Source organism: Oncorhynchus clarkii, unplaced genomic scaffold, assembly GCF_045791955.1.
Source record: "Oncorhynchus clarkii lewisi isolate Uvic-CL-2024 unplaced genomic scaffold, UVic_Ocla_1.0 unplaced_contig_8524_pilon_pilon, whole genome shotgun sequence".
Taxonomy (NCBI): Eukaryota; Metazoa; Chordata; class Actinopteri; order Salmoniformes; family Salmonidae; genus Oncorhynchus; species Oncorhynchus clarkii.
In genome coordinates, this window is record NW_027257969.1 from 176295 (window position 1) to 248383 (window position 72089).

Here is a 72089-nt window from a genome sequence, read left to right on the forward strand (position 1 = left end):
ATGAGGTTGGACAGAGGAACTCTGCCTCGGCCAGCATCCCGGAGTCACCTCTTCACTGTTGACGATGAGACTGGACAGAGGAACTCTGCCTAGAAGGCCAGCATCCCGGAGTCACCTCTTCACTGTTGACTAGTGAGACTGGTGTTTTCTTTGCAACTCTGCCTAGAAGGCCAGCATCCCGGAGTCGCCTCTTCACTGTTGACGATGAGACTGGACAGAGGAACTCTGCCTAGAAGGCCAGCATCCCAGAGTCGCCTCTTCACTGTTGACGATGAGACTGGACAGAGGAACTCTGCCTCGAAGGCCAGCATCCCGGAGTCGCCTCTTCACTGTTGACGATGAGACTGGACAGAGGAACTCTGCCTCGAAGGCCAGCATCCCGGAGTCACCTCTTCACTGTTGACGATGAGGTTGGACAGAGGAACTCTGCCTAGAAGGCCAGCATCCCAGAGTCGCCTCTTCACTGTTGACGTTGAGACTGGACAGAGGAACTCTGCCTAGAAGGCCAGCATCCCAGAGTCGCCTCTTCACTGTTGACGTTGAGACTGGACAGAGGAACTGTGCCTGGAAGGGCAGTGTTACGTTCCCCAGTTTATGTGTTGTAGTTTGTGTATTTGCATGTGTTTATTTCAGGAAATGGCTTCCTGAAATCCCTCAAGCAGCTGATTGGTCGACTCCAGGGCTAATTGGAGAGCTGACCCCGCCCCCTCGTCAAGACACAGCTGTCTCCAATTACCCATTCCTTCAGAAGCTATATAAAAGCCAGTTCTGTTCAGGAGAGAGATTTTAGAGGTAGAGATTTTTGGAGGTAGGGATTGCAAAGAGAGATTTGGAGGTAGGGATTGCAAAGAGAGATTTGGAGGTAGGGATTGCAAAGAGAGATTTTTGGAGGTAGGGATTGCAAAGAGAGATTTGGAGGTAGGGATTGCAAAGAGAGATTTTTGGAGGTAGGGATTGCAAAGAGAGATTTGGAGGTAGGGATTGCTGAGAGAGATTTTGCTGAGGTCATTGCAGAGCGATTGTTTGTGATAGAGAGTTTTTGCTAGAGGTTGATTTTGCTGGGAGTTCATTGCTGAGAGTGGGTATGTTCTGTGAGTTTGTTGCTCAGAGCTCACAGCTCATGATGAGGGGCGAACTTCATCAACATTAGATATGATGGTTATTTGATGTCCTCTGTTTCTTAGTTTGTTTGTAAAATGGTTTAACATTCTGTTTCATTTGTTCCCAGGGGGAAAGGGGAAGGCACCTTGGGAGTGCTTAGGCAAGAGGCCCGCGGGCATACATATACCCGTAGTATATTCATTGTCTAGGTACACTAGGTAAGACCTGGGCGGACCACCCCCTGTATTTTGGTTAGGGCACCAGGTGGTGCTAAATTAGGTAAGTAGTGGGTAGGCAGGTAAGATAGGAGAGGGGGGGGGCTTTGAGATTTACTTTCTTTGCTTTGGTTCCGTCCAGCCCCTTTTCCCCATATTACCGTGTAAAGGAATAAAGTCCTTGTAAACGGTACCACATTCTGTCTGTGTCATCCTTACTCGCACCTACAGTCCATACCTTTTTTACTTCACAGAGAGTTTAGTTGTAGCAGGGTGTTGCGTTCCCTCTTCATAGAGGCGTGCGTAACAGGCAGCCATCCCGGAGTCGCCTCTTCACTGTTGACTAGTGAGACTGGTGTTTTCTTTGCAACTCTGCCTAGAAGGGCAGCCGCCCCGGAGTCGCCTCTTCACTGTTGACTAGTGAGACTGGTGTTTTCTTTGCAACTCTGCCTAGAAGGCCAGCATCCCCGGAGTCGCCTCTTCACTGCTGACTAGTGAGACGGGTGTTTTGAAGGGTACTATTTAATGAAGCTGCCAGTTGAGGACTTGTGAGGCGTCTGCTTCTCAAACTACACACTCTAATGTACTTGTCCTCTTGTTCAGTTGTGCACCGGGGCCTCCCACTCCTCTTTCTATTCTGGTTAGAGCCAGTTTGCGCTGTTCTGTGAAGGGAGTAGTACACAGCGTTGTACGAGATCTTCAGCTTCTTGGCAATTTCTCGCATGGAATAGCCTTCATTTCTTATAACAAGAATAGACTGACGAGTTTCAGAAGAAAGGTCTTTGTTTCTGGACATTTTGAGTCTGTAATCGAATCCACAAATGCTGATGCTCCAGATACTCAACTAGTCTAAAGAAGGACGGTTTTATTGCTTTTTTAATCAGAACAACAGTTTTCAGTTGTGCTAACATAATTGCAAAAGGGTTTTCTAATGATCAATTAGCCTTTTGAAATGATAAACTTGGATTATCTAACAGAACGTGCCATTGGAACATGGTTGCTGATAATAGGCCTCTGTACGCCTATGTAGATATTCCGTTTCCAGCTACAATAGTCATTTACAACATTAACAATGTCTACACTGTATTTCTGATCAATTTGATGTTATTTCAAAAACAAGGACTTTTCTGAGTGACCCCAAACGTTTTGAACGGTAGTGTGTGTGTATATATATAGACTGACCTGAATGCTTCTAGAGTGTGTGTGTGTATATAGACTGACCTGAATGCTTCTAGAGTGTGTATATATAGACTGACCTGAATGCTTCTAGAGTGTGTGTGTATATATAGACTGACCTGAATGCTTCTAGAGTGTGTGTGTATATATATAGACTGACCTGAATGCTTCTAGAGTGTGTGTGTGTATATATAGACTGACCTGAATGCTTCTAGAGTGTGTGTGTATATATATATAGACTGACCTGAATGCTTCTAGAGTGTGTGTGTATATATATATAGACTGACCTGAATGCTTCTAGAGTGTGTGTGTATATATATATAGACTGACCTGAATGCTTCTAGAGTGTGTGTGTATATATAGACTGACCTGAATGCTTCTAGAGTGTGTGTGTGTGTGTATATATAGACTGACCTGAATGCCTCTAGTGTGTATATATATAGACTGACCTGAATGCTTCTAGAGTGTGTGTGTGTATATAGACTGACCTGAATGCTTCTAGAGTGTGTGTGTATATATAGACTGACCTGAATGCTTCTAGAGTGTGTGTGTGTATATAGACTGACCTGAATGCTTCTAGAGTGTGTGTGTATATATAGACTGACCTGAATGCTTCTAGAGTGTGTGTGTATATATAGACTGACCTGAATGCTTCTAGAGTGTGTGTGTATATATAGACTGACCTGAATGCTTCTAGAGTGTGTGTGTATATATAGACTGACCTGAATGCTTCTAGAGTGTGTGTGTATATATAGACTGACCTGAATGCTTCTAGAGTGTGTATATATAGACTGACCTGAATGCTTCTAGAGTGTGTGTGTATATATAGACTGACCTGAATGCTTCTAGAGTGTGTGTGTATATATAGACTGACCTGAATGCTTCTCTTGTAGATCTTGGGGACCGGTCATACCCAGACGTACGTCAAGGAGCACTCCATCGTGGATCCCGAGGAGAAAAAGATGGAGCTTTATTCAACTAATGTGAGTGGAAAGCTGTCCCCTTCTCTTGTATAATCAGGTTTCTGTTGTTGTTGGTATCTTCATGAACGTTTCATACAAATGATTGTCTTCTTCGTCCCGCAGATAACTCTAACCAATCTGGTGTCAGTGGATGAAAGACTGGTTTACAGACCTCATCCAGACAACCCAGAGGTGTAAGTAGAAAGAAAGCCCCAACCTAGCATGATAACAAATTACAACCTAGCATGATAACACATTACAACCTAGCATGATAACACATTACAACCTAGCATGATAACAAATTACAACCTAGCAGGATAACACATTACAACCTAGCATGATAACACATTACAACCTAGCAGGATAACACATTACAACCTAGCATGATAACACATTACAACCTAGCAGGATAACACATTACAACCTAGCAGGATAACACATTACAACCTAGCAGGATAACACATTACAACCTAGCAGGATAACACATTACAACCTAGCAGGATAACACATTACAACCTAGCAGGGTAACACATTACAACCTAGCAGGGTAACACATTACAACCTAGCAGGATAACACATTACAACCTAGCATGATAACACATTACAACCTAGCATGATAACACATTACAACCTAGCAGGGTAACACATTACAACCTAGCAGGATAACACATTACAACCTAGCATGATAACACATTACAACCTAGCAGGGTAACACATTACAACCTAGCAGGATAACACATTACAACCTAGCATGATAACACATTACAACCTAGCATGATAACACATTACAACCTAGCAGGATAACACATTACAACCTAGCATGATAACACATTACAACCTAGCAGGGTAACACATTACAACCTAGCAGGGTAACACATTACAACCTAGCAGGGTAACACATTACAACCTAGCAGGGTAACACATTACAACCTAGCAGGGTAACACATTACAACCTAGCAGGATAACACATTACAACCTAGCAGGATAACACATTACAACCTAGCATGATAACACATTACAACCTAGCATGATAACACATTACAACCTAGCAGGGTAACACATTACAACCTAGCAGGATAACACATTACAACCTAGCATGATAACACATTACAACCTAGCAGGGTAACACATTACAACCTAGCAGGATAACACATTACAACCTAGCAGGATAACACATTACAACCTAGCATGATAACACATTACAACCTAGCAGGGTAACACATTACAACCTAGCAGGATAACACATTACAACCTAGCAGGGTAACACATTACAACCTAGCAGGGTAACACATTACAACCTAGCAGGATAACACATTACAACCTAGCAGGGTAACACATTACAACCTAGCATGATAACACATTACAACCTAGCATGATAACACATTACAACCTAGCATGATAACACATTACAACCTAGCAGGATAACACATTACAACCTAGCAGGATAACACATTACAACCTAGCAGGATAACACATTACAACCTAGCATGATAACACATTACAACCTAGCATGATAACACATTACAACCTAGCAGGATAACACATTACAACCTAGCATGATAACACATTACAACCTAGCATGATAACACATTACAACCTAGCAGGATAACACATTACAAGCTAGCATGATAACACATTTATTATTTAACAACCTGGTATGTGTCGTTTCCACTTACCTCATTTACAAATGAATATTAACTTGTACTGCAACTATCTTGTTCCCCCCTCCACCCCTCCTCTGTCTTCTCAGTGCTGTTCTAACTATCTTGTTCCCCCCTCCACCCCTCCTCTGTCCCTCTCAGTGCTGTTCTAACTATCTTGTTCCACCCCTCCTCTGTCCCTCTCAGTGCTGTTCTAACTATCTTGTTCCCCCCTCCACCCCTCTGTCCCTCTAAGTACTGTTCTGACCCAGGAGGCCATCATCACAGTAAAAGGAGTCAGTTTGAGCAGTTACCTGGAAGGAATGATGGCCCTCAGAATGTCAGCTAATGCCAGAAAGGTGCTGTTGTAACCCTAACCCCATACAGTATAACCATACCTCAGAATGTCAGCTTATGCCAGAAAGGTGCTGTTGTAACCCTAACCCCATACAGTATAACCATACCTCAGAATGTAAGCTAACTCCAGAAAGGTGCTTTTGTAACCCTAACCCCATACAGTATAACCATACCTCAGAATGTCAGCTAATGCCAGAAAGGTGCTGTTGTAACCCTAACCCCATACAGTATAACCATACCTCAGAATGTAAGCTAACTCCAGAAAGGTGCTGTTGTAACCCTAACCCCATACAGTATAACCATACCTCAGAATGTCAGCTAACTCCAGAAAGGTGCTGTTGTAACCCTAACCCCATACAGTATAACCATACCTCAGAATGTCAGCTAACTCCAGAAAGGTGCTGTTGTAACCCTAACCCCATACAGTATAACCATACCTCAGAATGTCAGCTAATGCCAGAAAGGTGCTGTTGTAACCCTAACCCCATACAGTATAACCATACCTCAGAATGTAAGCTAACTCCAGAAAGGTGCTTTTGTAACCCTAACCCCATACAGTATAACCATACCTCAGAATGTCAGCTAATGCCAGAAAGGTGCTGTTGTAACCCTAACCCCATACAGTATAACCATACCTCAGAATGTCAGCTAACTCCAGAAAGGTGCTGTTGTAACCCTAACCCCATACAGTATAACCATACCTCAGAATGTCAGCTAACTCCAGACAGGTGCTGTTGTAACCCTAACCCCATACAGTATAACCATACCTCAGAATGTCAGCTAACTCCAGAAAGGTGCTGTTGTAACCCTAACCCCATACAGTATAACCATACCTCAGAATGTCAGCTAATGCCAGAAAGGTGCTGTTGTAACCCTAACCCCATACAGTATAACCATACCTCAGAATGTCAGCTAACTCCAGACAGGTGCTGTTGTAACCCTAACCCCATACAGTATAACCACACCTCAGAATGTCAGCTAACTCCAGAAAGGTGCTGTTGTAACCCTAACCCCATACAGTATAACCATACCTCAGAATGTCAGCTAACTCCAGAAAGGTGCTGTTGTAACCCTAACCCCATACAGTATAACCATACCTCAGAATGTAAGCTAACTCCAGAAAGGTGCTGTTGTAACCCTAACCCCATACAGTATAACCATACCTCAGAATGTCAGCTAACTCCAGAAAGGTGCTGTTGTAACCCTAACCCCATACAGTATAACCATACCTCAGAATGTCAGCTAATGCCAGAAAGGTGCTGTTGTAACCCTAACCCCATACAGTATAACCATACCTCAGAATGTCAGCTAACTCCAGAAAGGTGCTGTTGTAACCCTAACCCCATACAGTATAACCACACCTCAGAATGTCAGCTAACTCCAGAAAGGTGCTGTTGTAATAAGTTACTCTACAGAATCTCCTTAAGCGCTACTGATGTAACAATCCCTGAGCGTGTTCTGCATGCAGCATTTAGCCTTTAATGCTTCCCTGACTGTGAAGAGAGACGGTCCACGGACCAAACTATCATTAGACGTCTCTGTGTGGCTGACCTCGACCATGTTTTCTCTGAAATGAGTTGGGATGCTCTACCTAAGATCTTCTCTGTGTGTTACTCTCTCTATAGGGTTGGGATGCTCTGCCTAAGATCTTCTCTGTGTGTTACTGTCTCTATAGGGTTGGGATGCTCTGCCTAAGATCTTCTCTGTGTGTTACTGTCTCTATAGGATTGGGATGCTCTATCTAAGATCTTCTCTGTGTGTTACTCTCTCTATAGGGTTGGGATGCTCTAGCTAAGATCTTCTCTGTGTGTTACTGTCTCTATAGGGTTGGGATGCTCTATCTAAGATCTTCTCTGTGTGTTACTGTCTCTATAGGGTTGGGATGCTCTACCTAAGATCTTCTCTGTGTGTTACACTGTCTATAGGGTTGGGATGCTCTACCTAAGATCTTCTCTGTGTGTTACTGTCTCTATAGGGTTGGGATGCTATTGAGTGGATCATTCAGAACTCTGAAAGGGAGAACGTTCCTCTGTGTGAGCTGTACTGACTCTGGTAACTACTCTTCCCTGGCTGAGTTTAGCAGCACCTGACTGGTAACTACTCTTCCCTGGTCTAGCTTAGCAGCACCTGACTGGTAACTACTCTTCCCTGGTCTAGCTTAGCAGCACCTGACTGGTAACTACTCTTCCCTGGCTGAGCTTAGCAGCACCTGATTGGTAACTACTCTTCCCTGGCCGAGCTTAGCAGCACCTGACTGGTAACTACTCTTCCCTGGCTGAGCTTAGCAGCACCTGATTGGTAACTACTCTTCCCTGGCCGAGCTTAGCAGCACCTGACTGGTAACTACTCTTCCCTGGCCGAGCTTAGCAGCACCTGACTGGTAACTACTCTTCCCTGGCCTAGCTTAGCAGCACTTGACTGGTAACTACTCTTCCCTGGCCGAGCTTAGCAGCACCTGACTGGTAACTACTCTTCCCTGGCCGAGCTTAGCAGCACCTGATTGGTAACTACTCTTCCCTGGCCGAGCTTAGCAGCACTTGACTGGTAACTACTCTTCCCTGGCCTAGCTTAGCAGCACCTTACTGGTAACTACTCTTCCCTGGCCTAGCTTAGCAGCACCTGACTGGTAACTACTCTTCTCTGGCTGAGCTTAGCAGCACCTGACTGGTAACTACTCTTCCCTGGCCTAGCTTAGCAGCACCTGACTGGTAACTACTCTTCCCTGGCCTAGCTTAGCAGCACCTGACTGGTAACTACTCTTCCCTGGCCTAGCTTAGCAGCACCTGACTGGTAACTACTCTTCCCTGGCCTAGCTTAGCAGCACCTGACTGGTAACTACTCTTCCCTGGCCTAGCTTAGCAGCACCTGACTGGTAACTACTCTTCTCTGGCTGAGCTTAACAGCACCTGCCTGCATGCTGCTGTAATGGTTCATTTAGACAATGGCCATTATCCTGCTACTTTCCCTTTTTCCATTCATGTTCTTCTATCTTGATAATTAGAACCAGACAAGATCCAATACTTTGAGCAATGAAATGGGGAAAAACTTGAAAGCGCCTGTCAACTTTCTGTCTGTTTGATAATAATAGTTCTGCTATTGTTGCCTGCAGGAAGGGCCAATCAGAGGACTGTGTCGACTACATGATCAGGGACTATATCATCCTACACCAACCAGCCCAGACAAACCTCCCACATGGCAACCAGCCCAGACGAACCTCCCACATGGCAACCAGCCCAGACAAACCTCCCACATGGCAGCCAGCCCAGACAAACCTCCCACATGGCAACCGGCCCAGACAAACCTCCCACATGGCAACCAGCCCAGACGAACCTCCCACATGGCAACCGGCCCAGACAAACCTCCCACATGGCAGCCAGCCCAGACAAACCTCCCACATGGCAACCAGCCCAGACAAACCTCCCACATGGCAGCCAGCCCAGACAAACCTCCCACATGGCAGCCAGCCCAGACAAACCTCCCACATGGCAACCAGCCCAGACAAACCTCCCACATGGCAGCCAGCCCAGACAAACCTCCCACATGGCAGCCAGCCCAGACAAACCTCCCACATGGCAACCAGCCCAGACAAACCTCCCACATGGCAACCAGCCCAGACAAACCTCCCACATGGCAACCAGCCCAGACAAACCTCCCACATGGCAACCGGCCCAGACAAACCTCCCACATGGCAGCCAGCCCAGACAAACCTCCCACATGGCAACCGGCCCAGACAAACCTCCCACATGGCAACCGGCCCAGACAAACCTCCCACATGGCAACCGGCCCAGACAAACCTCCCACATGGCAGCCAGCCCAGCCAAACCTCCCACATGGCAACCAGCCCAGCCAAACCTCCCACATGGCAACCAGCCCAGCCAAACCTCCCACATGGCAACCAGCCCAGCCAAACCTCCCACATGGCAACCAGCCCAGCCAAACCTCCCACATGGCAGCCAGCCCTGCCTCCCACATGGCAGCTGGGAATCACAACCCTCCCTGGTGACCAGGCTTTATAGAGGGCATCACAACCCTCCTTGGTGACCAGGCTCCATAGAGGGCATCACAACCCTCCCTGGTGACCAGGCTTCATAGAGGGCATCACAACCCTCATCACAACCCTCCCTGGTGACCAGGCTTCATAGAGGGCATCACAACCCTCCCTGGGGAACAGACTCCATAGAGGGCATCACAACCCTCATCACAACCCTCCCTGGTGACCAGACTTCATAGAGGGCATCACAACCCTCCCTGGTGACCAGGCTTCATAGAGGGCATCACAACCCTCCCTGGGGAACAGACTCCATAGAGGGCATCACAACCCTCATCACAACCCTCCCTGGTGACCAGGCTTCATAGAGGGCATCACAACCCTCATCACAACCCTCCCTGGTGACCAGACTTCATAGAGTGCATCACAACCCTCCCTGGTGACCAGGCTTCATAGAGGGCATCACAACCCTCCCTGGTGACCAGGCTTCATAGAGGGCATCACAACCCTCATCACAACCCTCCCTGATGACCAGGCTCCATAGAGGGCATCACAACCCTCCTCCCAACCCTCCCTGGTGACCAGGCTCCATAGAGGGCATCGCAACCCTCCTCCCAACCCTCCCTGGTGACCAGGCTCCATAGAGGGCATCACAACCCTCCTCCATGCCCATAAAGAATGTTGCTGCTGTCAAGTCGACGATCAATAGAAACACGAGGGTTATTAATATATCATCAGAAAGACTACGATCATTGATCCTTCCACAGAAAGGTTTCCCTACTGAGGGATTGAGGCCAACGTTAATGTCCAGGAGGATATTGATTGGATACAAAGGTCTATGATAGATGTAGGTTGCGTGCCATTTAGAATGCTATTCAGGATGACATTTAGAATGCTATTCAGGATGACATTTAGAATGCTATTTAGGATGACATTCAGGATGCCATTTAGAATGCCATTTAGGATGACATTTAGGATGACATTTAGGATGCTATATAGGATGCTATATAGGATGCCATTTAGGATGACATTTAGGATGACATTTAGGATGACATTTAGGATGCCATTTAGGATGCCATTTAGGATGCCATATAGGATGCCATATAGGATGACATTTAGGATGCCATATAGGATGCCATATAGGATGCCATATAGGATGCCATATAGGATGCCATATAGGATGCCATTTAGGATGCCATTTAGGATGCCATTTAGGATGCCATTTAGGATGCCATTTAGGATGCCATTTAGGATGCCATTTAGGATGCCATTTAGGATGCCATTTAGGATGCCATTTAGGATGCCATTTAGGATGCCATTTAGGATGCCATTCAGGATGCCATTTAGGATGACATTTAGAATGCCATTCAGGATGACATTCAGGATGACATTTAGGATGCCATTTAGGATGACATTTAGGATGCCATTCAGGATGCCATTCAGGATGACATTTAGAATGCCATTCAGGATGACATTTAGGATGACATTTAGGATGCCATTCAGGATGACATTTAGGATGCCATTTAGGATGACATTTAGGATGCCATTTAGGATGACATTTAGGATGCCATTTAGGATGACATTTAGGATGCCATTCAGGATGACATTTAGAATGATATTCAGGATGACATTTAGGATGCCATTCAGGATGACATTTAGGATGACATTTAGGATGACATTTAGGATGCCATTTAGGATGACATTTAGGATGCTATTTAGGATGCTATTTAGGATGCTATTTAGGGTACATATGTAGTGTGAATTACATATAAAAGCTACAAAATGTCGTTCTCCATATGAAATGCGGATGGTATTTGCTATGGAAATGATCTGCTGCTAAACACTGTATGTAGTATGCATTCAGCATTCTCTAATGGAAGGTTCTCCAGGAATCTGTCAGAGCATTCTCTTATGGGAGGTTCTCCAGGAATCTATCACAACATTCTCTAATGGAAGGTTCTCCAGGAATCTATCAGAACATTCTCTTACAGAAGGTTCTTCCAGGGAATCTATCACAGCATTCTCTTACAGAAGGTTCTTCCAGGGAATCTATCACAGCATTCTCATATGGGAGGTTCATCCAGGAATCTGTCACAGCATTCTCATATGGGAGGTTCATCCAGGAATCTGTCACAGCATTCTCATATGGGAGGTTCTCCAGGAATCTGTCAGAGCATTCTCATATGGGAGGTTCTCCAGGGAATCTATCACAGCATTCTCATATGGGAGGTTCATCCAGGAATCTGTCACAGCATTCTCATATGGGAGGTTCATCCAGGAATCTATCAGAACATTCTCTTACGGAAGGTTCTCCAGGAATCTGTCACAGCATTCTCATATGAGACGTTCTCCAGGAATCTGTCACAGCATTCTCTTATGGAAGGTTCTTCCAGGGAATCTGTCACAGCATTCTCTTATGGAAGGTTCTTCCAGGGAATCTGTCACAGCATTCTCTTATGGAAGGTTCTCCAGGAATCTGTCACAGCATTCTCTAATGGAAGGTTCTCCAGGGAATCTGTCACAGCATTCTCTTATGGAAGGTTCTTCCAGGGAATCTGTCACAGCATTCTCTTATGGAAGGTTCTTCCAGGAATCTGTCACAACATTCTCTTATGGAAGGTTCTTCCAGGGAATCTGTCACAACATTCTCTTATGGAAGGTTCTCCAGGGAATCTGTCACAGCATTCTCTTATGGAAGGTTATTCCAGGGAATCTGTCACAGCATTCTCTTATGGAAGGTTATTCCAGGGAATCTGTCACAGCATTCTCTTATGGAAGGTTCAATGGTTTTTCATATTTAAACGAGAGTTTCTTTGACGTTTTAAACACAATGGATATTTATTTGCACGTAGATAGTCTAGGATTATGAACGTATATACATTAAATGAATGTACAGTGACCTCACATAGATAGGAAAACTACAGTAGAGCTAACAATGCAGTAAAAATATATCTAAATGTTCAGACAAAGTTCCACGGTTAGAGAGAACAACCTCACTCTCCAGACCAGGGTGATATGTTACACACCGCTGTGAACAGAACCTCGTTGGGTTGGCAAATGGACTTCATGACAAATGGGTATTTTAACGGGCTAACAAGTATTGGTAGCCGCTGCTGTCATTAACAACACTGGACCTATGTTTAAACTAATGTCTAAAATGGCATCCTATTCCCTACATAGTGCACTACTTTAGACCAGAGCCCTATTCCCTACATAGAGCACTACTTTAGACCAGAGCCCTATTCCCTACGTAGTGCACTACTTTAGACCAGAGCCCTATTCCCTATATAGTGCACTACTTTAGACCAGAGCCCTATTCCCTATGTAGTGCACTACTTTAGACCAGGGCCCTATTCCCTATGTAGTGCACTACTTTAGACCAGAGCCCTATTCCCTGTATAGTGCACTACTTTAGACCAGAGCCCTATTCCCTGTATAGTGCACTACTTTAGACCAGAGCCCTATTCCCTACGTAGTGCACTACTTTAGACCAGAGTCCAATGGCCAACTAAGACACTTTACTGACTGGTGTTTATTTATAGTATTTTCATATACTTGAATTATCACAGTTGATTTAATTGAATGTTAGAAATATATGTATTTTTGTTATAACATTGTGAAAATGTATTTTCTTATTTATTTAGTTTTTACTTCAGTTCATTTTAGTAAATACTTTCGTAACACTTATTTTTCTTTAAATTGCATTGTTGGTTAATGGCTTGTAAAGTAAACATTTCACATGTTGTGTTCGGCGCATGTGACAAATAAAATTAGATTTTGATTTGAAACCTGCTATGGACTAGTTACTCTCTCTTTACATACATGCAAATTACTTGGAAATATGCAAATATGGCCTATTTAGTCAACAGTCACTGGCCAATGAATAGAGGACTAGTCTGCAGCACCATCACTGACCAGCCAATAGGACAGAAGATCACGCTGCAGTAAAACCAAGTGGTCAGTTGATGGCGTAATTGAGCCATGGCTGACAGAATGCTGGACAACAAACAACATGTTGAAATGTTTTGGATCATAATTCTCTGTGTGAAGCCAGTATATGTGTATATATATATATATATATATAGGGATTAATTCTCTGTGTGAACCCAGTATATATAAAAAAGAGATGATAGATTCTGGATGATAAATACCAGTACTGTATGACACTGGTTGCAACTGGAGATCATCGTCTAGTTAAATAAAACATAAGTAAACCTCGGGAGGATCACAGCTAGAACAGAAGAACCTATTCATTAGTACATTTAATTCATATTCCAATAACGTAGGACAAAGGACTGAATATTCATGGAGAGACAGCTAAAACAAACCAAAAAAAATCAGAAGTATTTTCAGTTTATTTATTGAACAGAAACATGGACATAAACACTGCATGTATTGGACATTACTCTACTGCCTAGGCAGTGTGAATAGGGGTCTGAGACTACATCCCAAATGGAATACTAGTACTTTTGATCAGGGCTCATATAGTGCACTATATAGGGAGGGGGTAGGGTCTCATTTGGGACGCAATCGGAGTCAAGATTGCACCACTCGACAGGCTGTTCCATCATGCTTCCTCTACCCATCAACACAGGCTGTTCCATCATGCTTCCTATACCCACCAACATAGGCTGTTCCATCATGCTTCCTCTACCCATCAACACAGGCTGTTCCATCATACTTCCTCTACCCATCAACACAGGTTATTCAATATGTCAGACACACAAATCATTTAGAAAAACATCTGGGTATTTAAAAAAAAGCAGCATCATGCAGGAAGCCATAAATAAACAAGTTATGAATTATTAAATAAAAAGAAGTCCTTCAAGCTTTTAAAATATTGGTTTTCAAAGCTGCTCCTTCAGTACCATGTCAAGTTCTTCTTGTAAATAAATGTCTCCTAGATTAAAAAGTTAAAAAACACAAGAATCTGAAAACATCCCACTTTTGTTCTTAACCAGCTGCTCTTGGGCACACCACCATAGCTATTATTATTATTATTCAGTGTGTTTGTAATATGGTCGGTAAAGCATTGGCAGCTAGTGACGACACACAAGCAAAATACAAAAACCTTTGTAAATATCAAATATATAAAAGTGAAAAAAAAGGGGATGGGGTTGTGTTTAGAAAATATATGCAGTCAACATATCAAAGAATATCATACCAGTCAACTTTGGTGAAAAACACCTTAGTAAAAAAAATGTACATTCTCCCAAAATGTCCCCCCCCCCCCTCCCATGCCAAATCTAAAGCCAGATTCTCTCACCTTTTCCCAGATTACCAAAAAAGTCAAATACATAAAAACATTGAAAATGTTTTTGTCCTTGAAATTGAACCAAACTACTTACAAACTTCAAATCAGTTAATATATTTTCCTTTTAGAAAATGAAAGCCATTATGTTTTAAAACTAGGGCTGTCAAAGTTAACTCGTTAAATAACGCGTGACATTTGTAATTCCGTAAAAACAAAATTGGACACCGTTAGTCTCCTTCCTTCATCACACGGAACCTTCTGAGCGCTCGTTTCCGCACGGACCGTTTTAAGCGCAACACACAACACGCTCTGTGCCTGGTCACCTCAGTCAGTGTGACCTCGGTCTCAGTAGCGCTGTCGGGCTCTTGTGGTGCACGACGCGCATAGCTTTGAACAACAGTTAAAAGGAAAACTGACATGAAGTTCAACCATAAACACATTCCCAGGCGTTTCTTTAGATAACAGCAAAAACATAATTTGTACAAAAGCGGTTAGCTTAGTTATGCTAACCCTAGCTAGCTAACCAAACTAAAATGTTTACAATGCCATGCCCTGACTGCATCTTGAATCAACTAGTTAGCTAACTTCTCACAAAAACATTAAATCCATCCCATTTACCTAACGTTACTGTTTTAGTTTTCAGGTTAAGTTCAGAAAAGTATCCCAATTCTAGTAGCAGCTTGTGACTAGTTGGTGTTGAAGAACATAGATCAGTATCCTAAGCTAGATCTAATAGTTGTATTATATTTGACATGACCTCAGACTTGTCTGATCGGTTGTTAATTGGACAGGTTTAAAATCTCTTTGTCTCCATGGATACAGTTCTAGTTTCCTTATAGTCAACACTCCAATCAGAAATTGGGAGAACACTCATTTAGAATGCCTGAAGCTTTCAGGGCGTGAGTGTGTGTGTGGCAAATGAGGAAGTGTTAAACTTCAAGAACATTGATAAGAGGGAGTAGAGGCCTACTGAAACATTGGGAGCGTTAACATCTATGTTCGCCGTTTATAGTTTAAAATGCCATTAAAAACATTCATACAGGTGATTTTGTCTCTTTCCCTTACAATTCAAAACATAGTATGCCTATAACTCAATGCACTGCTTTTTAAAATGATTTTTTTAGGGCCAAATTTAATCAAATAAAAAAAATACTACTAATGCTATTAACTCTATTAATTATTTGAATCGTTTGACAGCCCTATTTAAAACTAAACAAACTCACTTTTGCAAATTATTTCCTTTCTGGAAAATGTTTCAACTTAGTATGCTGTTATGGTAGCCATGCAATAACTGCACTCAGGAAGAGAAGTGCACTTAATTTGAATTAAAATTTAAAAAAAGGACCAAACTTATTTAATACACTTCAGAGTACTCTGTTCCACCTCATCCCCCTCTTCTTGTTCCATCTCTTTGATCAGTTTGTCAAGTTCACTTGTTCTCAGCTGTAGAACTCCAGCTCCCAGAATCCTCAGCTCTCCAGAAACCAAGAATTCGATTGCATCATTTCCCCACTGCTTCCTCTCCCCCAGTGTCACGGTGACCAGGAATCAAATGCACCATCACCACTATACACATACTAAGGTCCTGTTTGAATCCATTTGATCGCACTATAAAACAGTTCTGTACCGTATGTACAAAAGTCACTCGGGCTCCGTGTGGCTCTCAGAACTTGAAGAGGTTGATAAAGCCCTGTGGAGAAACAGGCTTGCAGCAGCTCTCTGTGTTGTTGGCTGTGCAAGGGTGGTTTGTATCCTGAAACCACACAGAGAGAGAGAGAATTTAGTATAGTAAATTAATTCTAAAGAACCAGAAATAACTGTCTAATTACTATGTAATAAGTGTTAATTGTATTTGAATAGAGAAAGAGAGAGAGAGAGAGCAAGAGAGAGTGATGATGGAATGAGAGATGTTGAAGTGTTGCCAACGCTACCTTCCAGAAGAGGGTGTGACAGTGTGACCCAGAGAGAGACAGAGAGAGACAGAGAGAGACAGAGATGATGGAATGAGAGATGTTGAAGTGTTCCCAACACTACCTTCCAGAAGAGGATGTGGCAGTGTGTGACCCAGAGAGAGACACAGAGAGAGACAGAGAGAGTGATGTTGGAATGAGAGATATTGAAGTGTTCCCAACGCTACCTTCCAGAAGAGGATGTGGCAGTGTGTGACCCAGAGAGAGACAGAGAGCGACAGAGATGATGGAATGAGAGATGTTGAAGTGTTCCCAACACTACCTTCCAGAAGAAGATGTGGCAGTGTGTGACCCAGAGAGAGACACAGAGAGAAACAGAGAGAGTGATGATGGAATGAGAGATGTTGAAGTGTTCCCAACACTACCTTCCAGAAGAGGATGTGGCAGTGTGTGACCCAGAGAGACAGAGAGAGACAGAGAGAGTGATGTTGGAATGAGAGATATTGAAGTGTTCCCAACACTACCTTCCAGAAGAGGATGTGGCAGTGTGTGCAGAACTGCAGGGTTTCACTGTATTGCTCTCTGACAGGGTAGCAGCGACACAGCTTAAAGTACATCTTCTTCCACTCTAACTGGCCCTTGTCTGACACCATCAGACGCTTACGGATCTGCACAGAGAACACACACACACACAACCTTTAGTCATGTTTAACTCCAAATGCTTGCAGCTTTTGATATCTGCACTGCAACAAAATAAAAACACACACACACAAAAAGAGATACATTCAGTTTTAGGGTTAATTAGGTTAAGGGTTAGGAGCTAGGGTTAGCGTTTTAGGGTTAAGGTTAGAATTAGGTTAAGGGTTAGGAGCTAGGGTTAGAGTTTTAGGGTTAAGGTTAGAATTAGGTTAAGGGTTAGGAGCTAGGGTTAGAGTTTTAGGGTTAAGGTTAGAATTAGGTTAAGGGTTAGGGTTAGAGTTTTAGGGTTAAGGTTAGAATTAGGTTAAGGGTTAGGAGCTAGGGTTAAGGTTAGAATTAGGTTAAGGGTTAGGAGCTAGGGTTAGAGTTTTAGGGTTAAGGTTAGAATTAGGTTATGGGTTATGAGCTAGGGTTAGAGTTTTAGGGTTAAGGTTAGAATTAGGTTAAGGGTTAGGAGCTAGGGTTAGAGTTTTAGGGTTAAGGTTAGAATTAGGTTAAGGGTTAGGAGCTAGGGTTAGAGTTTTAGGGTTAAGGTTAGAATTAGGTTAAGGGTTAGGAGCTAGGGTTAGAGTTTTAGGGTTAAGGTTAGAATTAGGTTAAGGGTTAGGAGCTAGGGTTAGAGTTTTAGGGTTAAGGTTAGAATTAGGTTAAGAGTTAGGAGCTAGGGTTAGAGTTTTAGGTTAACGAAAATAAGATTTGAAATGGGACTGAATTGTGTGTCCCCACAAAGTTAGTCATACAAGATATGTGTGTGTATATATAAATAAATACAAGTCTGTACCTGTCTGTCAGTGAAGTGGTACTGGCAGAGCCTCTTCCACAGCAGCCTGTCCTCAGTGAGTTGTCCCAGGTCTGGAGTCACCTGTCCCAAACTGACCAGGTCCCTGCCATCTGACAGACGCTCCATGATGTTCAGCTGCAGGCTGGCAGGCAGGTCTGTCAGGGTCATACCCTTAGACACAGGCTGGAGGGGGGGTGGGGGGGGGGAAACAGTGGGTTAACTGCCTGTTCAGGGGCAGAACGACAGATTTGTACCTTGTCAGCTCGGGGGTTTGAACTTGCAACCTTCCGGTTACTAGTCCAACGCTCTAACCACTAGGCTACCCTGACACCCCTTCCACATAAGGTGGAAGCTTCTGGTTCGGCTTCCTTTCTACCTTCAGCAACAATATATTCCTTATATCCATTCTTATTAAAGCATCTCTAGTCCTGGGGGTATCAGTGATTGGCTGAATTAGTCCTGGGGGTATCAGTGATTGGCTGAATTCCAACTAGCTGGTCTCACAGGTCTAAAACAACGAAGGTAAATCCAGAAACGTAGAGATGCCTGCAGGATCCCAGGACCAGAGTGGCTCCATTCTATTATAGTCTTTCATTTCCTTGACAGATTCTTTATGATCCTGTAAAAGTTTGGGGGCTCAACCCTGTTGATCTGAATGTTGTCCAGCTGTTGTTGCCACTTCAGGATGTTCTTCATGCTAACTAGCTAACTAACTAGCTGTGCCTGTCCTACTCATCCTGTTGATCTGAATGTTGTCTAGCTGTTATTGCCACTGTAGAATGTTCTCCATGCTAACTAGCTAACTAACTAGCTAACTAGCTGTGCCTGTCCTACTCACCCTGTTGATCTGAATGTTGTCTAGCTGTTATTGCCACTGTAGAATGTTCTCCATGCTAACTAGCTAACTAACTAGCTAACTAGCTGTGCCTGTCCTACTCACCCTGTTGATCTGAATGTTGTCTAGCTGTTATTGCCACTGTAGAATGTTCTCCATGCTAACTAGCTAACTAACTAGCTAGCTAACTAGCTGTGCCTGTCCTACTCACCCTGTTGATCTGAATGTTGTCCAGCTGTTGTTGCCACTGTAGAATGTTCTCCATGCGATGGACCCAACAGTTGATGTTCCCCACCAGAACAGACTTCCCCATATCCTGCACCAGACCACACAGAGACACGTACAGGGTCTGAAGGAGCTCCTTGATGGGCCGAACATTCTGCTGGTCATCGAGGACTGTGGAGGGAGAGGACAAGAGAAAACATTTTCAGCAACTCTCAGGAAGACAAATGGAAGTAGATTTCATTAGTACTTCTAAACATTGTATTATGAATGTGTTATTTCATTATTTTTTTAAAGGATACATCATGTCAGTGCAGTTAACACACGGTGTTCCCTTGGTAGTGCTATTTACACCACCCTGAGCAGTTAACACACATGGTGTTCCCTTGGTAGTGCTATTTACACCACCCTGAGCAGTTAATACACATGGTGTTCCCTTGGTAGTGCTATTTACACCACCCTGAGCAGTTAATACACATGGTGTTCCCTTGGCAGTGCTATTTACACCACCCTGAGCAGTTAATACACATGGTGTTCCCTTGGCAGTGCTATTTACACCACCCTGAGCATTTAATACACATGGTGTTCCCTTGGCAGTGCTATTTACACCACCCTGAGCAGTTAATACACATGGTGTTCCCTTGGCAGTGCTATTTACACCACCCTGAGCAGTTAATACACATGGTGTTCCCTTGGTAGTGCTATTTACACCACCCTGAGCAGTTAACACACATGGTGTTCCCTTGGTAGTGCTATTTACACCACCCTGAGCAGTTAACACACATGGTGTTCCCTTGGTAGTGCTATTTACACCACCCTGAGCAGTTAACACACATGGTGTTCCCTTGGTAGTGCTATTTACACCACCCTGAGCAGTTAACACACATGGTGTTCCCTTGGTAGTGCTATTTACACCACCCTGAGCAGTTAACACACATGGTGTTCCCTTGGCAGTGCTATTTACACCACCCATTCTAGATCTACCAATGGGTTCATAACATTTCCTAAACAACATGAACCTTTGTTTAGCCTGAAGGAACATTTAGTCTGCAAAAATCAGACCACAGAGAGGACTGTGTGTTGACTGTTATCATTTCCACTGAGAACCATGATGTAGTGGCCATGATTCATGACACCTTCTAGTGGCCATGATTCATGACACCTTCTAGTGGCCATGATTCATGACACCTTCTAGTGGCCATGATTCATGACACCTTCTAGTGGCCATGATTCATGACACCTTCTAGTGGCCATGATTCATGACACCTTCTAGTGGCCATGATTCATGACACCTTCTAGTGGCCATGATTCATTACACCTTCTATCATTAAAACACGCCGGTCAGCGAGCTGATGGTTCAATGGGTTTTGATGACATTTACATGACCTGGTCTCTTGAGCATGATTAGAGGAAGTATGGAGGTCGTAATGCTCTCCAGACCTGGTTGTTGAGGTTGTTGACATGATTAGATGAAATATGGAGGTCGTAGTGCTCCCCAGACCTGGTTATTGACATGATTAGATGAAGTATGGAGGTCGTAATGCTCACCAGACCTGGTTGTTGACATGATTAGATGAAGTATGGAGGTCGTAATGCTCCCCAGACCTGGTTGTTGACATGATTAGAGGAAGTATGGAGGTCGTAATGCTCCCCAGACCTGGTTGTTGACATGATTAGAGGAAGTATGGAGGTCGTAATGCTCCCCAGACCTGGTTGTTGACATGATTAGAGGAAGTATGGAGGTCGTAATGCTCCCCAGACCTGGTTGTTGACATGATTAGAGGAAGTATGGAGGTCGTAATGCTCCCCAGACCTGGTTGTTGACATGATTAGAGGAAGTATGGAGGTCGTAATGCTCCCCAGACCTGGTTGTTGACATGATTAGAGGAAGTATGGAGGTCGTAATGCTCCCCAGACCTGGTTGTTGACATGATTAGAGGAAGTATGGAGGTCGTAATGCTCCCCAGACCTGGTTGTTGACATGATTAGAGGAAGTATGGAGGTCGTAATGCTCCCCAGACCTGGTTGTTGACATGATTAGAGGAAGTATGGAGGTCGTAATGCTCCCCAGACCTGGTTGATGACATGATTAGAGGAAGTATGGAGGTCGTAGTGCTCCCCAGACCTGGTTGTTGACATGATTAGAGGAAGTATGGAGGTCGTAGTGTTCCCCAGACCTGGTTGTTGACATGATTAGATGAAGTATGGAGGTCGTAATGCTCCCCAGACCTGGTTGATGACATGATTAGAGGAAGTATGGAGGTCGTAGTGCTCCCCAGACCTGGTTGTTGACATGATTAGATGAAGTATGGAGGTCGTAGTGCTCCCCAGACCTGGTTGTTGACATGATTAGAGGAAGTATGGAGGTACACAATAATAAACTAGGAAGCCATGAAGAAATGAAGAGCGGGGGGAGAAAGACCGGATTTGAGATTCAAACAGAAAGAGAGCTCACCTTTCTGCACCACTCTCTCCAGGATGTTCATGTAATTTTTCTGAGCCACTCCGCTGAGCGAGGGGAGCTGGGACTTGGCAATGAGCTCCAGCAGCTAGAGAGAGAGACAGAGAGAGAGAGAGACAGAGAGAGCCAGAGAGAGAGAGAGACAGAGAGAGAGAGACAGAAAACAGACATAAATATCAGCAGGCCTACTGTCAGACTCAGACTCTCTGTGTTCCTCCATTACTTACTGTTTGCTATGCTCCTCTGTCTCTGCGTCACAAATAGCAAGGGCCTGGTCAAAAGCAGTGCACTATGGGCCCTGGTCAAAAGCAGTGCGCTACAAAGGAAATAGAGTGCCATTTGGGACTCAAGCTGTTCTTCCATGACTGACTGCTTATTATGGTTTTTCTCTCTGTGTAGAAAGACAGACGGAGCTCATTTCAAAACAACAATCTCCAGGTCTCTAACTATCATCAGACTGTTGGAACGGAGGAGGTGTCTCCACGTCTCTAACTATCATCAGACTGTTGGAACAGAGGAGGTGTCTCCTGGTCTCTATCATCAGACTGTTGGAACGGAGGAGGTGTCTCCACGTCTCTAACTATCATCAGACTGTTGGAACGGAGGAGGTGTCTCCACGTCTCTATCATCAGACTGTTGGAACGGAGGAGGTGTCTCCACGTCTCTATCATCAGACTGTTGGAACGGAGGAGGTGTCTCCACGTCTCTAACTATCATCAGACTGTTGGAACGGAGGAGGTGTCTCCAGGTCTCTATCATCAGACTGTTGGAACGGAGGAGGTGTCTCCACGTCTCTATCATCAGACTGTTGGAACGGAGGAGGTGTCTCCACGTCTCTATCATCAGACTGTTGGAACGGAGGAGGTGTCTCCACGTCTCTAACTATCATCAGACTGTTGGAACGGAGGAGGTGTCTCCAGGTCTCTATCATCAGACTGTTGGAACGGAGGAGGTGTCTCCACGTCTCTAACTATCATCAGACTGTTGGAACGGAGGAGGTGTCTCCAGGTCTCTAACTATCATCAGACTGTTGGAACGGAGGAGGTGTCTCCTGGTCTCTATCATCAGACTGTTGGAACGGAGGAGGTGTCTCCAAGTCTCTATCATCAGACTGTTGGAACAGAGGAGGTGTCTCCTGGTCTCTAACTATCATCAGACTGTTGGAACGGAGGAGGTGTCTCCTGGTCTCTATCATCAGACTGTTGGAACGGAGGAGGTGTCTCCACGTCGCTAACTATCATCAGACTGTTGGAACGGAGGAGGTGTCTCCAGGTCTCTAACTATCATCAGACTGTTGGAACGGAGGAGGTGTCTCCTGGTCTCTATCATCAGACTGTTGGAACGGAGGAGGTGTCTCCTGGTCTCTAACTATCAGACTGTTGGAACGGAGGAGGTGTTTGGAAACTCTGCACCTGGCTAGAACTCTCTAGCCCCATCATGACTCAGTGGATACACAGACACATTCTTGAAAGGGAACATCTATGCATGAATCCTATAGGGGCTTGAGAGCGTGCTCGTGTGTGTGTGTGTGTGTGTGTGTCTCCCCCTGTGTGTTTACATGCCTACAGTATCCCTGTCACTTTAAAGAAGCCACTAGAACACTGTTCCCACTGGCTGTGGCAGTTTGTCTTGCCCAAGCCCTGGCTGGGACAGGGTGTCTCTAGTCCAACACAGTGTACACCACAGCATCTAGTCCAACACAGTGTACACCACAGCATCTAGTCCAACACAGTGTACACCACAGCATCTAGTCCAACACAGTGTACACCACAGCATCTAGTCCAACACAGTGTACACCACGGCATCTAGTCCAACACAGTGTACACCACAGCATCTAGTCCAACACAGTGTACACCACAGCATCTAGTCCAACACAGTGTACACCACAGCATCTAGTCCAACACAGTGTACACCACGGCATCTAGTCCAACACAGTGTACACCACAGCATCTAGTCCAACACAGTGTACACCACAGCATCTAGTCCAACACAGTGTACACCACAGCATCTAGTCCAACACAGTGTACACCACAGCATCTAGTCCAACACAGTGTACACCACGGCATCTAGTCCAACACAGTGTACACCACAGCATCTAGTCCAACACAGTGTACACCACAGCATCTAGTCCAACACAGTGTACACCACAGCATCTAGTCCAACACAGTGTACACCACAGCATCTAGTCCAACACAGTGTACACCACGGCCAGGACAGGGGTGGCATGTGTGGCATGCAACAACAGACACAGCTACTGACACCATGGAGAAACTGGTCCTTACACAACTCTGGACAGGACATGTGACCATTGGGGGGGGGGGGGGGGGGGGGGGGTGACAAACAAAACAAAAGAGCCCCTTAAGGCGTCCACATGCTTCCCATCCCAAACAGTTTACGCATATCAATAAAGAATATACTGTATATAATGACCACATTCAGTGGCGTTTCTGTTCTTTTGTCTCAAGGCAAGCCTCAGTCGGGGGCCTCAGGTCGGGGGCCTCAGGTCGGGGGTCGGGGGCCTCAGGTCGGGGGCCTCAGGACGGGGGCCTCAGGACGGGGGCCTCAGGTCGGGGGCCTCAGGTCGGGGGCCTCAGGTCGGGGGCCTCAGGTCGGGGGCCTCAGGTCGGGGGCCTCAGGTCGGGGGCCTCAGGTCGGGGGCCTCAGGTCGGGGGCCTCAGGTCGGGGGCCTCAGGTCGGGGGCCTCAGGTCGGGGGCCTCAGGTCTCAGGACGGGGGCCTCAGGTCGGGGGCCTCAGGTCGGGGGCCTCAGTCGACGCCCCTTCGCCAGTGATTGGTCAACAGTAGGAGTTCTTCAGTTGAAGGGTTTGTTTTCATTCGTCGAATATCAAAATCGTTTTCATGCAACAAAAAAATCCACTTGAAAAATATTAAAACAAACATCTTTGTTAGATTGTAAAATTGTACAACTAAGATCTCCTCTGTAAAAATGAATGACAGATTGGGGGCGGATCCCGAGTGGCGCAGTGGTTTAAGGCGTCACTACAGACCCGGGTTCGTTCCCAGGCGGTGTCACAACCGGTCGTGATCGGGAGTACCATTGGGCGACGCACAATTGGAACAGCGTCGTGCGGGTTAGGGGAGGTGCTTTACTTGGCTCATCGCGCTCTAGCGTCTCCTTGTGGCGGGCCGGGCGCCTGCAGGCTGACTCGGACGGCAGTCGAACAGCGTTTCCTCCAACACATTGGTGCGGCTGGCTTCCGGGTTAAGCGGGCGGGGTGTTGTGAAGTGCAGTTTTGGCGGGTCATGTTTCAGAGGACGCATGACTCGACCTTCGCCTCCCGAGCACGTAGGGGAGTTGCAGCGATGAGACAAGATCATAATTGAGAAAAAAGGAGGTCAAATAAAACAATCATAATAATTAATTACAGATTTATTGAGTTATCTGCGATTAATTCTGACTATTTTTAGGAAGTGTATCATGGCTACAGCATCTCAAAATGGACGCATTTTTCTCATTTTATTGAGTTCGGCTAGTTGCCAGCCAAACTGAAGCATGTGGAAGGCTTTACCCTCCCCTCAACCTCCCTCAAGTGTCTGAGTGTGCCTCTCCTCTCCCTCCACCCCCCCTACCTCTTCACAGCCCCAACAAGTGTCTGTGCGTGGAGGAATGGCAGCAGTAGGTCAGGACATTGTGTATATGTGTGTGTACTTATAGCCTCCACTCTACACTAACTAACCGTCAACGTAGGTTTTGTGGGTCTCCATTTCCACTAACCCAGAGAGTATTGCAGGTTTTGTGGGTCTCCATTTCCACTAACCCAGAGAGTATTGCAGGTTGTGGGTCTCCATTTCCACTAACCCAGAGAGTATTGCAGGTTTTGTGGGTCTCCATTTCCACTAACCCAGAGAGTATTGTAGGTTTTGTCGGTCTCCATTTCCACTAACCCAGAGAGTATTGTAGGTTGTCGGTCTCCATTTCCACTAACCCAGAGAGTATTGCAGGTTTTGTGGGTCTCCATTTCCACTAACCCAGAGAGTATTGTAAGTTTTGTGGGTCTCCATTTCCAGTAACCCAGAGAGTATTGTAGGTTTTGTGGGTCTCCATTTCCACTAACCCAGAGAGTATTGCAGGTTTTGTCGGTCTCCATTTCCACTAACCCAGAGAGTATTTCAGGTTTTGTGGGTCTCCATTTCCACTAACCCAGAGAGTATTGTAGGTTTTGTGGGTCTCCATTTCCACTAACCCAGAGAGTATTGTAGGTTTTGTGGGTCTCCATTTCCACTAACCCAGAGAGTATTGCAGGTTTTGTTGGTCTCCATTTCCACTAACCCAGAGAGTATTGCAGGTTTTGTGGGTCTCCATTTCCACTAACCCAGAGAGTATTGTAGGTTTTGTCGGTCTCCATTTCCACTAACCCAGAGAGTATTGCCTAATAGATCAACAACGTAGCTGTGTTTCCATGATCGTTGTTGTGTCACCCTATGGGCCCTGCTTAAAAAGTAGTGCACTACATTATATAGGGAATACGGTGGCATTTGGGGTCCCGGACAAAGTAGTGCACTACATTATATAGGGAATACAGTGGCATTTGGGGTCCCGGACAAAGTAGTGCACTACATTATATAGGGAATACGGTGGCATTTGGGGTCCCGGACAAAGTAGTGCACTACATTATATAGGGAATACGGTGGCATTTGGGGTCCCGGACAAAGTAGTGCACTACATTATATAAACCTGATCTGTGGTAAACCTGATCGGTGTGGTAAACCTGATCGGTGTGGTAAACCTGATCTGTGTGGTGTAAACCTGATCTGTGTGGTGTAAACCTGATCTGTGTGGTGTAAACCTGATCTGTGTGGTGTAAACCTGATCTGTGTGGTGTAAACCTGATCTGTGTGGTGTAAACCTGATCTGTGTGGTGTAAACCTGATCTGTGTGGGGTAAACCTGATCTGTGTGGTAAACCTGATCTGTGTGGTAAACCTGATCTGTGTGGTGTAAACCTGATCTGTGTGGTGTAAACCTGATCTGTGTGGTGTAAACCTGATCTGTGTGGTGTAAACCTGATCTGTGTGGTGTAAACCTGATCGGTGTGGTGTAAACCTGATCGGTGTGGTGTAAACCTGATCTGTGTGGTGTAAACCTGATCGGTGTGGTGTAAACCTGATCGGTGTGGTAAACCTGATCGGTGTGGTAAACCTGATCGGTGTGGTGTAAACCTGATCTGTGTGGTGTAAACCTGATCTGTGGTAAACCTGATCTGTGTGGTAAACCTGATCTGTGTGGTGTAAACCTGATCTGTGTGGTGTAAACCTGATCTGTGGTAAACCTGATCTGTGTGGTGTAAACCTGATCTGTGGTAAACGAGAACCTCACTAATACCATGCAGCAGCAGTAGATATATAGGCCCCTACTACCGTTACCTAAGATATTATTCTGATGATCGTCTGTACTTACTGTTCAGAATAATCTAGCTCTCTTTTAAAATCAACAGAGAGAGAGAGATGTGTTCAAAGCAGACCACAAAACACACACCGTATCGCTCTCTCCCTCACAGGCCGCTGTGAGTTGAGAATATCTCCAAAGAGCCTCTTGTCTGGAGAGAAGTGATAAGGCCCAGAGAGAGAGAGAGACAGCAGTGAGAGAGAGAGAGCAGAGAGAAGATAGAGACAGCAGAGAGAAAGAAGAGAGAGACAGCAGAGAGAAAGAAGAGAGAGACAGCAGAGAGAAAGAAGAGAGAGACAGCAGAGAGAAAGAAGAGAGAGACAGCAGAGAGAAAGAGAGAGACAGCAGAGAGAAAGAGAGAGACAGCAGAGAGAAAGAGAGAGACAGCAGAGAGAAAGAGAGAGACAGCAGAGAGAAAGAGAGAGACAGCAGAGAGAAAGAGAGAGACAGCAGAGAGAAAGAGAGAGACAGCAGAGAGAGACAGCAGAGAGAGAAGAGAGAGACAGCAGAGAGAGAAGAGAGAGACAGCAGAGAGAAAGAGAGAGACAGCAGAGAGAAAGAGAGAGACAGCAGAGAGAAAGAGAGAGACAGCAGAGAGAAAGAGAGAGACAGCAGAGAGAAAGAGAGAGACAGCAGAGAGAAAGAGAGAGACAGCAGAGAGAAAGAGAGAGACAGCAGAGAGAAAGAGAGAGACAGCAGAGAGAAAGAGAGACAGCAGAGAGAAAGAGAGACAGCAGAGAGACAGCAGAGAGAGAGAAGAGAGCGAGCAAGAGACCTACACGCCCAGGACATAACACAGCCCTTTAAACACCCCTCAGTACTGTGTCTGAGGTTAACCCTTTAAAAAGGTTAAAACCCCTACTCTCTGTGGTAACACCCTTTAATGTTCAACATTACATTAGTATGAATGCACAATGTGATATTTGTCATTTTCCTAAGGTGACGCCGAAGGACAATTCACATCCTCAGATGGACAATAAAGTTATATTCCCATCTCATAGGAATCCTCAGATGGACAATAAAGTTATATTCCAATCTCATGGGAATCCTCAGATGGACAATAAAGTTATATTCCAATCTCATGGGAATCCCCCGATGGGAACATAACTTTATTGTCCATCTCATAGGAATCCATTCATGATGATTTAACACAGGAGTAGAAGGGAGAAGTCAACCCACCCGTACGACATAGTTGAACCTCCGGTTGTCCTTGATGGCACTGCAGAAGTCCAGCCGGTTGAACGCTTCTCCCAGAGTGCAGTAACCATGACGCTGGGATAATTAGGAACGATCGGGTATTAGTGTCTGGTTCACGGGCAACAGGGTATACAGTAACTGTTTATGTTTAGAATGACCATGTTAATAAAAAGTCCTTCCTTTCCTTCATTCCTTCCTTCCTTCCTTCCTTACCTCTTTAGTGCTTCCTTTGTGAACGTAAATCCATTTCTCTTTGTGGAAATCTGTAGGAAAAAGGAGAGTGTGTTATTGAGGACATTCATTTAAAAAAAAAAGACTGAGCATCACCGTGGAGACGACCATTTCCTGTGTAAAATGTCTTTATAATGTCATTGGCCGGTACTGTCATACTGTAGGTTAAACTTACAGGGAATCTTTGCGTTGTTGTTCATGAAGTCTTTCCTTCTCTTCTTGGCTGCCATGTCGTATGTAACAGACAGCCGCAGATTCTCCTGGAAGCATTCGTCCTCTGTTTTGCAACAGCTGGAAGACAGACCATACATCCTGTTAGCAACAGCTGGAAGACAGACCATACATCCTGTTAGCCATAGCTGGAAGACAGACCATACATCCAGTTACCCATAGCTGGAAGACATACCATACATCCTGCTAGCCATAGCTGGAAGACAGACCATACATCCTGTTAGCAATAGCTGGAAGACAGACCATACATCCTGCTAGCAATAGCTGGAAGACTGACCATACATCCTGTTAGCAACAGCTGGAAGACAGACCATACATCCTGTTAGCAATAGCTGGAAGACAGACCATACATCCTGTTAGCAATAGCTGGAAGACAGACCATACATCCTGTTAGCAACAGCTGGAAGACAGACCATACATCCTGTTAGCCATAGCTGGAAGACAGACCATACATCCTGTTAGCCATAGCTGGAAGACAGACCATACATCCAGTTACCCATAGCTGGAAGACATACCATACATCCTGTTAGCAATAGCTGGAAGACTGACCATACATCCTGTTAACAATAGCTGGAAGACTGACCATACATCCTGTTAGCAATAGCTGGAAGACAGACCATACATCCTGTTAGCAATAGCTGGAAGACAGACCATACATCCTGTTAGCAATAGCTGGAAGACAGACCATACATTCTGTTAGCAATAGCTGGAAGACAGACCATACATCCTGTTAGCAATAGCTGGAAGACAGACCATACATCCTGTTAGCAATAGCTGGAAGACAGACCATACATTCTGTTAGCAATAGCTGGAAGACAGACCATACATTCTCAAATCAAATCAAATTTTATTTGTCACATACACATGGTTAGCAGATGTTAATGCGAGTGTAGCGAAATGCTTGTGCTTCTAGTTCCGACAATGCAGTAATAACCAACAAGTAATCTAACTAACAATTCCAAAACTACTGTCTTGTACACAGTGTAAGGGGATAAAGAATATGTACATAAGGATATATGAATGAGTGATGGTACAGAGCAGCATAGGCAAGATACAGTAGATGGTATCGGGTACAGTATGTACAAATGAGATGAGTATGTAAACAAAGTGGCATAGTATAGTATAAAGTGGCTAGTGATACATGTATTACATAAGGATACCGTCGATGATATAGAGTACAGTATATACGTATGCGTATGAGATGAATAATGTAGGGTAAGTAACATTTATATAAGGTAGCATTAGCTGGAAGACTGACCATACATCCTGTTAGCAATAGCTGGAAGACTGACCATACATTCTGTTAGCAATAGCTGGAAGACTGACCATACATTCTGTTAGCAATAGCTGGAAGACTGACCATACATTCTGTTAGCAATAGCTGGAAGACTGACCATACATTCTGTTAGCAATAGCTGGAAGACTGACCATACATTCTGTTAGCAATAGCTGGAAGACAGACCATACATCCTGTTAGCAATAGCTGGAAGACTGACCATACACCCTGTTAGCAATAGCTGGAAGACAGACCATACATCCTGTTAGCAATAGCTGGAAGACAGACCATACATTCTGTTAGCAATAGCTGGAAGACAGACCATACATCCTGTTAGCAATAGCTGGAAGACAGACCATACATCCTGTTAGCAATAGCTGGAAGACAGACCATACATTCTGTTAGCAATAGCTGGAAGACAGACCATACATTCTCAAATCAAATCAAATCAAATTTTATTTGTCACATACACATGGTTAGCAGATGTTAATGCGAGTGTAGCGAAATGCTTGTGCTTCTAGTTCCGACAATGCAGTAATAACCAACAAGTAATCTAACTAACAATTCCAAAACTACTGTCTTGTACACAGTGTAAGGGGATAAAGAATATGTACATAAGGATATATGAATGAGTGATGGTACAGAGCAGCATAGGCAAGATACAGTAGATGGTATCGGGTACAGTATGTACAAATGAGATGAGTATGTAAACAAAGTGGCATAGTATAGTATAAAGTGGCTAGTGATACATGTATTACATAAGGATACCGTCGATGATATAGAGTACAGTATATACGTATGCGTATGAGATGAATAATGTAGGGTAAGTAACATTTATATAAGGTAGCATTAGCTGGAAGACTGACCATACATCCTGTTAGCAATAGCTGGAAGACTGACCATACATTCTGTTAGCAATAGCTGGAAGACAGACCATACATTCTGTTAGCAATAGCTGGAAGACTGACCATACATTCTGTTAGCAATAGCTGGAAGACTGACCATACATTCTGTTAGCAATAGCTGGAAGACTGACCATACATTCTGTTAGCAATAGCTGGAAGACTGACCATACATTCTGTTAGCCATAGCTGGAAGACAGACCATACATCCTGTTAGCAATAGCTGGAAGACAGACCATACATCCTGTTAGCAATAGCTGGAAGACAGACCATACATCCTGTTAGCAATAGCTGGAAGACAGACCATACATCCTGTTAGCAATAGCTGGAAGACAGACCATACATTCTGTTAGCAATAGCTGGAAGACAGACCATACATTCTGTTAGCAATAGCTGGAAGACAGACCATACATTCTGTTAGCAATAGCTGGAAGACAGACCATACATCCTGTTAGCAATAGCTGGAAGACAGACCATACATCCTGTTAGCAATAGCTGGAAGACAGACCATACATTATGTTAGCAATAGCTGGAAGACAGACCATACATTCTGTTAGCAATAGCTGGAAGACTGACCATACATCCTGTTAGCAATAGCTGGAAGACAGACCATACATCCTGTTAGCAATAGCTGGAAGACTGACCATACATTCTGTTAGCAATAGCTGGAAGACAGACCATACATTCTGTTAGCAATAGCTGGAAGACAGACCATACATTCTGTTAGCAATAGCTGGAAGACAGACCATACATTCTGTTAGCAATAGCTGGAAGACAGACCATACATTCTGTTAGCAATAGCTGGAAGACTGACCATACATTCTGTTAGCAATAGCTGGAAGACTGACCATACATTCTGTTAGCAATAGCTGGAAGACTGACCATACATTCTGTTAGCAATAGCTGGAAGACTGACCATACATTCTGTTAGCCATAGCTGGAAGACTGACCATACATCCTGTTAGCCATAGCTGGAAGACTGACCATACATTCTGTTAGCAATAGCTGGAAGACTGACCATACATTCTGTTAGCAATAGCTGGAAGACTGACCATACATTCTGTTAGCCATAGCTGGAAGACTGACCATACATCCTGTTAGCCATAGCTGGAAGACTGACCATACATCCTGTTAGCCATAGCTGGAAGACTGACCATACATCCTGTTAGCCATAGCTGGAAGACTGACCATACATCCTGTTAGCCATAGCTGGAAGACTGACCATACATCCTGTTAGCCATAGCTGGAAGACAGACCATACATCCTGTTAGCCATAGCTGGAAGACAGACCATACATCCTGTTAGCCATAGCTGGAAGACTGACCATACATCCTGTTAGCCATAGCTGGAAGACTGACCATACATCCTGTTAGCAATAGCTGGAAGACTGACCATACATCCTGTTAGCAATAGCTGGAAGACAGACCATACATCCTGTTAGCAATAGCTGGAAGACTGACCATACATCCTGTTAGCAATAGCTGGAAGACTGACCATACATTCTGTTAGCAATAGCTGGAAGACAGACCATACATCCTGTTAGCAATAGCTGGAAGACAGACCATACATTCTGTTAGCAATAGCTGGAAGACTGACCATACATTCTGTTAGCAATAGCTGGAAGACTGACCATACATTCTGTTAGCAATAGCTGGAAGACTGACCATACATTCTGTTAGCAATAGCTGGAAGACTGACCATACATTCTGTTAGCAATAGCTGGAAGACTGACCATACATTCTGTTAGCAATAGCTGGAAGACTGACCATACATTCTGTTAGCAATAGCTGGAAGACTGACCATACATCCTGTTAGCAATAGCTGGAAGACTGACCATACATCCTGTTAGCAATAGCTGGAAGACTGACCATACATCCTGTTAGCCATAGCTGGAAGACTGACCATACATCCTGTTAGCCATAGCTGGAAGACTGACCATACATCCTGTTAGCCATAGCTGGAAGACTGACCATACACCCAGTTACACATCTGGTGTACAAAAAGCTACATTTATTCACTTTAAACAAACACAAAATGGTTGAGTTTTATCATTGTATGAAATGTTTTTAAAAATGGCTCATTTGAGATGATTGTTTTCCAAACAGGTGGGCATATAGTTGGCTTCAAACTGCCTGGAGTCAGGTTCCACTGTAATTCCAACAGACGTCGTCTAATCCCATCACTTGTACAGTAGTTATTTATAGCACAATGATTAACGAGTAGGAACACAGGCTCAAAACACACAATAACAACAACAATAGCCGTCTCCTGCTTAGCCGTAGTTTAACAGCAAGAGCGAATACCGTATTGTGATTAAACGTCACAATAAGTTTCTATCACTTATCTATTTATCGCTTATTTTAGAGGTAGACTGGATGTCAAATTGTCAAGATGTATATATTTTTTTCTCCTTCTCTGTCCCCCTGCCGCAATCTCTCAATTCGAGGGGATTTATTGGTATGGGAAACATGTGTTAACATGGCCAACGCAAGTGAACTAGATAATAGACAAAAGTGTCTCTCTCTCTATCGCTCTCTGAGAGCATTTCATGGGAAAACTCCTTGGATAACTTGATGGCGCACTTCAGTTGTTCTCGATGTCACTAGCTGGTGTCGATGCTGCTCAAGACTAAATGTATCAGGAAGCACAAACACAACAAAAGATACATTCAGTTTCCGATACTGACCTCACGTCTGAGTCATTGCTGTTTTTGTCGTCGAAAGAATAGTTTTTCCATCCTTCTTCAGTTTTAACCCAGCTCTGACCCGGGGACCGCCAATCCTGTCCAAGAAAAGGCATTCTCGACAGTTTAAAAATCAACAACGCCGAAAGAAAATGATAGTTCTGACTTTATGTTGAAGAACGTTAAATGTTGTAAGATACAGGTTTGTTTTTGTCTCCCGTCTGGTCTTCCCATAAAGCGTCTGATGTGTTGTCTAGTATTGTGAGTGCGCAGCGGCCCTTTTTATTCTCCTGTGAACAATCCGGAAAGTCAACACTTGAGCTCCTCCCCCTTTTTTGGAAACTGTGCGGCAACACGTGGCTTTGTTTATCTTCTTCGCTATTGCAAAACGACCCAGGGAAGGAATACTGTCACCCACAGTGGGGGTTTAGGGGGCAAATGTCCTGTGCTGGAAGATACATGAACCATTTTATACTGCTGAATCAGAGCTTTTTAATTTGAACCTCGACACAACAAGCCTTTCTTGATGACGTAGTTAAAATAATCTTAATCCGTTTCTGTCAAATTCCCCTGACTCATCCCTGGAAGTTAAAAATGAAGTCTCTTCTCAGGATTCTGCTAGAGTGCAGGGTTACATTGGGGTGGAAACAAGATGTGTAAGGGGGGAGGGAGGTAAATTGAGCGCACTCTAGGAAAACATACACCAAATTAATAATTCCACCAAATATTTAGGAAGAGGTCATCATTTCATGGAGTCTGTGAAGGAAGAAACCACTTGGAAAAAGTGGTGAGCAAGTTATGTGCATCGATTTTCACCAAGTCAGATGAATGTATTAGGCTGGAGGTTTCCTTGTAGCTCTGTGGGCTAGTAGTTTGCCTTGGGGTAAGTTTAGCCAATGGCCTTGGAGTATCCAATGGTTGAGTCAATGGCCTTGGAGTATCCAATGGTTGAGTCAATGGCCTTGGAGTATCCAATGGTTGAGTCAATGGCCTTGGAGTATCCAATGGTTGAGTCAATGGCCTTGGAGTATCCAATGGTTGAGTCAATGGCCTTGGAGTATCCAATGGTTGAGCCAATGGCCTTGGAGTATCCAATGGTTGAGCCAATGGCCTTGGAGTATCCAATGGTTGAGTCAATGGCCTTGGAGTATCCAATGGTTGAGCCAATGGCCTTGGAGTATCCAATGGTTGAGTCAATGGCCTTGGAGTATCCAATGGTTGAGTCAATGGCCTTGGAGTATCCAATGGTTGAGTCAATGGCCTTGGAGTATCCAATGGTTGAGTCAATGGCCTTGGAGTATCCAATGGTTGAGTCAATGGCCTTGGAGTATCCAATGGTTGAGCCAATGGCCTTGGAGTATCCAATGGTTGAGCCAATGGCCTTGGAGTATCCAATGGTTGAGCCAATGGCCTTGGAGTATCCAATGGTTAGGCCAAAGGCCTTGGAGTATCCAATGGTTGAGCAAATGGCCTTGGAGTATCCAATGGTTGAGCCAATGGTCTTGGAGTATCCAATGGTTGAGTCAATGGCCTTGGAGTATCCAATGGTTGAGCCAATGGCCTTGGAGTATCCAATGGTTGAGTCAATGGCCTTGGAGTATCCAATGGTTGAGTCAATGGCCTTGGAGTATCCAATGGTTGAGCCAATGGCCTTGGAGTATCCAATGATTGAGCCAATGGCCTTGGAGTATCCAATGGTTGAGCCAATGGCCTTGGGGTATCCAATGGTTGAGCCAATGGCCTTGGAGTATCCAATGGTTGAGCCAATGGCCTTGGAGTATCCAATGGTTGAGCCAATGGCAAGTTGAGGAAATTAGAACAGACTGGGTAACTGGAGTCTCAGTAGAACAGACTGGGTAACTGGAGTCTCAATAGAACAGACTGGGTAACTGGAGTCTCAGTAGAACAGACTGGGTAACTGGAGTCTCAGTAGAACAGACTGGGTAACTGGAGTCTCAGTAGAACAGACTGGGTAACTGGAGTCTCAGTAGAACAGACTGGGTAACTGGAGTCTCAGTAGAACAGACTGGGTAACTGGAGTCTCAGTAGAACAGACTGGGTAACTGGAGTCTCAGTAGAACAGACTGGGTAACAGGAGTCTCAGTAGAACAGACTGGGTAACTGGAGTCTCAGTAGAACAGACTGGGTAACTGGTGTCTCAGTAGAACAGACTGGGTAACTGGAGTCTCAGTAGAACAGACTGGGTAACTGGAGTCTCAGTAGAACAGACTGGGTAACTGGAGTCCCAGTAGAACAGACTGGGTAGCTGGAGTCTCAGTAGAACAGACTGGGTAACTGGAGTCTCAGAGCAGGAGTCTCAGTAGAACAGACTGGGTAACTGGAGTCTCAGTAGGACAGACTGTGTAACTGGAGTCTCAGTAGAACAGACTGGGTGCTGGACTCTCAGTAGAACAGACTGGGTAACTGGAGTCTCAGTAGAACAGACTGGGTAACTGGAGTCTCAGTAGAACAGACTGGGTAACTGGAGTCTCAGTAGAACAGACTGGGTAACTGGAGTCTCAGTAGAACAGACTGGGTAACTGGAGTCTCAGTAGAACAGACTGGGTAACTGGAGTCTCAGTAGAACAGACTGGGTAACTGGAGTCTCAGTAGAACAGACTGGGTAACTGGAGTCCCAGTAGAACAGACTGGGTAACTGGAGTCTCAGTAGAACAGACTGGGTAACTGGAGTCTCAGTAGAACAGACTGGGTAACTGGAGTCTCAGTAGGACAGACTGGGTAACTGGAGTCTCAGTAGAACAGACTGGGTAACTGGAGTCTCAGTAGAACAGACTGGGTAACTGGAGTCTCAGTAGAACAGACTGGGTAACTGGAGTCTCAGTAGAACAGACTGGGTAACTGGAGTCCCAGTAGAACAGACTGGGTAACTGGAGTCTCAGTAGAACAGACTGGGTAACTGGAGTCTCAGTAGAACAGACTGGGTAACTAGAGTCTCAGTAGGACAGACTGGGTAACTGGAGTCTCAGTAGGACAGACTGGGTAACTGGAGTCTCAGTAGAACAGACTGGGTAACTGCAGTCCCAGTAGAACAGACTGGGTAACTGGAGTCTCAGTAGAACAGACTGGGTAACTAGAGTCTCAGTAGGACAGACTGGGTAACTGGAGTCTCAGTAGGACAGACTGGGTAACTGGAGTCTCAGTAGAACAGACTGGGTAACTGCAGTCCCAGTAGAACAGACTGGGTAACTTTAGTCTCAGTAGAACAGACTGGGTAACTGGAGTCTCAGTAGAACAGACTGGGTAACTGGAGTCTCAGTAGAACAGACTGGGTAACTGGAGTCTCAGTAGAACAGACTGGGTAACTAGAGCCTCAGAGCAGGTGTCTCAGCCTGGTTGACTGGTCCGGCCTGGATTGTCCTGTTATACACAAAAGGTCACAGGTCACATTCAGACCACAGCCTAGAAACATCAACAACACCAGACGAGACCAGATGAGACCAGATGAGACCAGACGAGACCAGATGAGACCAGACGAGACCAAAGGAGACCAGATGAGACCAGAGGAAACGAGGGGACACCAGACGAGACCAGATGAGACCAGAGGAGACCAGATGAGACCAGACGAGACCAGATGAGACCAGAGGAGACCAGATGAGACCAGACGAGACCAGAGACCAAATGAGACCAGAGGAGACCAGATGAGACCAGAGGAGACCAGATGAGACCAGAGGAGACCAGTTGAGACCAGATGAGACCAGACAAGACCAAAGGATACGAGATGAGACCAGAGGAGACCAGAGGAGACCAGATGAGACCAGACGAGACCAGATGAGACCAGAGGAGACCAGAGGAGACCAGATGAGACCAGACGAGACCAGATGAGACCAGAGGAGACCAGATGAGACCAGATTAGACCAGACGAGACCAAAGGAGACCAGTATGTGATGTGATGTGTTATGATGTGTTGTATTTTGATATGATATGATAAGATATGATGTTTTATGATGTGATGTGAAATGAAGTGTTATGATATTTTGTGCACACACAAATGCACACTTCCAGTCGGATGCACACTCTGAAACGCTAACTATACATTCATAATGTTCTGTTTCTTTGTAACGTTGAGCAACGTGACAGTTGTTCTTCTCCCAAAATACCCCCCCCCCCCCTCCCCCCTCCCCCCTCCCCCTCCCCCCCCCCCCCCCCCTTGCAAAGTTACTCCCGGCACCAGATGCAACCAGAGCAGAGGCTTTCCTAGAGGTCCATGTGGATGACATTTCCCTTGTTGAAACAGGACAACATTACAGAAACACCAGACTGGTGTGGCGGGACCAAACACATCCAAACATCCAATCATAATGGAATAAGACAACACAACATGTGTATATATTATTGACTGGTAATCAGATCAGTTAGTAGAGCACGGCTCTTGCAATGTCAGGATAGTGGGTTGGATTCCCAGGGGCCACACACACGTAAACAAAAGCATATATATCCTGATTGTTTAAAAAATTGATCAAACACTGATGAACAGAACTGTCTGATTCATCTCTCTCTCTCTCTTTCTCTTTCTGTCTCTCTCTTTCTCTCTCTCTGTCTCTGTCTCTCTGTTTCTCTCTCTCCCTCTCTCTCTCTGTTTGTGTTATGGCTGTCAGACAGCACATGACCCTCTCTCTCTCTCTGCTCTCTCTCTCTCTCTCTCTCTCTCTCTCTCTCTCTCTCTCTCTCTCTCTCTCTCCTTCTGTCTCTCTCTCGCTCTCTCTCTGTCTCTCTCTCTCTGCTCTCTCTCTCTCTCTCTCTCTGTCTCTCTCTCTCTGCTCTCTCTCTCTCTCTCTCTATGCTCTCTCTCTCTCTCTCTCTCTGTCTCTCTCTCTCTCTCTCTCTGTCTCTCTCTCTGTCTCTCTCTCCGTCTGTCTGTGTTTGTGTTGTGGCTGTCAGACAGCACCTGACCCTCCCGTCTCTCTCTCTCCTCTCCACCTGTTGTTGTCCCTCTTCAGTTGAATCAGTTTCATCATCTCTCAGGTGGTCTTGTGAAACTGTTCCTCCCTGTGGGCTCCGGGCTGTCACATCTGCCTGTCATGAAGCCAGTGTAGCAGCCGGCAGTCCACACGACTCACGTGGTGTAATGTTTCCCCCTCTCCTGTTTGTTTACTAAAATAACCCCAGATCATCTATACTTTCCAGCACCCCTCCTGCCCCCCTCTCACCCCTCCATCCCTCCATCCTTCACTCGTCTATCCCCACACCCCTCACCCTTTACCGGTTGGCACGGAACAATCTGGTTTTCAAAGAAATGTCAGTTGAGATGCGATAATAACTAATACCTGCGTATGTACTGTACATGAATGGAGGGGTTGTGTAACATTCACCTTATTCCGCCACTCATGACGTTGGGCTGTCACGAGCCTGTCATTTACTCATCATAGACGGTTGGGCTGTCACGAGACTGTCATTTACTCAGCATAGACGGTTGGACTGTCACGAGACTGTCATTTATTCAGCATAGACGTTGGGCTGTCACGAGACTGTCATTTACTCAGCAAAGACGGACGGTGTGGCTGTCACGAGACTGTCATTTACTCAGCATAGACGTTGGGCTGTCACGAGACTGTCATTTACTCAGCATAGACGTTGGGCTGTCACGAGACTGTCATTTACTCAGCATAGACGTTGGGCTGTCACGAGACTGTAATTTACTCAGCATAGACGTTGGGCTGTCACGAGACTGTCATTTACTCAGCATAGACGTTGGGCCGTCACGAGACTGTCATTTACTCAGCATAGACGTTGGGCTGTCACGAGACTGTCATTTACTCACCATAGACGGTTGGGCTGTCACGAGACTGTCATTTACTCAGCATAGATGGTTGGGCTGTCACGAGACTGTAATTTACTCAGCATAGACGTTGGACTGTCACGAGACTGTCATTTACTCAGCATAGACGGTTAGGCTGTCACGAGGCTGCCATTTACTCAGCATAGACGGTTGGGCTGTCACGAGACTGTCATTTACTCAGCATAGATGTTGGGCTGTCACGAGACTGTCATTTATTCAGCATAGACGTTGGGCTGTCACGAGACTGTCATTTACTCAGCAAAGACGGACGGTGTGGCTGTCACGAGACTGTCATTTACTCAGCATAGACGTTGGGCTGTCACGAGACTGTCATTTACTCAGCATAGACGTTGGGCTGTCACGAGACTGTCATTTACTCAGCATAGACGTTGGGCTGTCACGAGACTGTAATTTACTCAGCATAGACGTTGGGCTGTCACGAGACTGTCATTTACTCAGCATAGACGTTGGGCCGTCACGAGACTGTCATTTACTCAGCATAGACGTTGGGCTGTCACGAGACTGTCATTTACTCACCATAGACGTTTGGGCTGTCACGAGACTGTAATTTACTCAGCATAGACGTTGGACTGTCACGAGACTGTCATTTACTCAGCATAGACGGTTAGGCTGTCACGAGACTGTCATTTACTCAGCATAGACGGTTGGGTTGTCACGAGACTGTCACTTACTCAGAATAGACGTTGGGCTGTCAAAAGAGTGTCATTTACTCAGCATAGACGTTGGGCTGTCACGAGACTGTCATTTACTCAGCATAGACGGTTGGGCTGTCACGAGACTGTCATTTACTCAGCATAGACGGTTGGGCTGTCACGAGACTGTCATTTACTCAGCATAGACGGTTGGGCTGTCACGAGACTGTCATTTACTCAGCATAGACGGTTGGGCTGTCACGAGACTGTCATTTACTCAGCATAGATGTTGGGCTGTCACAAGACTGTAATTTACTCAGCATAGACGTTGGGCTGTCACGAGACTGTCATTTACTCAGCATAGACGTTGGGCTGTCACGAGGCTGCCATTTACTCAGCATAGACGGTTGGGCTGTCACGAGACTGTCATTTACTCAGCATAGATGTTGGGCTGTCACGAGACTGTCATTTACTCAGCATAGACGGTTGGGCTGTCACGAGACTGTCATTTACTCAGCACAGAGACAATGAAGTGACTCAGAAAGGAGTGTTGGCAGAGACGGGTTCATGATGTTTCAGAAGTCATCAGTAACGATTATTATAAAATCATTCATGAAACAATGAAGCGAGAGTAAGGTGTTGTATAATCTTAGTCTACTATTACAGGGGATATGATATGCTATGTGTTGTGGAATATGAGATAAATTGTGATGTACTGTAAGGGATTTATTGGGATATTCATTTAAATGTTGAAATGGGAAATACAACATGCTGTCCTCTCCTCCCCTGTCGTAGGAGATGCCTCTTCGTGTCTAGAGAACAGATGGAACCTGAGCAGCCCATCTGTCTCTCATGTAAAGTCAATGACCCCAGTTCAGCTTGTCTCACTGGCCGCGCTGGTCCTCGCAGTGGGACTGAGACCTCACAGTGGGACTGAGACTTCACAGTGGAACTGAGACCCTCACAGTGGGATTGAAACCTCACAGTGGGACTGAGACCTCACAGTGAGACTGAGACTTCACAGTGAGACTGAGACTTCACAGTGGGACTGAGACCTCACAGTGGGACTGAGACTTCACAGTGGGACTGAGACCTCACAGTGTGACTGAGACCTCACAGTGGGACTAAGACCTCACAGTGGGACTGAGACCTCACAGTGGGACTGAGACCTCACATTGAGACTGAGACCTCACAGTGAGACTGAGACCCTCACAGTGTCGGAGTCCTCTATGATGTCATGTCCGTTGATGAAGCTTCCTCCCGTCACGTACAGTTTGTCGTCGAGCACCGTGACGGCGTGATGCATCCTCCTCTGCTTCAGGTTCTCACACTTCGTAAAGCGGTTGGCTTTGGTGTCGTACGCGATCATTCTTCTGGTGTAGCCTGTAAAAAAAGGACGTTAGCGGGGACAGTTAGGGGAAGGAGCTGCTGATGAAGTTGTCTTGACAAAAGACAGAAGAGATATTGAAGATCTCAAAGTCCTAAGTAGACCAAATAAAGTTGTATTTAATTGAAACATTAGATTGTCCTTTTTTCCCCCCTGACTAAAGCAACAGACCCAGTCTTCACCTACCTCCGATAATGTAGATCTTGTCATCGACAGACCCAGTCTTCACCTACCTCCGATAATGTAGATCTTGTCATCGACAGACCCAGTCTTCACCTACCTCCGATAATGTAGATCTTGTCATCGACAGATCCAGCCTTCACCTACCTCCGATAATGTAGATCTTGTCATCGACAGCTCCAGTCTTCACCTACCTCCGATAATGTAGATCTTGTCATCGACAGACCCAGTCTTCACCTACCTCCGATAATGTAGATCTTGTCATCGACAGACCCAGTCTTCACCTACCTCCGATAATGTAGATCTTGTCATCGACAGACCCAGTCTTCACCTACCTCCGATAATGTAGATCTTGTCATCGACAGACCCAGTCTTCACCTACCTCCGATAATGTAGATCTTGTCATCGACAGACCCAGTCTTCACCTACCTCCGATAATGTAGATCTTGTCATCGACAGATCCAGCCTTCACCTACCTCCGATAATGTAGATCTTGTCATCGACAGCTCCAGTCTTCACCTACCTCCGATAATGTAGATCTTGTCATCGACAGACCCAGTCTTCACCTACCTCCGATAATGTAGATCTTGTCATCGACAGACCCAGTCTTCACCTACCTCCGATAATGTAGATCTTGTCATCGACAGACCCAGTCTTCACCTACCTCCGATAATGTAGATCTTGTCATCGATGACTGCTGCTGGTGCAGAAACATTCTTCACTGTCCTGGTCTCCATCATAGACCACATATTCCTGCCAATGTGATACACCTGGAGAAAGAGGAAGGGTTTAGAAGAGTTTAGTGTTTCTGTGCAGATTTGTCCCCCCCAAAAAAAGTTTCAAGAATTAACAGCAAACTCCAAATTTTCAGTAATTAAACACCTCGAGACTTCAAATCTTCAGTAATTTAACACCCCGAGACTTCAAATCTTCAGTAATTCAACACCCAAGACTTCAAGTCTTCAGTAATTAAACACATGAGACTTCAAGTCTTCAGTAATTCAACACCAGAGACTTCAAATTTTCAGTAATTAAACACCCCGAGACTTCAAATCTTCAGTAATTCAACACCCCGAGACTTCAAGACTTCAGGTTCACCACAACAGCAACCTCAACAGAAGGACATTCTGCCTACCTGTATCATCCTGACAGGGTTCTGCATCGCGTCCTCTCCCCCGAACATGTAGATTCTTTGATCGTTAGCGGCAACCGCCGGGTGTAGCACAGCCGTCGGCATGGGAACCATAGCCTCCCATTGGTTGAACATACTATTGTACCTTTGCACCGTGTTGCACACCTGCTTCTCCGGCCCCAGGCCCCCCAGGACGAAGATAAAGTGCAGGTAGGAGACAGACTTTTAAATTTTAAACGAAATTGAAGAAGTTCCACACAACAATTAACTGCCCAGGGCTTCAGTTCCACACAACAATTAACTGCCCGGGGCTTCAGTTCCACACAACAATTAACTGCCCGGGGCTTCAGTTCCACACAACAATTAACTGCCCGGGGCTTCAGTTCCACACAACAATTAACTGCCCAGGGCTTCAGTTCCACACAGCAATTAACTGCCCAGGGCTTCAGTTCCACACAGCAATTAACTGCCCAGGGCTTCAGTTCCACACAACAATTAACTGCCCGGGGCTTCAGTTCCACACAACAATTAACTGCCCAGGGCTTCAGTTCCACACAACAATTAACTGCCCAGGGCTTCAGTTCCACACAACAATTAACTGCCCGGGGCTTCAGTTCCACACAACAATTAACTGCCCAGGGCTTCAGTTCCACACAACAATTAACTGCCCGGGGCTTCAGTTCCACACAACAATTAACTGCCCAGGGCTTCAGTTCCACACAACAATTAACTGCCCGGGGCTTCAGTTCCACACAACAATTAACTGCCTAGGGCTTCAGTTCCACACAACAATTAACTGCCCGGGGCTTCAGTTCCACACAACAATTAACTGCCCAGGGCTTCAGTTCCACACGACAATTACCTGCCCGGGGCTTCAGTTCCACACAACAATTAACTGCCCAGGGCTTCAGTTCCACACAACAATTAACTGCCTAGGGCTTCAGTTCCACACAACAATTAACTGCCTAGGGCTTCAGTTCCACACAACAATTAACTGCCCGGGGCTTCAGTTCCACACGACAATTAACTGCCCAGGGCTTCAGTTCCACACGACAATTAACTGCCCGGGGCTTCAGTTCCACACGACAATTAACTGCCCGGGGCTTCAGTTCCACACAACAATTAACTGCCCAGGGCTTCAGTTCCACACGACAAGTAAAATCTCTAAAAACATCTCATTCGATTTAAGATTCGCTGCTGGAAAAAGTGTCACCCGTTGAGGGAATTTGTGGGACAGGAAATGACATCAGAGATGTTCTTTGCAACATCTGTGTCGGTCAGCGTCACATCCGAGCAGCAACATATGCATAGACAGTATTGTCCTACCATGCAAGAAGGCAATAACTGCTCATTTGGTCCAAAATGAGTTTATGTCATTTTTGCTACATTAAATACATTCTTAATCATGTGGACAAGTATCCTGCCTTGGTTGTATTGTGTTCAGGAGAAAATGGGGGGGTCATGTTAGCCAGTAACTGCATGAAGATACTGTGACACCAAGGTAGATAAAAGGTATTTTTCTCAGTTCCACGCTATGAGCAGTTAATGTCTTTTTGCTTGGTCGGGCAGAGTATCATCTGAAGGGGACACACACATCCACAACACACACTCAGGGAGGCTTGGATTTGTTGGAGACACACACCAGGGACAGAGAACCGTGGTCAAACAGCCTGTACGGCAACGTCCCCTTCGTCGTCCACGCGTCAGTCTTTGGGTCGTAGCACTCGAAGCTGTCGGAGTCCTCTATGATGTCATGTCCGTTGATGAAGCGTCCTCCCGTCACGTACAGTTTGTCGTCGAGCACCGTGACGGCGTGATGCATCCTCCTCTGCTTCAGGTTCTCACACTTCGTAAAGCGGTTGGCTTTGGTGTCGTACGCGATCATTCTTCTGGTGTAGCCTGTAAAAAAAGGACGTTAGCGGGGACAGTTAGGGGAAGGAGCTGCTGATGAAGTTGTCTTGACAAAAGACAGAAGAGATATTGAAGATCTCAAAGTCCTAAGTAGACCAAATAAAGTTGTATTTAATTGAAACATTAGATTGTCCTTTTTTCCCCCCTGACTAAAGCAACAGACCCAGTCTTCACCTACCTCCGATAATGTAGATCTTGTCATCGACAGACCCAGTCTTCACCTACCTCCGATAATGTAGATCTTGTCATCGACAGACCCAGTCTTCACCTACCTCCGATAATGTAGATCTTGTCATCGACAGACCCAGTCTTCACCTACCTCCGATAATGTAGATCTTGTCATCGACAGACCCAGTCTTCACCTACCTCCGATAATGTAGATCTTGTCATCGACAGACCCAGTCTTCACCTACCTCCGATAATGTAGATCTTGTCATCGATGACTGCTGCTGGTGCAGAAACATTCTTCACTGTCCTGGTCTCCATCATAGACCACATATTCCTGCCAATGTGATACACCTGGAGAAAGAGGAAGGGTTTAGAAGAGTTTAGTGTTTCTGTGCAGATTTGTCCCCCCCAAAAAAAGTTTCAAGAATTAACAGCAAACTCCAAATTTTCAGTAATTAAACACCTCGAGACTTCAAATCTTCAGTAATTTAACACCCCGAGACTTCAAATCTTCAGTAATTCAACACCCAAGACTTCAAGTCTTCAGTAATTAAACACATGAGACTTCAAGTCTTCAGTAATTCAACACCAGAGACTTCAAATTTTCAGTAATTAAACACCCCGAGACTTCAAATCTTCAGTAATTCAACACCCCGAGACTTCAAGACTTCAGGTTCACCACAACAGCAACCTCAACAGAAGGACATTCTGCCTACCTGTATCATCCTGACAGGGTTCTGCATCGCGTCCTCTCCCCCGAACATGTAGATTCTTTGATCGTTAGCGGCAACCGCCGGGTGTAGCACAGCCGTCGGCATGGGAACCATAGCCTCCCATTAGTTGAACATACTATTGTACCTTTGCACCGTGTTGCACACCTGCTTCTCCGGCCCCAGGCCCCCCAGGACGAAGATAAAGTGCAGGTAGGAGACAGACTGGTGGGCGAAGCGCGGCTGGATCATGGGCTCAGTCGTCCTCCACTGGTTGGTCTTCAGAGACAACGTATAGACAGTGGTGCTAACCACTCTGTGCTTGGTGTTCATGGTGAGGCCTCCCAGGACATACAGGATACTGTGGATACAGACGTAGGAGGCCTTATAGAGTCGCAAGGGCAGCTTGGCCAGCCACTGCCAGCGCTGAGTCCTCTCGTCGAACAGGAGTGCTTCGCGGGACGTCTGTTCGTTGTTCTTGCGGCCGCCAACTAGAACCAGGGTCTCCCGGCAGGTGAAGCGCCGCGGGGTCACCCACAGGGGCTTGAGGTCCGACCCACACTTAGTGGTGATGGAGAACATGAGGCGTCGGACGGACTCGATGACCTCGATGCACAGGGTGGAGGACTGGACGAGGGGGTCGCTGGCGATGAACTGGAACAGGTAGGTGGGGTGGATGTAGCGCAGACGCACCTTCCTGAAGAGGTCGGAGATGGCGCCGCGCCGGGAGAACGGGTCGTGGTGGATCCACGCCAGTAACGTCTCGAACACCTGTTTAAAAAAAATAAAAAAGCTGTTTTAATTTCAACGCTTAGTTCTTAAACATCCATTGATAGTTTTAACTTTGTTGATGATGCGCTGCTGCTTTTAGTGGCCGTTGTTGTTGATTGGGGTGTTTATTTTTAGTATTACCTTACCTGCTCCTCCTCAGCACAGAGCCAGTCATCCTCCAGGTAACCCATCAGCTCAGGTAAGGAGAGCTCACACAGGTCCTCAGAGGTAGAGACGTCAGAGAAGCTCTGTACTGCCATCTCCCTGGCCTGGAATCAATCAATGAATGAATGAATGCCATTGACGATACACATGGGCTTAGTCCGAAATAGTACCCTTTTCCCTAATTCCTTTTAGTACACTACTTTTGACCAGGGCCCCTAGGCTGTCAAGGGAACTAACTACACCAGGGCTCCTAGGCTGCCAAGTCAACTAACTACACCAGGGCTCCTAGGCTGCCAAGTCAACTAACTACACCAGGGCTCCTAGGCTGCCAGTGAACTAACTACACCAGGCCCACTAGGCTCCCAGTGAACTAACTACACCAGGGCTCCTAGGCTGCCAAGTCAACTAACTACACCAGGGCCCCTAGGCTCCCAGTGAACTAACTACACCAGGGCTCCTAGGCTGCCAAATGAACCAACAATACATACTTCAAACGAAATAAATTCTACTGACCTTCTCCTTCAGGCTGTTGCAGTGTAGTATATTTGCCAGCCGCATCATGCTGAGGCAGTTGTCTGGGCTCAGCTGCTCCTGAAATATATTACATGTAAAAAATGTAAATGTACTTCCCCCAGGGACAAAACACACATTATTAATCCTATTAAAGTTTCATCATCAATGTGAAAGTGTCAGAGTTTAAAGCCAGGAAGCTAATTCATCTGTGGTCACCTGCAGGAAAGAGGAGCAGGCCTCGAACAGCCTGGTGTACTGGAGCATGGAGGAAGCCTGCATAAGGGGCAGTACTGTCTCCATGGTGATGGTTATGACCCCTGTGTAGACGTAGTCGACGATGTCACTCAGGATGCTGGAGGTGATCCCCTTCAACAATAACAATAATAATAACAATAATAACAACAATAATACAATAGCAATAACAATAATAGTAATAATAACAACAATAACAACAACAATAATAATAATAGTAATAACAACAACAATAATAATAACAATAAATAAAATTTAACAAAAATAATAATAACAATAATAATAATAACAACAACAACAACAACAATAATAATAATAATAATAATAATAATAATAAAAACAACAATAACAATAATAATAATAATAATAACAACAACAACACCAATAATAATAATAATAACAACAACAACAACAACAACAATAATAATAATAATAATAATCATAATAATAATAAAAACAACAATAACAATAATAATAATAATAATAATAATAACAACAACAACACCAATAATAATAATAATAATAATAATAATAATAACAATAATAATAATAATAATAATAATAATAATAACAACAACAACACCAATAATAATAATAATAACAACAACAACAACAACAATAATAATAATAATAATCATAATAATAATAAAAACAACAATAACAATAATAATAATAATAATAATAATAACAACAACAACACCAATAATAATAATAATAATAATAATAATAACAATAATAATAATAGGGAGAAAGATTATATTTGATTTGTACAGCGCCTTTCGTTGACAGGCAGAAACCACACAGCCCTTTACATAAAAGCCTTCTCCTGTTTCAGTAGAGTGAGGCAGGACACTAGTCTAGTTTTACAACAGAAACAACAACATTTAGCTTATTTAAAAAAAAGTGAAACAAGCCTACCTTCAGATCCACCTTCTCCTGGTTCGTCTCTCTGAAGTGGTGACAGAACATGGCCGTGAAGTAAGGACTGCTGGAGGCCAGGATGTTACGGTGGCAGGGGATCTCTGTGTTATCTGAACAGAGCAGCACGTCGGTAAGGATCCTGTTCTGTCTCAGACGGTTCAGCTGCAGTAGGAGGTAGGACGACTGTTCCTCGTTCCTGTAGTGGAACACATCTACGTGTGGCTTTGATTGGTCCATTCTGGAAAAGAGAGGACATGGTTTGATTTGGGAGGAAATGGGTTCAATTTTGGTTTTATTTTTTTTGGAAGGGGGGGGGGGGTGGTGAGTGTGTATAGTTTGGACAAGCCAGTGTCATGAAGGAATAGAAAGCATTGGTCTAACATTTGAATGTTTTCTCCATCACACACATATTTCCTGCAGGATCCAAGACTTAGGTGTTTCCCACCTCCGACTGCGACTCCGTCACGATCATAAATACCTAAAAGTGCATTTAAAATGTGTATCTTCAGTAGCACGCCGTTTTCTGCACGAAGAACTCCCAATGCAGATAGCGTGAGGCTCGTGATCAACATTCACATATTATAGTAGTAGTCCTGTCGTAACCCAGCTTGGGGTCTAGCACCACGTCCTCGACTCTACCAGCATTGGGACACAACACATTCACTAGAGCTGTTATCAGCACTCGGTTAGGATGGTCTGATTACCCTGGAGTCAGACACCCTCTCCATTTAGTCTCATGGATCAAGACAGACCAACAATACAACTTGTTATTGTTTAGGATGGTCTGATTACCCTGGAGTCAGACACCCTCCCCATTTAGTCTCATGGATCAAGACAGACCAACAATACAACTTGTTATTGTTTAGGATGGTCTGATTACCCTGGAGTCAGACACCCTCCCCATTTAGTCTCATGGATCAAGACAGACCAACAATACAACTTGTTATTGTTTAGGATGGTCTGATTACCCTGGAGTCAGACACCCTCTCCATTTAGTCTCATGGATCAAGACACACCAACAATACCGCAATTGTTACGTCCGTATCGGAATGAGACCAGAGCTCAGGTGGAAAACAGGCTGCCTAAGTATGATTCCCAATCAAAAGACAATGATAGACAGCTGCCTCTGACAGATGCCCACCCAGACCCTCCCCTATAGGTTTAGGTTTTGCGGCCGGAGACCGCACCTTTGGGGGAGGGGGGGGGGTACTGTCACGCCCTGACCACACCTTTGGGGGAGGGGGTACTGTCACGCCCTGACCACACCTTTGGGGGGGGGGGTACTGTCACGCCCTGACCACACCTTTGGGGGGGGGGGGTACTGTCACGCCCTGACCACACCTTTGGGGGAGGGGGGGGGGGAACTGTCACGCCCTGACCGCACCTTTGGGGGCGGGGTACTGTCACGCCCTGACCGCACCTTTGGGGGGGGGTACTGTCACGCCCTGACCACACCTTTGGGGGAGTGGGTACTGTCACGCCCTGACCGCACCTTTGGGGGGGGGGGTACTGTCACGCCCTGACCTCACCTTTGGGGGGGGGTACTGTCACGCCCTGACCTCACCTTTGGGGGATGGGGTATTGTCACGCCCTGACCACACCATTGGGGGAGGGGGTATTGTCACGCCCTGACCTCACCTTTGGGGGGGGGGTACTGTCGCGCCCTGACCTCACCTTTGGGGGGGGGGGGTACTGTCACGCCCTGACCGCACCTTTGGGGGCGGGGTACTGTCACGCCCTGACCGCTCCTTTGGGGGGGGGGTACTGTCACGCCCTGACCACACCTTTGGGGGAGTGGGTACTGTCACGCCCTGACCGCACCTTTGGGGGGGGGGGGTACTGTCACGCCCTGACCTCACCTTTGGGGGGGGTACTGTCACGCCCTGACCTCACCTTTGGGGGATGGGGTATTGTCACGCCCTGACCTCACCTTTGGGGGTGGGGGTATTGTCACGCCCTGACCTCACCTTTGGGGGGGGGTACTGTCGCGCCCTGACCTCACCTTGGGGGGGGGGGGGGGGGGGGGGGTTACTGTCACGCCCTGACCACACCTTTGGGGGAGGGGGTACTGTCACGCCCTGACCACACCTTTGGGGGGGGGGGGGGGGGTACTGTCACGCCCTGACCGCACCTTTGGGGGCGGGGTACTGTCACGCCCTGACCGCACCTTTGGGGGGGGGGGTACTGTAACGCTCTGACCACACCTTTGGGGGAGGGGGTACTGTCACGCCCTGACCGCACCTTTGGGGGGGGGGTACTGTCACGCCCTGACCTCACCTTTGGGGGGGGGTACTGTCACGCCCTGACCTCACCTTTGGGGGATGGGGTATTGTCACGCCCTGACCTCACCTTTGGGGGAGGGGGTATTGTCACGCCCTGACCTCACCTTTGGGGGGGGGTACTGTCGCGCCCTGACCTCACCTTTGGGGGGGGGGGGTACTGTCACGCCCTGACCTCACCTTTGGGGGGGGGTTACTGTCACGCCCTGACCACACCTTTGGGGAAGGGGGTACTGTCACGCCCTGACCACACCTTTGGAGGGGGGGGGGGGGGGGGGGGGGTACTGTCACGCCCTGACCGCACCATTGGGGGGGGGGTACTGTCACGCCCTGACCACACCTTTGGGGGAGGGGGTACTGTCACGCCCTGAACGCACCTTTGGGGGGGGTACTGTCACGCCCTGACCGCACCTTTGGGGGGGGGGGGGGTACTGTCACACCCTGAACGCACCTTTGGGGGGGGGGTACAGTCACGCCCTGACCGCACCTTTGGGGGGGGGGGGGGTACTGTCACGCCCTGACCGCACCTTTGGGGGGGGGGGGGGGGGGGTACTGTCACGCCCTGACCGCACCTTTGGGGGCGGGGTACTGTCACGCCCTGATCGCACCTTTGGGGGGGGGTACTGTCACGCCCTGACCACACCTTTGGGGGAGGGGGTACTGTCACGCCCTGACCGCACCTTTGGGGGGGGGGGTACTGTCACGCCCTGACCTCACCTTTGAGGGGGGGGTACTGTCACGCCCTGACCTCACCTTTGGGGGATGGGGTATTGTCACGCCCTGACCTCACCTTTGGGGGAGGGGGCATTGTCACCCCCTGACCTCACCTTTGGGGGGGAGGTACTGTCGCGCCCTTACCTCACCTTTGGGGGGGGGGTACTGTCACGCCCTGACCCCACCTTTGGGGGGGGGGGGTACTGTCACGCCCTGACCTCACCTTTGGGGGGGGGGGGGGGGTACTGTCACGCCCTGACCTCACCTTTGGGGTGGGGGGGGTACTGTCACGCCCTGACCACACCTTTGGGGGAGGGGGTACTGTCACGCCCTGACCACACCTTTGGGGGGGGGGGGGGGGTACTGTCACGCCCTGACCACACCTTTGGGGGGGGGGGGGGGGGGGGGGTACTGTCAAGCCCTGACCGCACCTTTGGGGGGGGGGGGGGTACTGTCACGCCCTGACCGCACCTTTGGGGGCGGGGTACTGTCACGCCCTGACCGCACCTTTGGGGGGGGGTACTGTCACGCCCTGACCACACCTTTGGGGGAGTGGGTACAGTCACGCCCTGACCGCACCTTTGAGGGGGGGGGGGGGTACTGTCACGCTCTGACCTCACCTTTGGGGGATGGGGTATTGTCACGCCCTGACCTCACCTTTGGGGGGGGTACTGTCACGCCCTGACCTCACCTTTGGGGGAGGGGGTACTGTCACGCCCTGACCTCACCTTTGGGGGATGGGGTATTGTCACGCCCTGACCTCACCTTTGGAGGGGGGGGGTACTGTCACGCCCTGACCTCACCTTTGGGGGAGGGGGTACTGTCACGCCCTGACCTCACCTTTGGGGGAGGGGGTACTGTCACGCCCTGACCTCACCTTTGGGGGGGGGGGGGGGGGGTACTGTCACGCCCTGACCTCACCTTTGGGGGAGGGGGTACTGTCACGCCCTGACCACACCTTTGGGGGAGGGGGTATTGTCACGCCCTGACCGCACCTTTGGGGGAGGGGGTACTGTCACGCCCTGACAACACCTTTGGGGGAGGGGGTACTGTCACGCCCTGACCTCACCTTCGGGGGAGGGGGTATTGTCACGCCCTGACCTCACCTTTGGGGGGGGGGGGTACTGTCACGCCCTGACCTCACCTTTGTGGGGGGGGGGGGGGGGGGTACTGTCACGCCCTGACTTCACCTTTGGGGGAGGGGGTATTGTCACGCCCTGACCTCACCTTTGGGGGAGGGGGTACTGTCACGCCCTGACCTCACCTTTGGGGGGGGGGGGGGGGGGGGGGGGGGTACTGTCACGCCCTGACCTCACCTTTGGGGGATGGGGTATTGTCACGCCCTGACCTCACCTTTGGGGGGGGGGGTACTGTCACGCCCTGACCTCACCTTTGGGGGGGGGGGTACTGTCACGCCCTGACCTCACCTTTGGGGGGGGGTACTGTCACGCCCTGACCTCACCTTTGGGGGGGGGGGGGGGGGGGGTACTGTCACGCCCTGACCTCACCTTTGGGGGGGGGGTACTGTCATTCCCTGACCTCACCTTTGGTGGAGGAGGGGGTACTGTCACGCCCTGATCTCACCTTCGGGGGAGGGGGTATTGTCACGCCCTGACCTCACCTTTGGGGGAGGGGGTATTGTCACGCCCTGACCTCACCTTTGGGGGAGGGGGTACTGTCACGCCCTGACCTCACCTTTGGGGGGGGGGGTACTGTCACGCCCTGACCTCACCTTTGGGGGATGGGGTATTGTCACGCCCTGACCTCACCTTGGGGGGGGGGGGGGGGGGGTACTGTCACGCCCTGACCTCACCTTTGGGGGGGGGTACTGTCACGCCCTGACCTCACCTTTGGGGGGGGGGGGGGGGGGGGGGGTACTGTCACGCCCTGACCTCACCTTTGGGGGAGGGGGTACTGTCATTCCCTGACCTCACCTTTGGGGGAGGAGGGGGTACTGTCACGCCCTGATCTCACCTTTGGGGGAGGGGGTACTGTCACCCCCTGACCACACCTTTGGGGGAGGGGGGGTATTGTCACGCCCTGACCTCACCTTTGGGGGAGGGGGTATTGTCACGCCCTGACCTCACCTTTGGGGGAGGGGGTATTGTCACGCCCTGACCTCACCTTTTGGGGAGGGGGTATTTTCACGCCCTGACCTCACCTTTGGGGGAGGGGGTACTGTCACGCCCTGACCTCACCTTTGGGGGAGGGGGTATTGTCACGCCCTGACCTCACCTTTGGGGGAGGGGGTATTGTCACGCCCTGACCTCACCTTTGGGGGAGGGGGTATTGTCACGCCCTGACCTCACCTTTGGGGGAGGGGGTATTGTCACGCCCTGACCTCACCTTTGGGGGAGGGGGTACTGTCACGCCCTGACCTCACCTTTGGGGGAGGGGGGGGTACTGTCACGCCCTGACCTCACCTTTGGGGGAGGGGGTACTGTCACGCCCTGACCTCACCTTTGGGGGGGGGGGGGGGTACTGTCACGCCCTGACCTCACCTTTGGGGGAGGGGGTACTGTCACGCCCTGACCTCACCTTTGGGGGAGGGGGTACTGTCACGCCCTGACCTCACCTTTGGGGGGGGGGGGGTACTGTCACGCCCTGACCTCACCTTTGGGGAGGGGGGGTACTGTCACGCCCTGATCTCACCTTTGGGGGAGGGGGGGGTACTGTCACGTCCTGACCTGACCTTTGGGGGGGGTACTGTCACGCCCTGACCTCACCTTTGGGGGGGGGTACTGTCACGCCCTGACCTCACCTTTGGGGGGGGGGGGGTACTGTCACGCCCTGACCTCACCTTTGGGGGAGGGCGGGTACTGTTACGCCCTGACCGCACCTTTGGGGGAGGGGGTATTGTCACGCCCTGACCTCACCTTGGGGGGGGGGGGGGGTACTGTCACGCCCTGACCACACCTTTGGGGGAGGGGGGGTACTGTCACGCCCTGACCGCACCTTTGGGGGAGGGGGGGGTACTGTCACGCCCTGACCACACCTTTGGGGGGGGGGTACTGTCACGCCCTGACCACACCTTTGGGGGGGGGGGGTACTGTCACGCCCTGACCGCACCTTTGGGGGAGGGGGTACTGTCACACCCTGACCGCACCTTTGGGGGAGGGGGGGGTACTGTCACGCCCTGACCGCACCTTTGGGGGAGGGGGGGGGTACTGTCACGCCCTGACCACACCTTTGGGGGAGGGGGGGTACTGTCACGCCCTGACCACACCTTTGGGGGAGGGGGTACTGTCACGCCCTGACCTCACCTTTGGGGGAGGGGGTACTGTCACGTCCTGACCTTAGAGATCCTTTCATGTGTCTGTTTAGAGCACTTTGTTTGTGAGCTTCACGGTTGGTGTTTGTAGTGGTTATTGTTTTTGCTTGGTGTCATTTTGCTTAAAATAAATAAAATGGACGCTCCCACGCTGCACCTTGGTCCTCGTCCTTCAACAGCCCGGGACAATAACATTTATATCCGTTTGATATGAGTGTTTACACACGGGCAAACGTGTCAAGTATCCATGGTAACAATCTCAACCTGACCTATAGCAGAATGTAGGTCAACAAGCGCTCCGGCAAATCAATGAATTAACTGTTTTAAATGAGAATCATTAGCTTGATATAATAGTTACAGTACAGTACATTATTCAAACACAGATTACTACGTTTGATATCAACTTGTCATTGTTTTCTCCTAACCTAAGACATTGAAAGCAGGTTGATTAATCAATCAGCAGCTAGTCAGATTACTACACTGGATCGTTCACCATTCACAGCCAACAGAATGTTAGAATAACTCTGGTTGTTTTTTCATCTGATTTATGGGTAAATGTTGATCATTATCCATGTTACAGTCAGCTACATTCAGCAGGTCAACCTCTACACCTCAGTACGACACACCTTCCTTCCTTCCTTCCTTCCTTACCTTGTCTCAGTCTTCTAATGCGTCTGAGGTAGGTGTCCTTTCACTCAGCTCTGCTATCAGCAACATTCACCCAGTCATCTCTCTCTCTCTCGCCCCCCCCCCTTCTCTCTCTCTCGCTCTCTCTCTCACTCCCCCCCTCTCTCTCTCTCTCTCTCTCTCTCTCTCGCCCCCCCCCCCCCCCTCTCTCTCTCCCCCCCCCCCCCCCCCCCTCTCTCTCTCCTACTGGTGGTTCTCTATAAGTGAAGGAGGGGCTGTTTGTAGAGAAACTGTTCTGTGTTTGTTGTTATGGTCTCTTTCCATGAGGTCTCTGGCTCTGTGTACATTCCTGTTTAAATATAGACCCCACTCTTTAGCAACACCCCAGCAGCCTAGCATGTGACTGCCCTTCACTCTCTCTCCCTCTCTTTCTCTCTCTCTCCCTCTCTTTCTCTCTCTCTCTCTCCCTCTCTTTCTCTCTCTCTCCCCCTCTCCTCCTCCTTCTGTCTGCCTTACACAACCCATGCTCCTGTATGTTTACATCCGTGATAAACAGAGATGATCTGGGACAGTCACAGGAGAGGAGTCTGTGGCCAGGTACTGGGACAGTTACAGGAGAGGAGACTGTTTGCGAGGTGCTGGGACAGGTACAGGAGAGGAGTCTGTGACCAGGTGCTTGGACAGGTACATGAGAGGAGTCTGTGGCCAGGTACTGGGACAGGTACAGGAGAGGAGTCTGTGTCCAGGTACTGGGACCGTTAGAGGAGAGGATGCTGTTTTCCAGGTACTGGGACAGTTAGAGGAGAGGAGGCTGTTTGCCAGGTACTGGGACAGGTACAGGAGAGGAGTCTGTGGCCAGATACTGGGACAGTTACAGGAGAGGAGCCTGTGGCCAGGTACTGGGACAGGTACAGGAGAGGAGGCTGTTTGCGAGGTGCTGGGACAGGTACAGGAGAGGAGGCTGTTTGCCAGGTGCTGGGACAGGTACAAGAGAGGAGTCTGTGGCCAGATACTGGGACAGGTTCAGGAGAGGAGTCTGTGGCCAGGTGCTGGGACAGGAGAGGAGAGGAGGCTGTTTGCCAGGTACTGGGACAGTTAGAGGAGAGGAGGCTGTTTGCCAGGTACTGGGACAGGTACAGGAGAGGAGTCTGTGGCCAGATACTGGGACAGTTACAGGAGAGGAGCCTGTGGCCAGGTACTGGGACAGTTAGAGGAGAGGAGTCTGTGGCCAGGTACTGGGACAGGTACAGGAGAGGAGTCTGTGTCCAGGTACTGAGACAGTTAGAGGAGAGGAGTCTGTGGCCAGGTACTGGGACAGGTACAGGAGAGGAGGCTGTTTGCCAGGTGCTGGGACAGGTACAGGAGAGGAGTCTGTGTCCAGGTACTGGGACAGGTACAGGAGAGGAGTATGTGTCCAGGTACTGGGACAGTTAGAGGAGAGGAGGCTGTTTGCCAGGTACTGGGACAGTTAGAGGAGAGGAGGCTGTTTGCCAGGTACTGGGACAGGTACAGGAGAGGAGTCTGTGTCCAGGTACTGAGACAGTTAGAGGAGAGGAGTCTGTGGCCAGGTACTGGGACAGGTACAGGAGAGGAGGCTGTTTGCCAGGTGCTGGGACAGGTACAGGAGAGGAGTCTGTTTGCCAGGTACTGAGACAGGTACAGGAGAGGAGGCTGTTTGCCAGGTACTGGGACAGTTAGAGGAGAGGAGGCTGTTTGCCAGGTACTGGGACAGGTACAGGAGAGGAGGCTGTTTGCCAGGTGCTGGGACAGGTACAGGAGAGGAGTCTGTTTGCCAGGTACTGAGACAGGTACAGGAGAGGAGGCTGTTTGCCAGGTACTGGGACAGTTAGAGGAGAGGAGGCTGTTTGCCAGGTACTGGGACAGGTACAGGAGAGGAGTCTGTGTCCAGGTACTGAGACAGTTAGAGGAGAGGAGTCTGTGGCCAGGTACTGGGACAGGTACAGGAGAGGAGTCTGTGGCCAGGTACTGGGACAGGTACAGGAGAGGAGGCTGTTTGTGAGGTGCTGGCTGGCCTCGACACAGGGACCTGGGTAGTGTTACCTTGACAACCATGTAAACACACAGAGGCACAGCCTACGTCTCAAATGGCACCCTATTCCCTATATAGTGCACTACTTTTGACCAGGGCCCATAGGGAATAGGGTACCATTTTGAACCCAGACAGAGAGATGGTAATGGCACCCTATTCCCTATATAGTGCACTACTTTTGACCAGAGCCCATAGGGAATAGGGTGCCATTTTGAACCCAGACAGAGAGATGGTAATGGCACCCTATTCCCTATATAGTGCACTACTTTTGACCAGGGCCCATAGGGAATAGGGTGCCATTTTGAACCCAGACAGAGAGATAGCAGGGACAGCTGAATGTAATGGCAGGGACAGCTGAATGTAAGACCTGGGTCACAACAACATGGATTAGCAATGGCATGTCTATGAACGCCCAAATAGCTGTTAAAGCTGTTATAACGACTCATAAGACTGTTATAACGACTCATATGACTGTTATAACGACTCATAAGACTGTTATAACGACTCTTATGACTGTTATAACGACTCATAAGACTGTTATAACGACTCATATGACTGTTATAACGACTCATATGACTGTTATAACGACTCATAAGGCTGTTATAACGACTCATATGACTGTTATAACGACTCATAAGACTGTTATAACGACTCATAAGACTGTTATAACGACTCATATGACTGTTATAACGACTCATATGACTGTTATAACGACTCATATGACTGTTATAACGACTCATATGACTGTTATAACGACTCATAAGACTGTTATAACGACTCATAAGACTGTTATAACGACTCATAAGACTGTTATAACTGGTTTAGTTTGGAAGAAATTCTCTGAGTCGTCATTCATCACCACTCAGCTGAAACCTGGTCCGTGACGGATAGGCCTGGCGTTCTGTTCAGAATAACACCGAGGTCAGGTTCAGTCCAGAGTGGGGAGTTCTGTTCAGAATAACACTGAGGTCAGGTTCAGTCCAGAGTGGGGAGTTCTGTTCAGAATAACACCGAGGTCAGGTTCAGTCCAGAGTGGGGCGTTCTGTTCAGAATAACACTGAGGTCAGGTTCAGTCCAGAGTGGGGAGTTCTGTTCAGAATAACACCGAGGTCAGGTTCAGTCCAGAGTGGGGAGTTCTGTTCAGAATAACACCGAGGTCAGGTTCAGTCCAGAGTGGGGAGTTCTGTTCAGAATAACACCGAGGTCAGGTTCAGTCCAGAGTGGGGAGTTCTGTTCAGAATAACACTGAGGTCAGGTTCAGTCCAGAGTGGGGAGTTCTGTTCAGAATAACACAGAGGTCAGGTTCAGTCCAGAGTGGGGAGTTCTGTTTAGAATAACACAGAGGTCAGGTTCAGTCCAGAGTGGGGCGTTCTGTTCAGAATAACACCGAGGTCAGGTTCAGTCCAGAGTGGGGAGTTCTGTTCAGAATAACACCGAGGTCAGGTTCAGTCCAGAGTGGGGAGTTCTGTTCAGAATAACATCGAGGTCAGGTTCAGTCCAGAGTGGGGCGTTCTGTTCAGAATAACACCGAGGTCAGGTTCAGTCCAGAGTGGGGAGTTCTGTTCAGAATAACACAGAGGTCAGGTTCAGTCCAGAGTGGGGAGTTCTGTTCAGAATAACACCGAGGTCAGGTTCAGTCCAGAGTGGGGAGTTCTGTTCAGAATAACACAGAGGTCAGGTTCAGTCCAGTGTCGGATCACAAAGCAAGGACAAGATCGCTGTAATGTTGATTCGTCCAGTGGAATGTAAACGTCATGTACACTGAACAAAAAAATAGATATAAACACAAACATGCAACAATTTCAACGATTTTACTGAGTTACACTTCATATAAAGGAAATCAGTCAATTGAAATTAATAAATTCGGTCCTAATCTATGGATTTCACATGTGGGCAGAAGCGAAGCCATGGGCGGGTCTTGGAGGGCATAGGCCCACCCACTGGGAGTGGCATTGTGCTTTGTGACAAATCTGCACATTTTTTATAGAGTGGCCTTTTTATTGTCCCCAGCACGAGGTGCACCTGTGTAATGATCATGCTGTTTAATCAGCTTCTTGATATGCCACACCTGTCAGGTGGATGGATTAGCTTGACAAAGGAGAAATGCTCACTAACAGGGATGTAAACAAATCTGTGCATAAATTTATAAATATAAATATAAATAAATAAAAAAAAAATTGCGAATTCTGGGACGTTTTAATTCAGTTCATGAAACATGGGATCATGTTGCGTTTTTATGTTTTGTTCAGTATATATATATATATATATATATATATATATATATATATTAATATATATATATATGCCCAAAGCAAACGCATGTGATTCACCGAAGGCTTTTTAAACGGGGTTCACCATCCTACATTCAGTTGGCATTGATCCTAAGTTTTATATCGTTGGTCAGAGGGTAGGCAGGGTAGCCTAGTGGTTAGAGCGTTAGACTAGTAACCGGAAGGTTGCGAGTTCAAACCCCCGAGCTGACAAGGTACAAATCTATCGTTCTGCCCCTGAACAGGCAGTTAACCCCACTGTTCCCAGGCCGTCATTGAAAATAAGAATTTGTTCTTAACTGACTTGCCTGGTTAAATAAAGGTAAAATAAATAAATAAAAAAAAAAGACGTTCCCCTGGTTATTCAACGTGTCGATCCTGGTTCACTTTCACCCAGTGAAATACTCCAGCGCCATCTAGTGGTGATGTCCTGCTAGCAGCCGTGTCGGGGGGAGCCAAGAGGATTTCTCCTTCCTCCGTGTCTAATGAATAACTAACACCTTCTCACAACACATCTTTATTTCCTGTTCCTGTTAAATACACAGCTGAGATGTCACACTGCGTCTGAACTGCCCCTTTTACTGCTCTTTACATTATAGGACTTGTTTATTGTTTATTGTTTACTCCATGTGTAACTCTGTGTTGTTGTTTGTGTCACACTGCTATGCTTTATCTTGGCCAGGTCGCAATTGTAAATGAGAACTTGTTCTCAACTAGCCTACCTGGTTAAATAAAAAGTGAAAATTAAAAATTAAAAAAAATTGAAATAGTGCCCTACTTCTGTCCAGAGTTACGCAATAGAGGGACCAAGGGTTCCATTTGGGAGACACCCTAGAACAATAAAGGGACCAAGGGTTCCATTTGGGAGACACCCTAGAACAAGTGTCTTATTGTTAAATAAAAAACAACAACACGTGAGAAGATCAAAGCGTCTGTCCTCTGCTTTGCTAAACGCCGTCTCACCGTCAGGATTCATCTTTCAAGAAGAGCCTTGAGTCAAAATGTCTGCTTCTACAATCTATTATCACAACCCTCGGGCCAGATAAGAAGGAGACATCACAGGACTGATGTTATGATAAGACTTATATTATTTAATAAGGAGACTGATGTTATGATAAGAGTTATATTATTTAATAAGGAGACTGATGTTAAGATAAGAGTTATATTATTTAATAAGGAGACTGATGTTAAGATAAGAGTTATATTATTTAATAAGGAGACTGATGTTAAGATAAGAGTTATATTATTTAATAAGGAGACTGATGTTAAGATAAGAGTTATATTATTTAATAAGGAGACTGATGTTAAGATAAGAGTTATATTATTTAATAAGGAGACTGATGCTATGATAAGAGTTATATTATTTAATAAGGAGACTGATGTTAAGATAAGACTTATATTATTTAATAAGGAGACTGATGTTATGATAAGACTTATATTATTTAATAAGGAGACATGATAAAAGTTGAGGTAGAGTACAGCATCTTCACGTATTACACCATCACCCAGCCCATGGGACAGTGGATGTGTCCCAGCACACAGTCTCTATAGTGTCAAACCATGACCTTATATGGACGCAGATGATATGCTGCTGTAATAGAGACGTTTCTGTCATTTAGGAAAAAGGCTAACCGTGGGTATGGGATGGTCCTAGAGCCATAGACAAGACTACACGTCTATAGGGACAGGGAGAATGCATCCCCAAGGACGGAGAGTTTGTCTCCACTATAGAGACGTCTCTGTCATTGAGGGAAAAGGCTAACCGTGGGTATGGGATGGTCCTAGAGCCATAGACAAGACTACACGTCTATACGGACAGGGAGAATGCATCCCCAAGGACGGAGAGTTTGTCTCCGCTATAGAGACGTCTCTCCTGGCTGATTATTAAAGTAACAGTAACACTGGTAATTGTAAATAATGGAAGGAAAGGAGGACAGAACAGGAAATACCATCGTCGTTCTATTTCTAACGGGGCAGAGGATTGTCCTTTTGTCAAGTTCTCTTATAGATCTGAGCTGCTGGATTTGAAAGCTATAATTTGTTCAACTTCTAAGCTTTTTTTTTTTTTTTTTTTTTTTTTTTCATTTTTACACATCGCTGTTTTTATGGGGGGGGGGGAGAGTTCATCCAGGCGTTATGTATAATATAATGTTATCATCCCACAACCCATATCTGAAGGACCTAGTAGCACTCTGGACACAGTAAATACTCCTCGTTCAAATCAACAAGCCTCTGTAAGCAACAGTGAAGAGGAGACTCAGGGGATGATGGCCTTCTAGGCAGAGTTGCGAAGAAGAAAAAGCCATATCTCAGACTGGCCAATAAAAATAAAAGATTAAAGACGGACAAAAGAACACAGACACTGGACAGAGATGTGGCTTTTTCTTTGCAACCCTGTCTAGAAGGCCGGAGTCGCCTCTTCACTGTTGACTGGTGGGTTTTTTTTGGCGGGTAATATTTCATGAAGCTGCCAGTTGAGGACTTGTGAGAGGCGTCTGTTTCTCAAACTAGACACTCTAATGTACTTGTCCTCTTGTTCAGTTGTGCACCGGGGCCTCCCACTCCTCTTTCTTTTCTGGTTAGAGCCAGTTTGCGCTGTTCTGTGAAGGAAGTAGTGCACAGCGTTGTATGAGATCTTCAGTTTCTTGGCAATTTCTCGCATGGAATAGCCTTCATTTCTCAGAACAAGAATAGACTGATGAGTTTCAGAAGAAAGGTCTTTGTTTCTGGACATTTTGAGCCTGTAATCGAACTCATAACTGCTGATGCTCCAGATACTCAACTAGTCTAAAGAAGGACAGTTTTATTGCTTCTTTCATCAGAACAACCGTTTTCAGCTGTGCTAACATAATTGCAAAAGGGTTTTCTAATGATCAATTAGCCTTTTAAAATGATTGTTAATAGAATTATATGATTAGCACGATTAGAATATTACCCTCTGAGACCATAACTCTGAAACCAATACGATAGTATGAAATTGATTAGAATCATTAGACTATTTTAATGCCGTGTGTGATTTAGTCAGTAGAATCATATCTGAGAGTGTAGTTCGTAGTCAGAATTAATGTTTTGGTGACAATGTATCTAGTGTCTAGATAACGGACTGTCTGAGCAAGATTCGGGCCCAACCTTGGCTGGGGCACTGAGAACCACCTAGGGTCTCGGCACTGAGGACTTCCCAGGGTCTCGGCACTGAGAACCTCCCAGGGTCTCTCCCTACGTCGGCTGGGTAGCAGGACAGTGTGGGCGTATGAGAACCACCCAGGGTCTCTGCACTGAGGACTTCCCAGGGTCTTGGCAGAGAGCTTCCCAGGGTCTCTCCCTACGTCGGCTGGGTAGCAGGACAGTGTGGGCGTATGATAACTAATGTTTTGTGTGGAAGTATGTGTGTCACTATAAAATGAAGGTCTTTGTACTGTGCACGCCAGAACGTTCCCGTGAATAAACATGTGACAATTGTGGACTGGGCCTCTGTCTGTTTTCATTCCTACCAGTATCTTACAAATCCTGGTTGCAGACAGAGTCATTTAAATTAAGTGGGGTATGAACAATTGAGAACCTAATTGTCGTGACATTGATACACTTGGATTAGTTAACACAACGGGCCATTGGAACACAGGAGTGATGGTAGCTGATAATGGGCCTCTGTACGCCTATGTAGTTATTCCATTAAAAATCAGCTGTTTCCAGCTACAATAGTCATTTACAACATTAACAATGTCTACACTGTATTTCTGATGAATTTGATGTTATTTTAATTGACGAAAATGTGCTTTTCTTTCAAAAACAAGGACGTTTCTAAGTGACCTCAAACTTTTGAACGGTAGTGTATATACAGTAATTACCACAAAAATATATGGGGGATTTAAAATGATGCCGACAATTACATTGATGGAAGCAACAATCTATCCTCAATATTAAAGCTGATCCACCAAGCCTCTGAATGCCTGGTCTCTTCCATCTCAGAGAGAGAGAACCACCAAGCCTCTGAATGCCTGGTCTCTTCCATCTCAGAGAGAGAGAACCACCAAGCCTCTGAATGCCTGGTCTCTTCCATCTCAGAGAGAGAGAACCACCAAGCCTCTGAATGCCTGGTCTCTTCCATCTCAGAGAGAGAGAACCACCAAGCCTCTGAATGCCTGGTCTCTTCCATCTCAGAGAGAGAGAACCACCAAGCCTCTGAATGCCTGGTCTCTTCCATCTCAGAGAGAGAGAACCACCAAGCCTCTGAATGCCTGGTCTCTTCCATCTCAGAGAGAGAGAACCACCAAGCCTCTGAATGTCTGGTCTCTTCCATCTCAGAGAGAGAGAACCACCAAGCCTCTGAATGCCTGGTCTCTTCCATCTCAGAGAGAGAGAACCACAAAGCCTCTGAATGCCTGGTCTCTTCCATCTCAGAGAGAGAGAACCACCAAGCCTCTGAATGTCTGGTCTCTTCCATCTCAGAGAGAGAGAGAACCACCAAGCCTCTGAATGTCTGGTCTCTTCCATCTCAGAGAGAGAGAACCACCAAGCCTCTGAATGCCTGGTCTCTTCCATCTCAGAGAGAGAGAGAACCACCAAGCCTCTGAATGCCTGGTCTCTTCCATCTCAGAGAGAGAGAACCACCAAGCCTCTGAATGCCTGGTCTCTTCCATCTCAGAGAGAGAGAACCACCACGCCTCTGAATGCCTGGTCTCTTCCATCTCAGAGAGAGAGAACCACAAAGCCTCTGAATGCCTGGTCTCTTCCATCTCAGAGAGAGAGAGAGCCACTAAGCCTCTGAATGTCTGGTCTCTTCCATCTCAGAGAGAGAGAGAGAACCACCACGCCTCTGAATGCCTGGTCTCTTCCATCTCAGAGAGAGAGAACCACAAAGCCTCTGAATGCCTGGTCTCTTCCATATCTTCCATCTCAAGAGAACATAATTGCTTCTGATTGGACCGTTGGTCGGCTTGAAGAAAATAAGGGGAGCATTTGTTACATTTTAGATGTTACAGTCAGGCTGTGTTCCAAATGGCACCGTATTCCCTACACAGTGCACTACTTTTAGACTGGTCAACAGCAGTGCACTTATAGGCCTACAGGGAATAGAGTGGCACTGGGACACATGCTCAGCCAGTCAGTGTACACTGAAGGGAGCCGGAGCATTCGGTCTCCCTCTTGACAGAATTGAGATTGTTTCACTTTCATCTTCTAGGCTCAATTATGGCCTTGTTGTGTTTTGATCCATTTCAAAGAGCTCGCTGTCTCTCTCTCTCTCTCTCTCTGTCTCTCTCTCTCTCTGTCTCTTTCTCTCTCTCTCTCTCCCTGTCTCTCTCCCTCTCTCTCTCCCTGCCTCTCTCTCTCCTCTCTCTCTCCCTCTCTCTCTCTCTCTCCCTGCCTCTCTCTCTCTGTCTCTCTCTCTCTCACTCTCTCTCTCTGTCTCTCTCTCTGTCTCTCTCTCTCTCTCTGTCTCTCTCTCTCTGTCTCTCTCTCTCTCTCTGTCTCTCACTCTCTCTCTCTGTCTCTCTCTCTCTCTCTGTCTCTCTCTCTCTCTGTCTCTCTCTCTCTGACCGCCCGTCAGTGGAAAAAACAGCTTATATTTTGTACTTATTGTAGCCTGTACTATATGACATCACTGTGTCATATTACCATGGAGCAGTATGAGGTTATTACCATGGAGCATTATTAGGTTATTACCATGGAGCATGATGAGGGTATTACCATGGAGCATTATTAGGTTATTACCATGGAGCATTATGAAGTTATTACCATGGAGCATTATCAGGTTATTACCATAGAGCATTATTAGGTTATTACTATGGAGCATTATGAGGTTATTACCATAGAGCATTATTAGGTTATTACCATTGGGCATTATTAGGTTATTACCATAGAGCATTATTAGGTTATTACCATGGAGCATTATCTGGTTATTACCATGGAGCATTATGAGGCTATTACCATGGAGCAGTATGAGGTTATTACCATGGATCATTATTAGGTTATTACCATGGAGCATTATTAGGTTATTACCATGGAGCATTATGAGGTTATTACCATGAATCATTATTAGGTTATTACCATGGAGCATTATGAAGTTATTACCATGGAGCATTATAAGGTTATTACCATGGAGCATTATGAGGCTATTACCATGGAGCATTGTTAGGTTATTACCATAGAGCATTATCAGTTATTACCATGAAGCATTATGAGGTCATTACCATGGAGCATTATTAGGTTATTACCATGGAGCATTATTAGGTTATTACCATGGAGCATTATTAGGTTATTACCATGGAGCATTATCAGGTTATTACCATGGAGCATTATTAGGTTATTACCATAGAGCATTATCGGGTTATTACCATGGATCATTATTAGGTTATTACCATGGAGCATTATTAGGTTATTACCATAGAGCATTATCAGGTTATTACCATGGAGCATTATTAGGTTATTATTACATCTTTCCCATCTTTCCAGTTTACATCAAGCCAGTCAGTAGTTGACATCTTTCCAGTTTACATCAAGCCAGTCAGTAGTTGACATCTTTCCAGTTTACATCAAGCCAGTCAGTAGTTGACATCTTTCCAGTTTACATCAAGCCAGTCAGTAGTTGACATCTTTCCAGTTTACATCAAGCCAGTCAGTAGTTGACATCTTTCCAGTTTACATCAAGCCAGTCAGTAGTTGACATCTTTCCAGTTTACATCAAGCCAGTCAGTAGTTGACATCTTTCCAGTTTACATCAAGCCAGTCAGTAGTTGACATCTTTCCAGTTTACATCATGACAGTCAGTAGTTGACATCTTTCCAGTTTACATCAAGACAGTCAGTAGTTGACATCTTTCCAGTTTACATCAAGCCAGTCAGTAGTTGGCACTTTCCAGTTCACATCAAGAAGGTCAGTAGTTGGCATCTTTCCAGTTTACATCAAGACAGTCAGTAGTTGACATCTTTCCAGTTTACATCAAGACAGTCAGTAGTTGACATCTTTCCAGTTTACATCAAGCCAGTCAGTAGTTGACATCTTTCCAGTTTACATCAAGCCAGTCAGTAGTTGACATCTTTCCAGTTTACATCAAGCCAGTCAGTAGTTGACATCTTTCCAGTTTACATCAAGCCAGTCAGTAGTTGACATCTTTCCAGTTTACATCAAGCCAGTCAGTAGTTGACATCTTTCCAGTTTACATCATGACAGTCAGTAGTTGACATCTTTCCAGTTTACATCAAGACAGTCAGTAGTTGACATCTTTCCAGTTTACATCAAGCCAGTCAGTAGTTGGCACTTTCCAGTTCACATCAAGAAGGTCAGTAGTTGGCATCTTTCCAGTTTACATCAAGACAGTCAGTAGTTGATATCTTTCCAGTTTACATCAAGACAGTCAGTAGTTGACATCTTTCCAGTTTACATCAAGCCAGTCAGTAGTTGACATCTTTCCAGTTCACATCAAGCCAGTCAGTAGTTGGCATCTTTCCAGTTTACATCAAGCCAGTCAGTAGTTGACATCTTTCCAGTTTACATCAAGCCAGTCAGTAGTTGACATCTTTCCAGTTTACATCAAGCCAGTCAGTAGTTGACATCTTTCCAGTTTACATCAAGCCAGTCAGTAGTTGACATCTTTCCAGTTTACATCAAGCCAGTCAGTAGTCGACATCTTTCCAGTTTACATCAAGCCAGTCAGTAGTCGACATCTTTTCAGTTTACATCAAGCCAGTCAGTAGTCGACATCTTTCCAGTTTACATCAAGCCAGTCAGTAGTCGACATCTTTCCAGTTTACATCAAGCCAGTCAGTAGTCGACATCTTTCCAGTTTACATCAAGCCAGTCAGTAGTTGACATCTTTCCAGTTTACATCAAGCCAGTCAGTAGTTGACATCTTTCCAGTTTACATCAAGACAGTCAGTAGTTGATATCTTTCCAGTTTACATCAAGCCAGTCAGTAGTCGACATCTTTCCAGTTTACATCAAGCCAGTCAGTAGTTGACATCTTTCCAGTTTACATCAAGCCAGTCAGTAGTTGACATCTTTCCAGTTTACATCAAGCCAGTCAGTAGTTGACATCTTTCCAGTTTACATCAAGCCAGTCAGTAGTTGACATCTTTCCAGTTTACATCACGACAGTCAGTAGTTGACATCTTTCCAGTTTACATCAAGCCAGTCAGTAGTTGACATCTTTCCAGTTTACATCAAGCCAGTCAGTAGTTGACATCTTTCCAGTTTACATCAAGCCAGTCAGTAGTTGACATCTTTCCAGTTTACATCAAGCCAGTCAGTAGTCGACATCTTTCCTATCCACGGAGGAATTTGCTATGCTCTGCTCCACGAGGGCTCAGCTAAACGTAGAGTAAATATCCCATTGATGACGTTGAGTAAGGATTGGCTTGGCCTTGGACTCTCCACGGGCTTTACAGCACGCAGCTGTAGCTGTTCTACTCTACACACAAACAACCGAAACATAATAGCGTTTTGGGAAGGTTTTCTGGGATTAGACCAAGCAACATTCTCCTTGTGCTCTTAAATGCACATACGCTGAGTTTGGTATTTCAATGTGCTGTAGAGGCCGACTACAATGTCGACTGTACAAGACAAAACAAACTGAACAGCATATTGATTCAAACAACAGAGGGAAAATGCTTTTATTTTTTAAATTTATTTTTGCATTGGACCTTGACTGACCAAAGCGTGTGTGTGTGTGTGTGTGTGTGTGTGTGTGTGTGTGTGTGTGTGTGTGTGTGTGTGTGTGTGTGTGTTCATTATCAGAATACTTTTATTCATACATTTTCCCCGCTAGAAACCTTTCCCTACAACCAGAACATATCATCAGTAGGAAGCCTCAGATCATTAGGTTAGAATCCCCACGCTCACTCCTGCTCAGATTTACAGTGGTCTCCAATGTCTAGCAGAACAGAGAGAGCGAGAGGACTATGATCTACCTATGATGGAGAGAGAGACAGAGAGAGAGAGAGAGAGAGAGAGAGAGAGAGAGAGAGAGAGAGAGAGAGAGAGAGCGAGAGAGAGAGAGCGAAAGAGAGTGAAAGAGAGCGAAAAGAGAGAGAGAGAGAGAGAGAGAGAGCGAGAGAGAGCGAGAGAGAGAGAGCGAAAGAGAGAGAGAGAGGGAGAGAAAGAGAGAGAGAGAGAGAGAGAGAGAGAGAGACACAGAGAGACAGAGAGAGAGAGAAAGAGGGAGAGAGAGGACTGTGATCTACCTATGATGGAGAGAGAGACAGAGAGAGAGAGAGAGAGAGAGAGAGAGAGAGAGAGAGAGAGAGAGAGCGAGAGAGAGAGAGCGAAAGAGAGTGAAAGAGAGCGAAAGAGAGAGAGAGAGAGAGAGAGAGAGAGAGAGCGAGAGAGAGCGAGAGAGAGAGAGCGAAGAGAGAGAGAGAGGGAGAGAGAGAGAGAGAGAGAGAGAGAGAGAGAGAGAGAGAGAGAGAGGGCAGTCCCACTCCCTGCTGAAACCTACAGAGAGAGAGGGGGGTCTTAAACAGCTTACGATTAGCTGCTTAAAATTCTTCTGATGTAACAAACCAAAGCACAAGCAGTTGGAAACAAGAAAAGTCTCTGTAGCGATTGTATTTAGTTTTGTTTACTCCACGGCCTTCCAGACTTTACTGGGTTATTTCATTCTGAACCAGGTTCTAAGCAGTACTGAGGAGACAGATAGAGAGAGAGAGAGAGAGAGAGAGAGAGAGAGAGAGAGAGAGAGAGACTCCCATATCTACTGGGTGAAATACCATAGTGTACCATCACAGCAATAAGATGTGTGACCTGTTGCCACAAGAAAAGGGCAACCAGTGAAGAACAAACACCATTGTAAATACAACCCATATTTATGTTTATTTATTTTCCCTTTTGTACTTTAACTATTTGTACATCGTTACAACACTGTATATATATATATATAATATGACATTTGAAATGTCTTTATTCTTTTGGAACTTTTATGAGTGTAATGTCTACTCTTCATTGTTATTGCTTATTTAACTTTTGTACATGATCTACTTCACTTACTTTGGCATAAGTTTCCCATAATAAATAATGTAATAAAGCCACTTAAATTGAAATTGAATTGAGAGAGAGATCAGAGAGAGGTCAGAGAGACAAAGAGATCAGAGAGAGAGAGAGAGAGAGAGCAGAGAGAGCAGAGAGAGAGATAGAGAGCAGAGAGAGATAGAGAGAGAGCAGAGAGATCAGAGAGAGAGATAGAGAGAGAGCAGAGAGATCAGAGAGAGAGATAGAGAGCAGAGAGATCGGAGGGAGAAAGAGCAGAGAGCAGAGATATCAGAGACAGAGAGCAGATAGATCAGAAGGAGAGAGCAGAGAGCAGAGAGATCAGAGACAGAGAGCAGAGAGATCAGAGGGAGAAAGAGCAGAGAGCCGAGAGGTCAGAGAGACAGAGAGCAGAGAGATCAGAGGGAGAAAGAGCAGAGAGCAGAGAGATCAGAGACAGAGAGCAGAGAGATCAGAAGGAGAGAGAGCAGAGAGATCAGAGACAGAGAGCAGAGAGATCAGGGACAGAGTGCAGAGAGATCAGAGACAGAGAGCAGAGAGATCAGAGGGAGAAAGAGCAGATAGCAGAGAGATCAGAGAGACAGAGAGCAGAGAGATCAGAGGGAGAACGAGCAGAGAGCAGAGAGATCAGAGACAGAGAGCAGAGAGATCAGAAGGAGAGAGAGCAGAGAGCAGAGAGATCAGAGACAGAGAGCAGAGAGACAGAGAGCAGAGAGATCAGAGGGAGAAAGAGCAGAGAGCAGAGAGATCAGAGACAGAGAGAGGAGAGACAGAGAGCAGAGAGATCAGAGACAGAGAGCAGAGAGATCAGAAGGAGAGAGAGCAGAGAGCAGAGAGCAGAGGGAGAGAGAAAGGTTAAGGTTAGGACACATGGGTTAGGACACATTTTTTAGGGTTAGGGAACATGGGTTAGGGGACATGGGTTAGGACACATGGGTTAGGGTTGGGACACATGGGTTAGGGAACATGGGTTAGGGGACATGGGTTAGGACACATGGGTTAGGGTTAGGGGACATGGGTTAGGGAACATGGGTTAGGGAACATTGGTTAGGGAACATGGGTTAGGGGACATGGGTCAGGGAACACAGGTTAGTGAACATGGGTTAGGGAACATGGGTTAGGGAACATGGGTTAGGGAACATGGATTAGGGAACATGGGTTACGGTTAGGGAACATGGGTTAGGGTTACAGCACATGGGTTAGGGTACATGTGTTAGGGTACATGGGTTAGGGAACATGGGTTAGGGTTAGGGCACATGGGTTAGGGCACATGGGCTAGGGAAAATGGGGTAGGGTTAGGGACCATGGGTTAGGGAACATGGGTTAGGGAACATGCGTAGGATTAGGGAACATGGGGTAGGGTTAGGGACCATGGGTTAGGGACCATGGGGTAGGGTTAGGGACCATGGGTTAGGGAATATGGGTTAGGGGACATGGGTGAGGACACATGGGTTAGGGGACATGGGTTAGGGCACATGGGTTAGGGAACATGGGTTAGGGAACATGCGTAGGATTAGGGTACATGGGTTAGGGAACATGGGTTAGGGAACATGGGTTAGGGAACATGGGTTAGGGTTAGGGCACATGGGTTAGGGCAAATGGGTTAGGGAACATGGGGTAGGGTTAGGGAACATGGGTTAGGGCACATGGGTTAGGGAACATGGGTTAGGGTAAATGGTTTAGGGAGCATGGGTTAGGGAACATGGGTTAGGGAACATGGGTTAGGGAACATGGGTTAGGGTTGGGACACATGGGTTAGGGTTAGGGAACATGGGTTAGGGCACATGGGTTAGGGAACATGGGTTAGGGTAAATGGTTTAGGGAGCATGGGTTAGGGAACATGGGTTAGGGAACATGGGTTAGGGAACATGGGTTAGGGTTGGGACACATGGGTTAGGGTTAGGACACATGGGTTTGGACACATGGGTTAGGGTTAGGGAACATGGGTTAGGACACATGGGTTAGGGAACATGGGTTAGGGTAAATGGTTTAGGGAGCATGGGTTAGGGAACATGGATTAGGGAACATGGGTTAGGGAACATGGGTTAGGGTACATGGGGTATGGTTAGGGAACATGGGTTAGGGTACATGGGTTAGTGTACATGGGTTAGGGAACATGGGTTAGGGGACATGGGTTAGGGAACATGGGTTAGGATACATGGGTTAGGGAACATTACACTCAGATAAGTTCCAAAAGAATAAAGACATTACAAATGTCATATTATGTCAATATACTGTATTGTAATGTGTCCCTACCCTAACTCATGGGACACATGGGTTAGGACACATGGGTTAGGACACATGGGTTAGGACACATGGGTTAGGACACATGGGTTAGGGATGGGACACATGGGTTAGGACACATGGGTTAGGACACATGGGTTTGGACACATGGGTTAGGGATGGGACACATGGGTTAGGACACATGGGTTAGGGTTAGGACACATGGGTTAGGACACATGGGTTAGGACACATGGGTTTGGACACATGGGTTAGGACACATGGGTTAGGACACATGGGTTAGGGATGGGGCACATGGGTTAGGACACATGAGTTAGGACACATGGGTTAGGACACATGGGTTAGGACACATGGGTTAGGGTACATGGGTTAGTGTACATGGGTTAGGGAACATGGGTTAGGGAACATGGGTTAGGGGACATGGGTTAGGGAACATGGGTTAGGATACATGGGTTAGGGAACATGGGTTAGGATACATGGGTTAGGGAACATGGGTTAGGACACATGGGTTTGGACACATGGGTTAGGACACATGGGTTAGGACACATGGGTTAGGATACATGGGTTAGGGAA

General features: G+C 46.5%; 3 protein-coding genes and 1 pseudogene across 3 annotated transcripts in view; 1 reads left to right on the forward strand and 3 right to left on the reverse strand.

Annotated features, from left to right (window-relative positions):
- The window catches only part of LOC139394314 (PRELI domain containing protein 3A-like), a 15062-nt gene extending 7564 nt beyond the window's left edge, over positions 1-7498 (forward strand). Inside the window, exons 3-6 of the mRNA XM_071142353.1 lie at positions 3386-3475; positions 3578-3648; positions 5351-5453; positions 7427-7498. Coding sequence (XP_070998454.1) covers positions 3386-3475; positions 3578-3648; positions 5351-5453; positions 7427-7498 — 336 coding nt within the window. The remainder of the gene's footprint in view (positions 1-3385; positions 3476-3577; positions 3649-5350; positions 5454-7426) is intronic.
- A 6285-nt stretch (positions 7499-13783) lies between these two features.
- Positions 13784-33815, reverse strand: LOC139394318 (F-box only protein 32-like). The gene is made up of 9 exons (XM_071142358.1): positions 33530-33815; positions 28610-28725; positions 28417-28466; positions 28186-28278; positions 21596-21689; positions 19130-19314; positions 18084-18266; positions 17128-17271; positions 13784-16446 (listed from the first exon to the last, which is right to left on the reverse strand). Exons 1-9 carry the CDS (start codon positions 33640-33642, stop codon positions 16357-16359), a joined length of 1068 nt encoding a protein of 355 aa, XP_070998459.1. The 5' UTR covers positions 33643-33815; the 3' UTR covers positions 13784-16356.
- Positions 33816-41224: 7409 nt separating this feature from the next.
- LOC139394322 (kelch-like protein 38) lies at positions 41225-42886 on the reverse strand. The gene is made up of 2 exons (XM_071142363.1): positions 42679-42886; positions 41225-42313 (listed from the first exon to the last, which is right to left on the reverse strand). Exons 1-2 carry the CDS (start codon positions 42808-42810, stop codon positions 42200-42202), a joined length of 246 nt encoding a protein of 81 aa, XP_070998464.1. The 5' UTR covers positions 42811-42886; the 3' UTR covers positions 41225-42199.
- A 908-nt stretch (positions 42887-43794) lies between these two features.
- On the reverse strand, positions 43795-55081 carry LOC139394324 (kelch-like protein 38; annotated as a pseudogene).
- Positions 55082-72089: the final 17008 nt, after the last annotated feature.

What these genes read in the sequence shown, in the direction of transcription:
- LOC139394322 (XM_071142363.1), bottom strand. Translation starts at nt 42,810, where the DNA reads ATGTTCAACCAATGGGAGGCTATGGTTCCCATGCCGACGGCTGTGCTA. An exon ending in ACCCTGTCAGGATGATACAG is followed by an intron (nt 42,314 to 42,678) that starts GTAGGCAGAATG and finishes CTCTTTCTCCAG; the next exon opens with GTGTATCACATTGGCAGGAA.
- LOC139394318 (XM_071142358.1), bottom strand. Translation starts at nt 33,642, where the DNA reads ATGCCTTTTCTTGGACAGGATTGGCGGTCCCCGGGTCAGAGCTGGGTT. An exon ending in ACAAAGGAAGCACTAAAGAG is followed by an intron (nt 28,279 to 28,416) that starts GTAAGGAAGGAA and finishes TAATTATCCCAG; the next exon opens with CGTCATGGTTACTGCACTCT. An exon ending in GGAGAGAGTGGTGCAGAAAG is followed by an intron (nt 19,315 to 21,595) that starts GTGAGCTCTCTT and finishes CTCCCTCCACAG; the next exon opens with TCCTCGATGACCAGCAGAAT.